This window comes from Capra hircus, chromosome 13 (assembly GCF_001704415.2).
Source record: "Capra hircus breed San Clemente chromosome 13, ASM170441v1, whole genome shotgun sequence".
In the NCBI taxonomy this organism is placed as follows: domain Eukaryota; kingdom Metazoa; phylum Chordata; class Mammalia; order Artiodactyla; family Bovidae; genus Capra; species Capra hircus.
Genome location: NC_030820.1, coordinates 3728875 through 3799642, shown reverse-complemented (window position 1 = coordinate 3799642; position 70768 = coordinate 3728875). Strand labels below are relative to the sequence as shown.

The 70768-nt window shown below is 50.2% G+C and overlaps 1 protein-coding gene across 1 annotated transcript; it reads left to right on the top strand.

The window, feature by feature from the left end:
* On the top strand, positions 28263–63680 carry JAG1 (jagged 1). Its single transcript, XM_018056924.1, has 26 exons — positions 28263–28832; positions 29260–29565; positions 38080–38131; positions 43245–43499; positions 45111–45171; positions 48869–48999; positions 49180–49299; positions 50216–50329; positions 51349–51462; positions 52049–52162; positions 52575–52621; positions 52961–53134; positions 53645–53795; positions 54579–54743; positions 55217–55330; positions 55799–55912; positions 55994–56107; positions 56244–56360; positions 56819–56846; positions 57284–57369; positions 58745–58858; positions 59504–59613; positions 59700–59933; positions 60141–60272; positions 60674–60824; positions 61507–63680. Exons 1-26 carry the CDS (start codon positions 28752–28754, stop codon positions 61962–61964), a joined length of 3657 nt encoding a protein of 1218 aa, XP_017912413.1. The 5' UTR covers positions 28263–28751; the 3' UTR covers positions 61965–63680.

Below are 70768 nucleotides of genomic sequence, written 5' to 3'. Positions count from 1 at the left end.
CTCCGGTGATGCCCACTCAAACAGAAAGCTCGGACTGCCTCCTCCAACCTTGTCGTCTCAATCTAGCACCCGCTATGGGCAGCAGCTGGCAAAGCTAAACCAGGAATTAACAGGGTCTGAGCTCCAGAATGGAGAAGGCAATGGCACCCCACTCTAGTACTCTTGCCTGGAGAATCCCATGGATGGAGGAGCCTGGTAGGCTGCAGTCCATGGGGTTGCTAAGAGTCGGGCACAACTGAGCGACTTCACTTTCACTTTTCACTTTCATGCATTGGAGAAGGAAATGGCAACCCACTCCAGTACTCTTGCCTGGAGAATCCCAGGGATGGGGGAGCCTGGTGGGCTACCCTGATGGGGTCGCACAGAGTCGGACACGACTGAAGCGACTTAGCAGCAGCAGCCCTCCAGAATTACAGAGTATACAGGGAGAGCTGAGAGATAATAGCCTAACAACTGTCAAGTTTATTTGGAGTCATTGTTTCCAAGGGGTCTTATGTAGTCTCAGGACACACATCTCACTTGGGACAGGCTGCCCATTGCCTAGAAACCTGACGCCCACTGTACGCTGAGTGCTGGGTGGTGACTCACTGACATACATGTGTGTTTTGGCAGGGGTTGGGGGGGGTGTTCAGAAATAACAGGGTGCATTTTTGTTGGCCTTTCATTGCAAAATGGCCAGGAATGCTTTTCCCCACTGTAGGGGATGAAGGCTAGAGAAGGAAGAATGGAAGGGGGCAGCTGAAAGAGCAGAGATTCCGGGTGAGGGGAAAGAACTGAAGGGTGCTGTGGACTCAGAGCCTTCTGATTCTTCTGAGAATGACATGTACAGCAGCGTTGTCTGCTACTATCTTCCTGGAACTTCAACATCCCTGATGAATGATACCTCCTTGGAATTCCAAGTGCTGGCATAGGCCCAGCAGGCATGCTCTGCGGCTCTTTCAGAGGGCTGTCTCCTGGGCTTTAAGAGAAGGTGGCCCGTCCCGAAGGCCTCCTCTGATGCTGGCAGCCCCTACTGCACCAGTCCTATCAGTCCCCCACCACTGTCAGGCAGCCCTGCCACAGCAGCTGAGACAGGTCTCTGGCTCTTTCAGGAAAGACGGCATGAGGCTCAGTGAAGAAAGAACATGCAATCTTTCAGTGAAACTGAGAACACATTTTGAGGGAGAAGGAAATAAATCACCTGCTGGGCAGTGGAAAGTCATGAGAACTATTTCATGAGGGGCATGGATAGCTGGAGATCCCTTTGTATTTCTCAGGAAGCTCTAGCCCAGCTTCGACCATTTCTCAGGAAACCCCAAGACAGTACCTTGGGAAATGCTGGTAATAAGATGCTTTTTACAGGAAGAAAATGAAGGTAAAAAGAAGATACATTGTTCACTGTACTTGGGCCACACTTCCTTGGCAGTTCCTAGAATGAAAGCTTTTCCTAATGTTTGAGATCTAAACATTAAAACCTGTCTAAAACCACTCTAAAACCTATCCTTAATGTGCTGATTCCATGCAGAGCAACTGCTGTGCCTCCACTCACACCAGCTCTGAACCAAAATAAATTTAAAAGATTTATCACAAGGAAAGCCGACTTCTCATGCCTCTTTGTAGAAAGGAAACAATCAAACTATTACAATTTGATGTACCATCCAGCTTCAGAAGCCTCGCTACGGAGAAAATGAAGCTCAAGTGCTTTATCCTGGCACTCAAGGCCATCAAGAGTCTGGCCACACCCTTGTCTCCCACTAACCCCAAATTTCTGTTGCCTAAACACATGTTGATATTCACAGGCTTAAATTTATGTTCACAGATTTTCTTCCAACTTATACATTTTATCTCTTTATCAAAATCTAACTCAACCTCCCAGCTGCACTTGTTTTATGAGACCCTCTCCAACTAAGCACTTCATCTGTGGCCTCTTCCCTCTTCTGTACTACTCAGCACCAACTTGCTCTCGTGAAAATGTGAGATGCAAAGGCAAGAGCCATGTATTACACAGTCCCCTGCAGGAGACTCCAGTTCCATTCCTGGGTTGAGAAGATCCCCTGGAGGAGGGAAAAGCTACCCGCTCCAGGATTCTGGCCTGGGGAATGCCATGGACTCTATAGTCCATGGGGTTGCAAAGAGTCAGACACAACTGAGCAACTTTCACTTTCACTGAACACCCAAGACATTTTCAACTGGGAGCATAATGTGAATGCATATGCCAGAGTTCTCGGTGGCAAACAATAGAAACTGCCAAAAATATATATAAGGTACCTAAGAAACTAACAAAAAATATGCAAATATTTCATAGACAAATGAATTATTGAAGGTCATTAATAAATAAATTTAATACTCAAAGTATTATACCATGTTCATCGATTGAAAGCCAAAATCATAAAAATGTTAATCAGCAAATTAAAATATAATTTTAATGTAATTTCAGTTAAAATGTCTATATGGTTTTTTATGACTCTTAATAATCAGATTGTAAAACCTACACAGAGGAGCAAAAGCCCAATTACAGCCAGGTCAGTTTTTAAAGAGAATGAGGATGAATGGAGGGAGAAACTCATTTCCCAGATATTCAATATTTGTATCAATAAGTACAGTGATAGTGATGAATATAGTATAGTATTGGCCCAAAGATAAATATAAATAGAACAGAATAGAGACTCTTGAAACAGTCCCATTCATACATGAACAGGTGACAGGTAACAGATGAGGAGCCATAGGTTATTGAGCAAACAATGGACTATGTATTTATGTTGCAGGTGGGACAGCTCATCACACACAAAATTAGGTCCCTGCTCTACGCCACACACAAAAGTCTATTCGAGTGGTCTAAAGGCTTAATGGGGACAATACAGGAGAATCTGTTATGATTTGAAGGTAAAGTTCTCAACAATATACCAAAAAAAAAAAAACAACCAAACCCACAAATCACAAAAATATAGATGAATAAATTCAACAACATTAAAAGTTAACATTTCTGTTTATTAAAGAACACCAAGGCTTCCCTGTTGGTTCAGTGGCAAAGAATCTGCCTGCCAACACAGGAGACACGAGTTCAGTCTGTGGTCTGGGAGGATTCAACATGCTGTGGAGCAACAAAGCCTGTGTACCACAACCACTAAGCCTGCGCTCTGGAGCCTCGGAACCGCAGCTAACTGAGCCCACCGCTGCAAACAAGGACGCCTGTGCGCCCTAGAGCCTGGGCTGCCCAACAAGAGAAGCCACCGCAAGGAACCCTCACACTACAGCCAGAGAGCAGCCTGCTTGCTGCAACCAGAGAAAAGGCCACACAGCAATGAAAACCCAGCGCAGCCCAAAGCAAAACAGATAAATAGAATTATACACATATATAAGACACCGTTAAAAAAATAAACTCAAGCCACATACTGGAAGAGGGTAACTGCACTGCTTGTCATGCATGATAAAGAGTCACTGTCTGGAAGAGGGATCTCACTCTCACAAACAGGCTAGAGAAAGACCAACAACTCAAAAGGGGAGAAAATGGGCAAAAGATGTGTTTACTGAAGAGGAAATTCAGATGTCCAATCATCATCTAGAAAGGGAATCAGTTTCACAGGTAGTCAGGAAAGTGCAAATTGAAACAAAGTACAGTTTTCCAGTCATCAAAATTTGGTTTAAAAAAAATGAATAAGTATGATATCAGTGTTAGAGAAAGTGTGAAACAATAGGACACAAAATTATTATTACACAGTGGCAGGGTTGGAACAGAGGCAACCACCCTGGAGAGCAACTTGGCACCAGCCAGTACGTTGGAAGATACTATAAACATGCAGGGACTCAAAATTCCACTCTGAGAAATAGACCTCAGGCAATGCTCCCAGGTGAAGCTAATACTGCTTCATTCCCCTTTTCCAAACGGAGGTAGGAAATGAGCTAGTAGCTCAACTAAACATACAGTTAACACCTCAAGGTCCTTTATTATTATTATTATTTTTTTTTTCAAGGTCCTTTAAAGAGGATTCAAACTCCACCAACCATTTTTTCCGGGACTTTTCGGGTGGCGCTAGTGGTAAAGAACCCACCTGCCAATGCAGGAGACATAAGAGACACTGTTTTGCTCCCTGGGTCAGAAAGATCCCCTAGAGAAGCAAATAGCAACCCACTCCAGTATTCTTGCCTGGAGAATTCCATGGACAGAGGAGCCTGATGGGTTATAGTCCATGGGGTCACAAAGAGTTGCACATGACTGAAGTGACTTAGTACATATTAAGTAAGTGTTAATCGCTCAGTCGTGCCCAACTCTTTGCGACCCCATGGACTACAGCCCACCAGCTCCTGTGTCCATGGAATTCTCCAGGCAAGGATACTGGAGTGGGTTGCCATTGCCTTCTCCTGGGGATCTTCCTGACCCAGGGGTTGAACCCAGGTCTTGTGCGCTGCAGGCAGACACTTTACCGACTGAGCTACACACATAGCAGGAGCACTTATTCCAGCGGTTCTCAAAAAGCAGATGCTTAACACTGGCAGTTACTTTGACATTTAAATTGTGAGTGATAGCAACCAATAGAAGCCTGTGTCTTCGGTAGCCATTCAGCACCTCACTATCAGAACACACATAGTATTTTAAAGGAGCTTAATTCCCAAAGATCAAGTGTCCTAAGACTGGTTTTGCAGCTTGCCACCTATGATCCAATTGAGACTTTGACCCAAATAAATTTTAACGCCAGGGAAAAGGATAGCCTCTGAATGAGGATGTCATCAGGTCAACAGTTTTAAATCTGCGACTCACCTGGGAAAACTTTTAACTAGAACCAGGTTTGCCAGAGTGAAAAGGCCCAATTTTTGACATGGAATGCTCAGAGACCACTACGATTCGGGTTCCACCTTTACAACCAGAACGGATTCATTATTCCGTCCAAGAAAGAGGGAGACCAAGGCACAGCAAAAGGTAGGCACAGCAAGGTTTCCAACAAGGGGCCTATCTTTTGTCCGTTGCTTTTAGTGGCTTTCAATCTGACCTATCAAAGGTATACCCTCGGCTCCAAAAAAGGGGAAAGAAACTATAGCTTTGTATTCCCAATTCATGTATCTTTGCCTGCAATCTTGCATTCAATTTCAGCGTAATTTGAAGAGGCCTATTCTTTTACAAAAAGGTCCCTCTTCCCACCAGGCTTGTTTGTTATTTTATGTGTTTCTGCATCACTTGTAGACTCTGCTTTGATCTGCATTCCTCCTGGATGTGGGGTTTCCTTTTCAGCTACCAAAAGGAAAGCTGGTTTGTTTGAAAATCTGTTTATTTGGATTTTTTTTTCTGCTAGCCTAAAGTCCCTATCTTTATCAGGATGCGCAGAGCTCCGTGTCTGCCCAGCTCAAACATCACTCATTCCCCCTAAGGGAAAAAGCAACTTGGAAATCATACAGCTTGCCCGGTTGTCTCTGGAATATTCTGGGAAAGAATATTCAGGGTTTAGAGGTTTCAGTTTAGAGCTTAAGAGAAGTGATTCTTGACCAGATATATTTAATCAGTAGTGGATCTTTCAGGTTTAGATTGAGGGGGAAAAAAGTTTCCTCTCTCGTTATTGCTCAACTAGGAATTTTCTCAGCAAGCCCGGGTAAAAACCTACACCATCCTCAGAGCAAGAAAATCCAGGGCAGGGTGGCATTGCTCTCCAGCATGGCCATGTGGACCCAGGAAAAGAGAAAGTCAAAGTCACAGAAAAGTGACGATATCTCTGTGTCACAGTCTCCAGAATAATTTCCTTTCAAAAGAAAAGTCAACACCTGACTCATGTATGGCTACTAGGCTGCAACTCACACCCAGGCTCTGATTAGTGAACACTGGCTACATGAAACATCTTGGTCACCTTAGGCCCCCTCAAGAGAAAGAAGCCACAGGCACAGGATTAGGGATGCCTTCCCTGGCGTGGAAGGACGTGGCACACTTAGAGCATCATCAGTGAAGGCATCGAGAGGTGCCATGTGAGTATCAGATCTTTGTCTTTGATGTGTGTGTGCGCGGGATGGTGGAGGGGGACCACTTGCTAGGGGCAGGACATGGGTTCCTTCAACCAATCCCATGGTTTACTGCTTATGACCTATAAATGAGATTGGCTCTCGACCAACATTGCTTCCTAGGGACAGCTCTTCGGAAGACTGAAGCAGTCTATAGACAAAACACGGGGAGGAAATAAAGGCTGTCTGAACAGGGAAGACAAGAGATAGTCTCCCACATCCTCCCAACACCTCTTTGATGGGGAAACAGGATGTGTTCCCCAAAGAGCTTAGGAGACAGTCACCTCACTGGATGGCAGCAGCCGGGACCCTCTCTTTGGAAGGTTAGCCAGCAGGGTTCAATCTCAGAATCCAAACAAGCTTAAGAAAGCAAGAGGCAGGACCAGGAAGGAATGGGAATTATTTGTCTGTTTTTAATAGAATCCTGACTTCAAATTACAGCTTTGCTCTAGGAAAAAAAATCACAGTTTTCTTTAAAGTTACGCATGAACAGTTTCTGGCTTCAAAAGATAGAGATCAAAATAAACTCCAGTTGTTGCCTAAGAATCACCTCCTTTCGTGGAGACACTGGGCCTCACTCCATTTAGGGCCACCTTGGGATGGGTGGTGAGTCTACAAAATAAGAATGGTTAAGTAAAATGACTCCACATAGAGACTGCTCAGCTATTCAGGCAGTGACAAACCCCAAATAGGAATTAAGAGGACTTGTTTACACCAAACTCTGGACTGTTCTGATTTCTTAGCTCCGCCATCATAGGGGAAACTTTGAGGCTCCGAGAGGCAGCAGAAACTTACACCCTCCTTCAGTTACTGAAGCTCAGAAGTCCACGTGTTTGAGAAAACCAGGACTGTCAATTCAGATGTCTTTGTTTTAACAGAACATTGAGATTAGACTTTGCTCCTTCAAAAAAGAGATTCTGTTCACATTTTAAGTGTTATTTGTGAGGTCCAGAAAGAAAAGTGGGGTAGGGTCAAACTGAATTGAGGATTTCATTCTGGCAGATTCAGAAGAAACAAAAAGATCCCCTGTGGAAAATTTTGGTTTTGAGATTGAAACTGCAAAGGAAACTCAGTAAAGCGGACAAAATTGTCTAGACATTCAATAAGAGGAGAAGACTGCCTCCTTCTCAGCATCCCCCAGGTGTAAAAAAAAAAAAGTATATTACACCAAAGCATCACCGGCATACAGATTCTAGATTTACAAAATGTCTCATCCTCATCTTATCCTTCATGTCTTGCGTGCCAGAACGGGACCCAGTAAGAAATGGTGGCTCTTCTTGAAAGAACTTGACATCACACACTCTGGTTTACGAAAATTCTCCACTAAAAGGGTCAACATTTGAGTCCTATTAATAAGCTTGCCCTGAGAATCCCTACATGAGGCCAGAATCCCAACCCACAGCGCCTGGAGAACTAACTAATGTCCACTTGCCCCCTCCACCCCTACCCCAGCCGGTAAGCAAAGGCACATACTCAAAACTCCCCGAGGGGCTGGAGCAGGCTGTGCAAAGTGTGGACCTTCCAGCAGCAGGAGCATCTAGAAGCTTGTTAAAAAGCAGCTTCTCAGGCCCCACCCCTGCTGTGTTACATCTGCATTGCTGTGGGTGAGAGGAACGAATCTGTTTAACAATTTTATTTATTTATTGGCTGCACTGAGTCTTAGTTGCAATGCGCAGGATCTAGTTCCCGGACCAGAGATGGAACCCAGGTCCCTGGAAGGACAAAGTCTTAACCACTGGGCAACCAGGGAAGTCCCTATTTAACACTTTTTCAAAGCAATTCTTCTGTACATTTGACTATGAAAAGCACACCCCTTGGGAGATCTTAGGGAGCTGTTTGGCAGCTAACAGGTCAGCCCTGCAGGACTTTATAAATGCAGTAAGGGCTCAGCAGGGGGCAGGGAGCAAAGCCTCCCAGAGGGGACTGGGAGCATCCACCCTGCTGCATGAAAAGGAGCTTCAGAGTCAGCCACAGCTCCTTAGGATGAGGAACTTCACCCACCCAGCAGCGTGTGTGAAGTGGCTGCAGCCGTGTCCATCCAACAGGGAGGTGTTCAGTTCCATCTCTAGTGAACTCGGGACCCTTCCTGCCAGCCTTCTCACATTTCCGGTGGCCACACAAAAGAAGTGCAGGTTCAAGGCCAGAAACCTTGACAAGCCCTCTCGCGTGAGAGTGGGCTCTTGATTGGCCTCAAGTTGGGCCTCTCTTGACACACACACTCTCACACACAAACTCACACATACACCCTCACATACACTCACACACAAACTGTCACACACACACTCATACACACACACACTCACAGTCACACACATACACACATATTCACAGTCACACTCATATACACACTCATGCATACACACACACACACTTACACTCTCACACATACACACAGTCACACACACACACACACACAGACATATACACACTCACACACACACACATGCCTCCCAATGACCGTCACACACCCAGTGTCTCCCCCTCGCCCTCCTCCCCTGGGTGCACTCACTCAGGCCCAGGACGTGCACCCTGTCGCTGATGGGCCGAGCCCCCCACCCACTCTGCTCTGCCGCCTATAGAGTCAAGCTCTGTCCACAGGCCGGTGTTACTGCTCCTCTAGACGCTCCACTTTCAACTCAAACCAACCCGACAAGTTCTTCATGGCACAATTACTTCATCACCCCCAGCCTCTAGCCCTGGTTACATTCTAGCCTCTTCTCTGAAAGCACGACCAACACAGACCTCCTCAGAGAGAAGCTGCTCAGAGCTCAAAGGTACTTGTCACGGTGTCTTTCTTTTTTTAAAAAGTGTGTATGTATTCATCTATTTTCGTTTCCCTTTGACTGCACTGGGTCCTCCTTGCTGCACGTGGCTTCCTCTGTGGCCGGGAGCCGGGTCCCTCTTCCCCGCAGGGTGAGGGCTGCCCGCCGTGGGGGCTTCTGTTGTGGAGCGCAGGCTGGGCACGGGGCTTCAGCGGCTGCAGCTCGGGGGCTCCAGAGGTGACGTGCTCTGAGGCAGGTGGGAGCTTCCTGGACCAGGGATCGAACACTGTGTCCTCTGCATTGTCAGGAAAATTCTTAACCACTGGACCACCAGGGAAGCCCCAGGTTGTCTCTCTTGAAGAGCTCCATCCGTCTTAGCTTCTGGAGTTTTTAATATTTTTTAGTTCCCATTCTGTTCCATCAGAAAACCTTCACTCATGTCTCACCCCCTCCTACCCCTGGACTTTGGTCTCCACCCCACACCCTGTGCATGATGGCAACTGTAAATGAAGCTAAAACACATGATAAGTTTCCCACATGCCAAGCATGGAGCTATTTTACATAATTATTTCAGTTTCCCAACCACCCTATGAGGAAAGTATTATTTCCATTCTACAGATAGGAAAACTGAGGCTTGGAGGGGTTCACTTGCTCAAATGACAGTACTAATCAAAGCATAGCTGGGGTTCTAACCCAAGTCTTATCTTTTATTCCTTATGCTTTATTGCCTCTAGAGGCATGAGAAAACACATATGAAAATAATCTGAACTTTGATCACAAAGCAAGCATGATCCAGAAGAAACACACGGTACTCAGGGCTCTTCCACGCTTTCCTAGTTCTCTGGCACACAGTCCCATTCCCCATTTGACAAATGCTAATGTGGCATTTTCCCAGTTTCTCTCTCATGACCACTGCAGGTCCCAATTGTTACGTATCCTACAGCTTCCTCTCACCTAACTTCCCTGGCCCATCGCTCCATGAGACACACGCCTGATGGGCCCTCCAGGGGAGAGAAGGCTCTGGTTATGTCATGCATTTATCCGCCCACTTGGGACATAGTTTGTCCAGAGGTGTGTTTCAACCATGGCTACACACTGGAAGATTTAAAGAGTCTCAGTGCCCAGCCTCCAACCCTGACCCATTAAACTGGGGTCTCTGGGGGTGGGACCCAGGCCTCTATACTCTTCAAAGTTCCCCAGGTGATCCCAACAGGTAACAGAGATGGGGAACACTGATCACAGGTTTCATCTGCCTGCTGCTGTCCTCACATTTCAAGAACCATAGGATGACAAACTCTCCAGGATGGCCCTTCCATCTGTGTTTCTCCAGCCTGCTTCCTGGGCCATCCCTCACATAGTGGAAGGCAAATAAATGTCATCTGCCAGGAAACTGGGATTTTCAAGGGGGCCTTATAACAGTTTTCCTCATAGGGAAGTCACCCTAAATTAGCCACCTGGGACCACTTATTCTCCAAATCCTACTTGGGTCTCAAAACAAGCCAGAAAGAATGTATTCTTTGAAATTATGCATACAGTTTCCTATGTTCTTTTGCTTTCTCTCTAACTGTATGACCCATGGAACGCATAAGAAGTCTTCTCCCAGCCTGGAAAGAAAAGAGAAGGTCTGGGGCCTGTTGGTACTGGTAAGTATCAATGAGTTCTAGAAGAAAAAAGAGTAGGTCTGATGATCATTCTGGATATATCAGTATCTTAGGATCAATCTCTTAAAATTAAAGAACTTGGTTCTAAGGTCTCAAACTTTTTGGTGCCAGGGGAGAGATCCAAGCCTCATGGCTGTGATTGGCAATAGGGTAAAAGTGGTCTGAAGAGTCTTCTTTTACCGTGTCTGGTATGAAGTGTAAAAAATCTGGTAGATTCTTAACATGAATGAGCCATAGTGAAAGGCTACTCAAATCCCCTCACACCACCGACTTTGCTTCTGCAGTTTTGCCATCTTCTAAAGTGAGTGCACAGTAAAAGAAAGTCCAAATGGGACTTTTCCTTGAAGACTTGACTTTAGCTCCTCTCAGTCAGGGGTTATGACTCTTCCGCATTAGGGGAGAGTCAGCCTCCTGGATAGGATGTCAGATCATGTGATGACACCTTTCATCTCACTTCCAACATATGAACTAAGCCCAGGTTTACCTCGGGCGACCGCACCTCAGTGAAAGAGCGGAGAGGATTTTCAACAGGATTAAATGATATGAATAGTTTTCAGGTTTCCACTGGGGGCCGGCTCTGCGGGGTGGGGGTGCTGCAGCAGCTGCTCCAAAGGGAGAATAAAGGATTTGCTGGAGCTTTGTGACTCCGTGTATCTGCTGAGGATTGATCTGAGAGCCTTTCTTAGCCTCCTTTTGGGGGGGAGGAGAAGGGCTTCTTTACAAAGTCGCATTATCTGGCAACAAAGCCTGACCCAGAAGGGTGGTGTTTGGGAGGTTGCACATTTGCTGGGGAGAGAGGTGGGCTCCAAGCTCCCTCAGAGAGGAGGCACAGAGCTTCAGCAGATGGGTCTAGAAGCTGACAGTGGCTGGGGGAGGTAAGCCCAGCCTCCCCGACTTTTCCAGAGCCTCTGACCACAGCTTCTCTTTGGTGGTTCCTTGCTCCTGGCAGCTACCTCCCTGAGACTCTGATGTGAAAACTGACTGTTCTGTGTGTGCCAAGGGCCTGGGGGCAGTGCCTGGAACGCAGCTCAGAAAGACCACTCAGCTATCACCTAAGGCAGGGCAAAGACAGTGCCAGCCACTCTGGAAACATTGGCAGGTTTTTTACAAACATACACTTACCATGGGAACCCAGCAGTCTCACTCTTCGGTATTTATTTACCTAAGAGAAATGGTACCTTATGTTCTCACAAAAATTTGCACTCAAATATTTATAGCAGCTACTCGTAATCATGAGGAGCCCAAACAGTTCAAAGGTCTCCCAGCTGGGGATGGATAAACACACTGTGGTACATCCCAGCAATGAACCATCACTAGGCAATGAAAAAGGACTGAATTGTTGATACGCCAACCAACATGGAGAGTCCCAAATGCATTACGTGAAGTGAAGGAACCAGACTCAGAGGCTGCATGCTGTGTGGCTCCATCCATATGGCATTCTAGAAAAGGCAAAGCCACAGGGCTGGGGAGAGGGGGTTGAGCCCAAAGGGGCAGCCACGAGGGGGTGGGGAAATATCCAGATCTTGAGTGTGACGGTGGCGATCGGATGACCATGTGCAGGGAACACAGTTATGGCATGAATGGTGTGAAGAGAAGTTTTGAAACTCTCTGCCCTCGCACAGCTTCCACCATAACCACGCCCTCCTCTTCCCGATGGTGGTAACCAATGAGTGTTCTAGATCCCATCACGTGTTCCTGCAGTTGGTGACCAAGTGACTATATTCCATTTGCTTCCCAGAGAAGATCACATTCAGACACAAGCGGTGGGTTTTCTTACTCGGATGGTCCCAACTCCTTCTCCTTGGGGCTTCCTCCTTTCTCTCACGAAGAATGCATGGCCTTGGCATCCTTCCTTGCACGCATCCTTTTAATACAGCTTCCCTTTTTGTTCCCTCTTCAAATTCTTCATTGACAAAATGAAAGGCAAATTATACTGTTTGGATAACATGATTGAAGGACTGTTTGGGGACCTCTGCTTCCTGCCAAGGGACATTCTGGCCTCTGCACCAGTGCTAATGGCCTTGAGAGCATCACTCCTCCAAGTGCATTCTGGGACCAGCTCCATTGGCCTTACCTGGGAGCTCATGAGAAATGCACACTCCCAGGCTTGCCTCAGACCGATAATAAGGATCTCCCTTTTCACAAGATGTTTGAGGATTCCCACTCCCTTTTAAAGTTGTGTTGCTCATATTCACTCATTAAGAGTTTATTTTTAGCAATTCACACTTATTCTCATCAAGCTATATTCAATTTAATTTGCACAGGAGCAACATCTTTCCTCTAGCACTCATATTTCATCGGTTTATGTAATAGTGAATTAAATGATGTAATTACAATAACAAGTACAACTGGCATATACAGTTTTGGGAGCTCATCCAAACTGACTATTGGAAAATATAACATCTTACCCCTCTTTGGACCAGAAATTAGTCTATTAGCTGCCAGAATACTCTATGCTGTGGGTTACAGTTAATATTTATTAAAAAAGGAATGAAGGACATAGTTCAAATCGATGACTAGGCTGAGCAAAGGATGTTTACAAGAGCCTCTATCTTGACTTTTTAAGGGAATCCTGCAAATGACATATTTTTAAGATAATTTGAGCAGACTCAAGGTTATTTGTATAAAACTGCCACCTGAGCTCACATTTCAGCTCCCTTTCTGAAGTGGAGGCCATTGAGTTAAGGTTGGTTACCCCAGGCTATGCTTAACTCACAGAAGTTTCAGTTCAGTTCAGTCGCTCAGTCGTGTCCGACTCTTTGCGACCCCATGAATCGCAGCACACCAGGCCTCCCTGTCTATCACCAACTCCCGGAGTTCACTCAGACTCACGTCCATCGAGTCAGTGATGCCATCCAGTCATCTCATCCTCTGTCCTCCCCTTCTCCTCCTGCCCCCAGTCCCTCCCAGCATCAGAGTCTTTTCCAATGAGTCAACTCTTCACATGAGGTGGCCAAAGTACTGGAGTTTCAGCTTCAGCATCATTCCCTCCAAAGAAATCCCAGGGCTGATCTCCTTCAGAATGGACTGGTTGGATCTCCTTGCAGTCCAAGGGACTCCCAAGAGTCTTCTCCAATACCACAGTTCAAAAGCATCAATTCTTCGGCGCCCAGCCTTCGTCACAATCCAACTCTCACATCCATACATTATCACTGGAAAAACCATAGCCTTGACTAGACGGACCTTTGTTTGAAAAGTAATGTCTCTGCTTTTCAATATGCTATTGAGGTTGGTCATAACTTTTCTTCCAAGGAGTAAGTGTCTTTTAATTTCATGGCTGCAGTCACCATCTGCAGTGATTTTGGAGCCCAAGAAAATAAAGTCTGACACTGTTTCCACTGTTTCTCCATCTATTTCCCATGAAGTGATGGGACCAGATGCCATGATCTTTGTTTTCTGAATGTTGAGCCAACTTTAAGCCAACTTTTTCACTCTCCACTTTCACTTTCATCAAGAGCCTTTTTAGTTCCTCTTTACTTTCTGCCATAAGGGTGGTGTCATCTGCATATCTGAGGTTACTGATATTTCTCCTGGCAAACTTGATTCCAGCTTGCGCTTCTTCCAGCCCAGTGTTTCTCATGATGTTCTCTGCATATAAGTTAAATAAGCAGGGTGACGATATACAGCCTTGACGTACTCCTTTTCCTATTTGGAACCAGTCTGTTGTTCCATGTCCAGTTCTAACTGTTGCTTCCTGATCTGCATACAGATTTCTCAAGAGGCAGGTCAGGTGGTCTTGTATTTCCGTTTCTTTCAGAATTTCCACAGTTTACTGTGATCCACACAGTAAAAGGCTTTGGCATAGTCAATAAAGCAGAAATAAATGTTTTTCTGGAACTCTCTTGCTTTTTCCATGATCCAGCGGATGTTGGCAATTTGATCTCTGTTTCTCTGCCTTTTCTAAAATCAGCTTGAATATCTGGAAGTTCACGGTTCACATACTGCTGAAGCCTGGCTTGGAGAATTTTGAGCATTACTTTACTAGAGTGTGAGATGAGTACAATTGTGCTGTAGTTTGAGCATTCTTTGGCATTGCCTTTCTTCGGGATTGGAATGAAAACTGACTTTTTCCAGTCCTGTAGCTACTGCCAAGTTTTCCAAATTTGTTGGCATATTGAGTGCAGCACCTTCACAGCATCATCTTTTAGGATTTGAAATAGCTCAACTGGAATTCGATCACCTCCACTAGCTTTGTTCGTAGTGATGCTTTCTAAGGCCCACTTGACTTCACATTCCAGGATATCTGGCTCTAGGTGAGTGATCACACCATCGTCGCAGCAAACAGCCTCCTCCAACAACATAAGAGAAAACTCTACACGTGGACATCACCAGATGGTCAACACCGAAATCAGATTGATTATATTCTTTGCAGCCAAAGATGGAGACGCTCTATACAGTCAACAAAAACAAAACCAGGAGCTGACTATGGCTCAGATCATGAACTCCTTATTGCCAAATTCAGATGTAAATTGAAGAAAGTAGGGAAAACCACTAGACCATTCAGGTATGACCTAAATCAAATTCCTTATGATTATACAGTGGAAGTGAGAAATGGATTTAAGGGACTAGATCTGATAGATAAGAGTGCCTGATGAACTATGGATTGGGGTTCGTGACATTGTACAGGAGACAGGGATCAAGACCATCCCCATGGAAAAGAAATGCAAAAAAGCAAAACGGCTGTCTAGGGAGGACTTACAAATAGCTGTGAAAAGAAGAGAAGTGAAAAGCAAAGGAGAAAAGGAAAGATATAAGCATCTGAATGCAAAGTTCCAAAGAACAGCAAGAAGAGATAAGAAAGGCTTCCTCAGCAATCAATGCAAAGAAACAGAGGAAAACAACAGAATGGGAAAGACTAGAGATCTCTTCAAGAAAATTAGAGATACCAAGGGAACATTTCATGCAAAGATGGGCTTGATAAAGGACAGAAATGGTGTGGACCTAACTGAAGCAGAAGATATTAAGAAGAGGTGGCAAGAATACACAGAATAACTGTACAAAAAAAAGATCTTCACGACCCAGATAATCACAGAAGTTTACTAGTGGCAATTACTACTCATTGTATGCTTACAAGTAATTTTTGTGGTTCTGTTTTCTTTAAAATTTCACCCATGGCAACAAAAGCAAAAATAAACAAGACCACATCAAACTAAAACGCTTCTGCCCAAGAAAGCAAACAATCAACAAAATGAAAGGGCAATCAACTGAATGGGAGAAAATAATTGCAAATCACGTATTTCATAATAGGCTAATATCCAAAAGAACTCAATCACCAAAAAAAAAAAAAATCCAATTAAAAAATGGTCTGAAGCTCTGAATAAATATTTTTCTATAGAAGACGTACAGATGGCCAACAGGTACACAAAAAGGTGCTCAACATCACTAATCATCAGGGAAATGCAAATCAAAGTCACAAAGAGATATCAACTCACACTTGTCAGAATGACTATTCATCAAAGAGACATCAAAAAGAAATAACAAGAGTCAGCAAGGATGTGGAAAAAGGAACAATTGTGTGATGTTGGTGGGAATGTAAATTGGTGCAGCCACTATGGAGAACAGTATGGAGGTTCCTCAAAAAACTAAAAATACAACGCCCATTGTTGTTGTTCAGTCACTAACTCATGTCCAACTCTTTGTGACCCCGTGGACTGCAGCACACCAGGCTTCCTATCCTTCACTGTCTCCCAGAGTTTGCTCAACTCCTGTCCATTGAATTGATGATGCCAGCCAACTATCTCATCCTCTGTCACCCCCTTCTCCTCCTGGCTTCAATCTTTCCCAGCATCAGGGTCTTTTCCAATGAGTCAGCTCTTCATATCAGGTGGCCAAAATATTGGAGCTTCAGCTTCAGCATCAGTCCTTCCAATGAATATTTGGTGATGATTTTCTTTAGGATTGACTGGTTTGATCTTCTTGCAGTCCAAGGGACTCTCAAGAGTCTTCTCCAGCACCACAATTTGAAAGCATCAGTTCTTTGGCACTCAGTCTTCTTTATGGTCCAGCTCTCACATCCATTTCTGACTATGAAAAAAAAAAAACATAGCTTTGACTATATGGACCTTTGTTGGCAAAGTGCTGTCTCTGCTTTTTAATACACTAAGTTTGTCAAATCTTTTCTTCCAAAGATCAATCATCTTTTAATTTCATGGCTGCAGTCACCATCCACAGTGATTCTAGAGCCCAAGAAAATAAAGTCTGTCACTGCTTCCACTTTTCCCTGTCTATTTGCCATGAAGTGATGGGACCGGATGCCATGATCTTCGTTTTCTGAATGTTGAGTTTTAAGCCAGCTTTTTCACTCTCCTCTTTCACTTTCATCAAGAGGTTCTTTAGTTCCTCTTCACTTTCTGCCAGAAGGGTGGTGTCATCTGCATATCTGAGGTTATTAATATTTCTCCCAGAAATCTTGATTCCAGCTTGTGCTTCATCCAGCCCAGCGTTCCTCATGATGTACTCTGCATATAAGTTAAATAAGCAGGATGACAATATACAGCCTTGACGTACTCCTTTTCCAATCTGGGACCAGTCTGTTGTCCCATATCTGGTTCTAACTGGTGCTTCTTGACCTGCATCAGACTTCTCAGGAGGCAGGTCAGGTGGTCTGGTATTCCCATCTCTTTAAGAATTTTCCCAGCTTGTTGTGATCCACACAGTCAAAGGTTTAGCATAGTCAATGAAGCAGAAGTAGATGCTTTCCTGGAATTCCCTCGCTTTTTCTATGATCCAAGGGATGTTGGCAATTTGATCTCTGGTTCCTCTGCCTTTTCTAAACCCAGCTTTTATGTCTATATGTTCTCAGTTCATGTAATGTTGAAGCCTGGCTTGAAGGATTTTGAGTATTTACCTTGCTAGCATGTGAAATGAATGTAATTGTGCGACAGTTTGATCATTCTTTGGCATTGCCTTTCTTTGGGATTGGAATGAAACCATACGATCAAGCAATTCCACTTCTGGGTATTTATCCAAAGAAAACAGAAACAATCATTTAAAAAGACATTTTCACTCCCCCCACCCCAGGATCATAGCAGCATTACTTAACAACAGCTAAGATAAGAAAACAACCTACATGCCATGGCTTGACGGAAGGCTAAAGAAATTATGATATTTATGTATACTGGAATATTATTCAGCCATAAAAAGAAGAAATCTTACCACGTGCAGCAATATGGGTGGACGTCGAGGGTATTACATAAAATAAGTCAAAGACATACCATATGACCTCTCTTATATGGGGCAGCTTTTAAAAGCTGTTAGATATAGAGAACGGATTTGGCAGTTGCAAGAGGATGGGTATGTTGGATGTAAGAAGTGAGTGGTCTGTTTGGGGGAGTTTCATTTAAATAAACTGAATGAACACTTTTCAAAAATTTCACCCATGGAGACCATACTGTTATCTGCTGCTACAATAGTGCTGTATAACAAACCAGCTCCAAACCTATTGACTTAAAACAGAACAGTTATTTCTCACAAGTCTGTGAGTCACCTGGGAGGCTGGGCTTCCTGGTTTGTCTGGAGTCAACTGGTGGGTCAGATGAGACTGGTCAAGAAAAATCTGGTCTGGGGTCACTCAGTTCTCCTGCTCACAATCTCTCACCCTCTTGCCAGTTAGCGCAGCTTACCCCGTGACTGTTGCAGAGTTGTTATGTTTTTAAAACATATTTATTTATCTGTTTGGCTGTACCTCATCTTAGTTGTGGCACGTGGGAGCCTTGATCTTGGTTGCGGCACACAGGATCCTTCGTTGTGGCAGGTGGGATCTAGTTCCATGACCAGGGATCGAACCTGGGCCCCTGTATTGGGAGTACAGAGTCAGCCACTGGACCAGCAGGGAAGTCCTCATGGCAGTCTTGAAGCAAAAGGGAAGCCAGTTCTCTGGGCCTGTGCCCTGAGCTGGTGCACCACCTCTTCTGCACTGATCTGTGGCCACAGCAAGTCATGAGGCCAGTACAGACATGGGGCTGGGGCAGGGGGCGGTGGCAAACTGTCGGGGCGATTTTCTGAAATTCACCAGTCGCAGATTAATTTGTAATTTAAAAAAATTATCTTAGAGCTAATTGAGTACTTTTCTTATGCAATGCCTTTATGATGGGTCCACATAGAGTATTTTAATGAATATGTATCAAATGTTTGCTTAAGAATATACTGCACTGTTTATATGACGACCTTATGCTAGGTGTTATTCATATAATTTTGATGTCCAGTTTATTCTCATGTTGCTACCACAAGAGAGCTGCTTTAACCATGAGCTAAAATGAAGAGGATTAAAATAAAACAGAACTGGACATAATATATAATGTTGGGTTTGTGCCAGGTGAAGTATTAATGCAATTTTGAAAGCAGGAAAGGCTAGATGAAGAAAGCTTGAGAAGTAAATTTAAACTCCCTGGCTCTAAGCTTATAACCTTATTACTATTATCTATGGAGTGGAGGTCTGGAAAAAATCAAGATTAAAAAAAAATGAAGTCTAGTATCTTTTGATTGAAGATTAGCCAAAATACCATTTTTTTCTCATAAAACTCACGTTTTTGAGAAAGTTAAATGGCTTATTTCAGTACTTATCTAAAAAAGCTTTTTATAAGTACCCTCTCTCACAATTAAGGTACTTATATCTCATTAGTTTTACTCCCCAGAAAAAGTTTACTGAGTTCATCAAAATCAATAAGTTTACACAAGAGGAAAACTCAATTGAGAAAAAAGAAAGAAATTCACTCTGTTACTGACCTAGGTAATTACAACCATGTAAACTAGAAGATCAGAGATCTCAGACTGTATTGTTAGAACTTCCACTGGGTCAATCTTTGGGCAGGTCAATTTGTGAAACGTTTTTTGAACAAGAACAATTAAATTGCTAGGATTTTAATCTGTAATCATTTCCCACACATGAGAATTTATTCAGTGATTCAGTAATAGTTGCTGAGCAGTATTAAAAAAACAAGAAACAAAAAAAGCCACCGCACAAGACAGTTGGGGATCATCTTTGGATTAAGCATAACTCTCAGAAAGACGTACCCTTGGGACCAACTTATCTTCCTCTCCTGTCCACCCCCGCACCACTTTCTCAGAGCAGTGCTTGGTGTCAGGCCTCAACTCCAGGTGCTTCATTCTGAGAAACAGAGTTACAATAAGACCCAAGCCCCTCTATATTTTCATAATCATGCACCTTCATAAAGTGGGTATCTTGCATCACAAAATACCAGGGAAAGCTTTGCTCCATCTGAGGGACCAGCTTGTTGGCGCTCTGCAGATACTCTTGCAGCTGACTGTTTTCTTGATCACTTTGGCCACTGGCAAGCTCATCATCCAATTCTCCAGTCAGGTAGTTGTGCTTGACCTGTCTTCACTTACTATTTTTCCTCCCTGGTTAAGATCTACCTTCAAGCTCCATTTTCCCTGGTCCTGATATTTATTTGTTCATATATTTTACCTGAAAGTCACTTGAAATTTTTTTTTAAAGACTAGGCTGGTGTATAAATATATAGTTGGGAAAATAAATGTAAGAAATTCCCATTATGACACAGAGCTCATGATGGGACCCCCAAAATGAAGATTTGAGTAACCAACCCAGTGACACAATATGGACAACAGTCAGTGGAAAGAACCTCTGATAACTTCTGCTTACCTAATGCATAGACTGTTTCTGTCTTCAGTGTGGATGAGACCTTAGCGTGCATATGAATCACCTGGGGATCTTGTGAAATTGCAGATTCCGATCGGATGGTCTGGGGAGAGGGCCACAGATTTTGCCTTTCTCTCCAGCTTCCAGGGGGAGCCAATGCTGCTGACCTGACGGTATGCAGAGGAGCAAGGGAGAGATGAAGGTAATAGGCCAGGGCTAAGATGGCCAACTCTGTGGCATTTATACTTGGTTTATTTGCTGCAGCCATTAGGTGAGCATGAGTGTGACAGTTTCAACAAGTCAGCTCAGGAAAGCGGATGAGTCCATGCCATTCTCACCCACGCATACCAGGCTCTGCTGATCCCGTCAATGGGGGCAGCATCATGTTTGTCTAAAAATAGCTCCTAGATTATCTCTGTGGGTAGAGATCTGAATTCCCACCCTACCCATTTACTTCGCCATTGCCGCATAGAGATGAGGTTCCTAGGAAACCACCGAGTTCAACATCCCACCCAGGATGAGGAACCTCCCTCTCTCCTGCTGCTGACAAGTGGTCCCAGCAGCCTGTTTGATTACCTTCAGGAGTAGGGACTCACTACCTCCAAGGCAGCCTGTTACACTGAGGAATAGCTTTTATGGAAACAGTCCGTCTTTCTGCTGAATCAAAATCAACTTCCTTATAACCTCCACCTGTTAAGCTGAGTCTGCCACTTACAGCAGTAAGTTCCCCCAACTGAAGGCAGCCTTTCCAATATCGCAGACAGCTGCTACGCCTCCTCTTCCCTCTTCTCCCAACGAGACCCTCCTAAGTCCTTCAAACGCTTTCCTTAAAGGTCTCCAGTTTTTGACCTTTCACCACCTCCTGAGCATGACCCAGTCGGTCGATATGCCTCTTAAAACGGTGCCCAGCATATACCCAACAGAACTGAAAGCAGGATCCTGAAGAGATACTTGTAGACCCATGTTCGTAGCAGCATTATTCACAACAGCCCAGTGTCCATCAACGGAAGAATGGATAAACAAAATGTAGCAAATGCGTACGAATGGGTTATTATTCAGCCTTACGAGGAAGGAAACTCTGACGTATGCAACAACATGGATGAACTTTGGGGACATTAGCTAAATGAAATAAGACAGCCACAAAAAGACAAATGCTGTATAACTCCACTTATGTGAGCTACCTAGTCACATCTGTGGGCCAAAAGTAGAATGGTGATTGACAGGGGTCGAGAGAGGAGAAATGGAGAATTGTCTAATGAGTACAGAGTTTCAGAAGATGAAAATGTTCTGAGGATTGTTTTCACAACAATGTGGATTTAATTAACACTTTTGAACTGTACACTGAAAAATGGTTAGGTTGGCAAATGTTATCTTATGTGTATTTTACCACAACTGTTAAAAAATAATGCTGAGAGCTGGTGTTAAGGCTAGTGCAGAGTATGCTGGGGCTATTTTTCCATGATTGCTAACCCCCTGCGTTTCTAGTAATTCAACCTCATATGGTGGCCCTACCCCCCTTCTTAGTAGCCTGATTACACAATTAAGGCATGTCACAGGTGTGGTCTATTAAAACCCCCACCTCCTCCTCACATGAATTATTGCCAAATTATCCTAAAATAATGTAATTGGCTTCTCTAGTGTTTACCTGCCTTTGAAAAAAATTACCAGTTCACTGAAATCTTTTATTTATTTACTTTATTTTACAAACTGTATTGGTTTTGCCATACATCAACATGAATCCACCACGGGTGTACACGTGTTCCCAATCCTGAACCCCCTTCCCACCTCCCTCCCCATACCTTCTCTCTGGGTCATCCCATCTTTTAGAATTGAAACTTTCTTTATAATCATCCAAAGTTTTCTATGCCTTAATTTCCAAAAAAGAATCTTTGATGTGTTCCTAAATTATTTCTGAATGATGTCTGTGAAAATCTGTGTATCAATAACCTGTTACGACCTGTAACTACAGATCTGAAACTTACAAGTACTCCTTGTGCCAATATTTCTGTGCTCAAGCTAGTGTTTCTTTAGCCATCCTTGAGTGCTCTTGGCATCAAAACAATAATAAAAACAGCTATTTACCTTCCAAATGAAAAAATAACCTTAAGCATTGCAATCATCCACATTTTATGTCCTTAATAACTTCTGAGAGAAAGCCATCAGTAATCACTGGCTTGAGAACAAAAATGTCAAACACAGACACAATCTTGTTATTTATTGAGAACCATTAACCCAAACGTGAAATACTGGGATTCGAAGCCCTGTGGCTTTCGTGCCATTGGTAGGTGTAACTACCTTTCTTTGACTCTCACATTTATGCATGTTCTGAAACTTTCTCAGATAACTGGATATATTTAGCTCTCCTTTTCTCTAGTTCCAACAACCACTTTTTTTTTTTTTTTTTTTGAGTTCTGGAGGCAGATTTGGATTTGCGCAGGTTTAGAAAGTTGAGCGCAAACAAGATGAAAAAGTGCTGAAAAGTGAATTGTATTGTGGTATTAACATTTTCCAAATGCTACCTGCTTTAGGGCCTCCCTTGTGGCTCAGCTGGTAAAGAATCCGCCTGCAATGAGGGAGATCTGGGTTCGATCCCTGGGTTGGGAAGATCCCCTGGAGAAGGGAAAGGCTACCCACTCCAGTGTTCTGGCCTGGCGAATTCCATGGACTGTATCATCCATGGGGTAGCAAAGAGTCGGACACGACTGAGTGACTTTCACTCACTTCACTTCACCTGCTTTTGGAAGTGCAATTTTCAGAGCCTTTTAGGAGATGAAAAGATTTATAAGAGTTCAGTCACACTTTCAAATTATAGAAAATTGGTAGTTTCATTCAGATCAGTCAACTGTACAAATGGTAATTTAGTTTCAAAACTATTATCCCAGAACATCCATGGGTCAAGTCATTCAGGTGTCACTCACAGAACAGAAAACTCAGTACGTTATCACCAGAAAAAGGAAGGGGGGTGAATCTTTTACGGTTTTGAGAATGCCAATTTTACAGCAATTTACACATAAGATTTTCAAAGAAGACTCTCCACTATAAAAAATAAAAAACAGGACATTTTATAAGTACTCTCCCTGCTCCATTAAATGATGAAACATGGTGATTTAGTCACTAAGTCGTGTCCGACTCTTTGCGACCACATGGCCTGTAGCCTGCCAGGCTTCTCTGTCCATGGGATTCTCCAGGTAAGAACACTGGAGTGGGTTGCCATTTCCTTCTCCAGGGGATCTTCCTGACCCAGGGATCAAACCTGGCTCTCCTGCATTGCAGGCAGGCAGATATAAATTTATGAAAGGTCATTTAAAAAACTTTTGGTTTTAATTCAAGGAGTGAAATGAGGAAATTAGTCCCAGGGTTCCCAAATTCTCTATCTTGGGGTTTTTCCGACTTTCTGTGATTGGCTTGTTAAGGAGGACATAGACATGTAACTATTTGGCCTGATAGATTTCCAGATAATGAATGTGAAACAGGGTTGGGGCAAGACAGGAAAAATTATAAATACCTGAGCTCAAGGCAAAACCAAAACAATGTTTAAAGCAAAGCTCATACAAAATTACTGTTGACAATTCAAGAAATTCATCGTTCTAGTTTTCAAGAAAATGAATTCAGATCTCTTGTGTATGTAAGATGAAGCTTTGGGGGTTAAAAGTGGTTAGATCTACTCAGTTTGTGCTTGGGTGTATAAACTGCGGCCTGGTTATGATGGTGGTGGGAGGTATAACTTTATCCTGATTTGTTAATGTCTAATTTATTGCCCATAGGTGGGTTTTTTTTTTTTTTTTTCCTGGTCCAGGACTCCTTGTGATGTGAAAGAATAAGAATAATCCACGGAGGTGGCTATGTAATCAGACGATATGCTTCTCTGGGGAGCTGGTTACACAGAGTTTACAAGGGCTTACATATTCTGAGACGGTCATATGGTAGAGAGCTTGGAGGACACAGATGTGTTCTTTGCTCCTGCTGAAAAGGGACATAAACATATCACAACTACTTTTCCATGGAAGGGGGCTCGTGAACTTGCACAAACTTCTTCCTCAAAGAAAAAGGAAGATACTGAAAGATATTTCACCCGTCCTTTGTCTGTATTTGAACCTGTTTCTCTTACTTATTGGGCTTCCCTGGTGGCTCAGAGGGTAAAGCATCTGCCTGCAACGCGGGAGACCTGGGTTCAATCCCTGGGTCGGGAAGATCCCCTGGAGAAGGGAATGGCACCCCACTCCGGTACTCTTGCCTGGAGAATCCCATGGACAGAGGAGCCTGGTGGGCTGCAGTCCGTGTGATGGCAAAGAGTCGGGCACTCTCACTCTTACTTGCTGGAGAGAAAGCATTAGGAGAAAAAGTGTGGGGGAACGAAACTGCCTTCCGCGTGCTCGCTGTGTGCGTGCTCAGTCGTGTCCGATGCTGTAGCCCGCCAGCCTCCTCTGTCCATGGGATTCTCCAGGCAAGAGTACCGGAGCGGGGTGCCATTGCCTTGTGCAGGAGCTCTTCCCGACCCAGGGACAGAAGCCACGTCTTCCGCACTGGCAGGCGGGTTGCTGCCCACAGCCACCTGGGAAGCCCCGTGTGTTCACTGCCACAATCTAAACTCGTCACCTGGTTGGTAAGCAACAACAACAACGTCTGAACTGCAAAAAGGAAAAGAGAACGGTCACCATCCCTTACAAGCATGCCCTCTAGTTTATTTAGTCCATTATTCTGTGTCAGCCACTGTATTACTGGCACCTAAACAATACCTGACACATCAGTAGCTATTTTCCTCATCCTCAACATTTTATAGTGAAAAATTTTCAACACAGAAAAGTGTGAAAGAATTGTACATGAACACCAGTGTGCCCACCACCTAGATCCTATCACTAACACTTTAATATTTTGTTCTTGCACTTATCAAGTGATCCAGCCTTCTTCACCCATCAGTCCCTCTAATTTTTTATGCATTTTCAAGTTGCGAATAGCATTTCTCTTCCTCTGAATACTTCAGCACTCATGTAACTAACTCAATTTGAGTATTACTAATTTTTGTTTTTGAACACGCAATGAAATGCCCCAATCTTAAGTGTACTATTTAATAGAATTCTGACAAGTGTGTACACGTGTGTAATCCAAAGCCTTATCAAGAGACAGATCCTTATCCCTCTCTCCATCCCTCAAAAGAGGCCTCAGGCCATTCCCAGCTCCTCTCCACCTTCCTATCTCCCTACTCTTTCAATTTTTTTTTGACCATAGATTAGTCTTGTCTGTTCTAGAACGTCATAGAAATGGATTTGGATAGGATGCAGTCTTTTGTGTCTGGCTTCTTTCACTCAGCTTCATATTTCTGAGATCACCCATGTTGTTTGCATGTCATGAAGTTCTCAATAAATATTGACTTGCTGATTTTCATCAGTGTCAATTAACCAAGGACTTAAGCCAACTAAATGTATTTAAATACAGTTATTATAGCTTGAATGTCTTTAAGTAAGCCTTTGTTGTGTCTGTGTTGGGGGGAGGGGGCTCAGTATTACTGTTTGTCGATGATTCAGCAAAGGTAGAGAAGTTTGGTAGAAAAACAATGCATCATCTTTTTAAAATTAAAATAAAATATACTCAAAGACAGTTATGACTTGCGCACAAGACTAGCTAGACAGGAACTGGCCACCAGCCTCTCCCCTTCTTACAGGTGTGATGGTATTCACGGGAACATTTTTCTGTAATGGTCACTTACTATAGGCTACACCCAAAGTCAGGATGCAAGTGTCCAAGGGCAGGGATCTCCAGACCCTGGGATCTAATGCCTGGTGATCTGAAGTGGAGCTGATGTAATAAAGAAGTAAAACGCACAACCAATGTAATGCGCTCGAATCATCCCGAAACCATCCCTCCCCATCTCTGGTCCCTGGAAACACTGTCTTCTACAAAACCAGTCCCTGCTGTCAAAAAAGCTGAGGACTTCTGGCCAAGGGCGAGTTTGCATATTGGAGTTTTTTCTGCAGTAGTTCCCCATTCTCCAGGGAGGGAGGCTGAGAACCGGCTGGGAGGAAGTAGAGGGCAGAGCGTCTCCTTGATGTTGGTTGCGGAAAACGTGACTGGCTTTTTGGGGGAGTACCAAGTAGCTGCAAGAGGCTCAACTGAAAATTTTCCAAAGAATCCCCTCGAGCCCACAGCTCTCTTCTCTAAAAGTGGGTTCCCAAGCTCAGGAAGGGTGAGGGGAACCATCCTCTTCACCTGAGAATTTCATGTTTATTCGTGATTTGACATTTCAGTTCAGTTTAATCACTCATTTTGGGTAGGGTTAATCAAACAGTGTCTATCCCTCAGAAATCGATGTTCTTATTATTCAAGGGGCTAAACTCACCTGTGGCCTGCAGCTGACCTCAGCTTACGTGAACATCATATTCCCACCTGGCATCTGGCATCTCAGGCAGTCCTCTTGAGTTAAGTCGGGTGGCTGGATCTAAACTCTTCAGTGAACGGCTTGACTCCTTCCTGAGGGGTGTGCGGAACAGGTCACAGGGGCACAGAAACAAAACAGGTTCAGACATGGGGAACACCAAGGAATGAGCATTTTAAGACCTTACTAGCCTTTGTGAATTTTTCCCCCAATACCAACCTTTTGCTTTTAAACCATTACTTAGCACTTCAGTTATGGAAAATTTGGGGGCAGAGGTGAGAAGGGGGCAGATAGGAGGTGGGAGAGATTGGTTTGTATGGAAATGTTGGTGAGAAAAGTCTAGATGTGATTACCTATGAAAGCTGGATGTCTTGTATTTAGGATAACTGGGGGGGGAGCTGAGACTGGGGTACATTAAGACAAAACACCCTGGGTGCTACTGCTTATGATTCTGCTCTTGGAAATGTCCTTTCCACAATATGGACTAGTTCTCTCACCAATGACCATCAAGATGGGACATATTACCATTAAAAAGCTGTCTCTCGTAGGCTGTTAAAATGCCAGTATTCCTAAACCGCTCTTGGTGACTCTGAACCAGTGTAAAGAGGTCAGTTAGCTGCTTTGTTTTATTTTCTAGCCTGATGAGAGCAAGTAGTGAAAATACTGTCCGTATCGACCCACCCACAAATAACCACAATTAGCTATCCTTTTATTCTCTTTTAACACAGGAGCTTGGAAAATATTTTCCCTTGACCCTTGCAGCCCATCGTGGCCAACAGCTTCTGAGGGTCTGAGCCACGATCTGGCTCCTAAATAGTCACGCTTTCCCGTAGAACGTACCCCACATAGGGGTCAAAACTTGGTGCACCTTTCAGGGGAAATCGATCTTTTCCCTAAAGAGATCCCCTCCAACACAGCAGCAGGTCCCCCCAGAAAGGGGCTGGTAGAGGCGTTGGGCAGGTTTCCTTTGACCTTGGTTGTGACCTCGAGTATCGCTGTTTCCACTGATACCCCAGAGAAGCCCAGTTGTGCTGCTGGGCGACGGCGGGGAGACAGTCTCTCCCAGGCTGGGCTCGGGCCACCCAGAGCGGCTCCGAGGCCGCCTACAGGTGCAATCCCGGCACTGCGTCCCGGGCGGCGGGGCGGCTAGGCGCGAGCCCCAGGGCTCCGGCCTCGCCGCCGGCCGCTCGCCGAGCCTGCGCGGGGTCCTCGCCCCCCTACCCCGCCGACCTCCCCGCCTCCGCCTCGGCGCGGTTGGAGAAGGAAGCCGGGGGCCCTCCCGGGCTCCGCACTCGGATTTGGGCGGCAGCGGGGCGCGGCCGAGGCTTCCCCTCGCCTCTGCGGCCAGCCCGGCTCCGGGAAAGTTTTCCCAAGTTCCCAGCAGCGCCGGCCCAGGTCGCCTCCGCGGGGCGAGCAGCCGGCAGCCCGCGCGCCAGCCCCGCCGCCGCCAGCCGCGCGCTCCGGGCGACGCGCTCGCTCGCTCTCGGGGAGCGAGCCCGGCGCCTGGGGCGAAGCCGCAGCTGACGCAGGCGGCTCGGAAGGCGGAAGCCGCCCCGCTCCGACCGCTCCGCAGCGCCGCGGCGCCTACACCCCGACGTGCAGCCCGCGGCTCACTGCCCAGAGCGCCCGAGGGGGCGGTCTGCGCGGGGCCCGCGCGCCCCCGAGCAACAGAGCCTTCATGTCCCCTCGCGCTCCGCCCGCTCCCGCCAGGCCCGAACGCCCGCAGGTGGGGGGTCTCCACCGGCCCAACCACCCGCGCCGCCCCGCGCGTCGCGGAGCCCCCGGGCCCTTCCCCGTTCCCCCCAGCGCCGGGGGCGTGGCGCTGGTGGGCACGCCCCTCATGAATATGAACGGGCGCATGCGCCGGCCCCGCGCGCTGGGTAGAGGTGGCCAGCCCGGGCCGCGGCTCCCAGACCGGCTCCCTGAGTCCCTCTCCGAGAGCCGGGCGGGCGGGCACGCGTCATTGTGCTACCTGCGGCTGGTCCCTGGCTTTTTTTTTTTTCTTCCTCCCCTCCCTCCCTCCTCTTCAAGCAGCTGATCCGAAAGGGAATAAAAGGCTGCGCATAATCATAATAATAAAAGAAGAGGAGCTCGAGAGAAGGAAAGAAAGCCAGGAGGTGGAAGAGGAGGGGGAGCGCCTCAAAGAAGCCGTCAGAATAATAAAAGGAGGCCGGGCTCTTTGCCTTCTGGAACGGGCCGCTCTTGAAAGGGCTTTTGAAAAGTGGTGTTGTTTTCCAGTCGTGCATGCTCCAATCGGCGGAGTATATTAGAGCCGGGACGCGGCGGCCGCAGGGGCAGCGGCGACGGCAGCACCGGCGGCAGCACCAGCGCGAGCAGCAGCGGCGGCGGCGTCCCGAGTGCCCGCGGCGCGCAGCGCAGCGATGCGGTCCCCACGGACGCGCGGCCGGCCCGGGCGCCCCCTGAGCCTCCTGCTCGCCCTGCTCTGCGCCCTGCGAGCCAAGGTAGGAGCCCGCCGGGCCTCTCTCCCCGGCCCGCCCTCTCCTTCCCCTCGCGGCTCTCCACGACGCCTGCGGTTGAGCGTCTGGAGCGGGCTTCGGAGCCCGGGGCTCCGGCTCCCGCCTGGGCCCCTACGCCCGGTAGGCTGCCCCTGGACCAGGGGGACCCCCGGGCTCCCAAATGTACCCTCCAGGCTAGGCAGAACGCGCGTTCGCGCTGCTCCTGTTCCCAGGGGACCGTCGTGTCGGATTGTTCCCACACTCGAGCCTCTTAAGCCCGGGAATCGCGTTGAGTCCTTGCACCCAGTTTTGCAAAATGAGTTTCACTTGGCGCCAAGGGCTCGTCGGGGAGGGCGGGGAGGGAGTAGCCGCTTCCACCCTCGAAGAAAACAACTTTCCCCTGCGCTGACCTCTCTCCCTCCCTCGCCGGCAGGTGTGCGGGGCCTCCGGGCAGTTCGAGCTGGAGATCCTGTCTATGGAGAACGTGAACGGGGAGCTTCAGAACGGGAACTGCTGCGGCGGCTCCCGGAACCCGGGGGACCGCAAGTGCTCCCGCGACGAGTGTGACACGTACTTCAAAGTGTGCCTCAAGGAGTACCAGTCGCGCGTCACGGCCGGGGGGCCGTGCAGCTTCGGCTCGGGGTCCACGCCTGTCATCGGGGGCAACACTTTCGACCTCAAAGCCAGTCGCGGCAACGGACGCAACCGCATCGTGCTGCCTTTCAGTTTCGCCTGGCCGGTGAGTGGCGGCCGGGCCGGGGGTCGGACCCGTGGGCCGAGCTCTGCTTTCTCTTGCGAGAGGAGAGGGATTTAAAGGGCCTTGGCTGGAAACTCGGCGCAGGCCCGGGACGTCGATGGGGATAGTGGTGGTCAGGGAGCCGGGGCTCTGTGCTAGATCTTGGCAGGCCCCAGCCCGGACGCTTTTTGCTCCGTGCATTAAAAAAAAAAAAAAGTGGAAAGTGGGGCTCGAGAGGGTATTGTCGGGCAAGGCTCCCGGGAGGGCCGGTTGAAACTTGCAACTTGGAGGCCCCAGAGTAACCGCCCGAGCCAGGGGTCATTATGGATGATCTTTGCTCAACCAATTAAACCTGATGCGCTGTGGAGGGCGGCTGGGCACAATTCTGGCCTCCGAACGCCGTCCAATTGGCACCCTCCCGTTTCCCGTGAGCAGCCCGGAGGGCGGGCGTGTCCTTCCTGGAGGGTGTGGGGAGCCCGCTTCCCGCTGCTCCCCGGGAGATTTCGGTGCGTGCGGGGGCGCGCTCCGGACCGGGTTAGGGCCCGGGGGGGCCGGCGCCGCGGGCTGGCCGAGCTCTCGCCCGCGCCGCGGGCCCGGGAGCCTCCGCCCCCTGCTGTTCCCTTCCTGCCCTCGCCCCCGCGCGGCGTAGCTCTGGTGGCCTCACTTCCAGCGGTTCCCGGGCTCTGGAACAGCTGTGTTTGCAAACTTCCCCGGGAAGGGCGGGGGTGCGCCCTCGTCCGGCAGGCGCGCGGCCCCCGTGAACATTTGGGGGGCGCGCAGAAGCCTAGAACTGGCGGCCCGCCTGAGGCAGGCCCTGCGGGAGCAAATACACAGACCCCCGGCTCCAGAGCCGCTCCAGGCCCGGGCCCCGCAGGCAGACCCTGCTGCGGGGCTCCGGCAGAATCCCGAGATGGGAGGAAGGAGACGAGCGCGGTCGCAGCAGAAAGGGGAGGGGGACGTGTGTGTGCCCTCTGGCCCACTCCCGCCGCCCGGGAGGCGTGACTCTGTGCCAGGACTGGGGCTCGCCGGCCCTGCCCTGGGCGGGCGGGCGGTGAGAGGGGGCTCTCGGTAACCCGCTGGGTCCCCTTAGCCACGTGCTCGGACGGGGCGCGCTCTGCCGCCTCCTACCGCGGGCTGGGGCTGGGATCCCGACTGCGGGAGGAGGGAGGGAGCTGGCCTCGGAGTGTGTGGGAAGCCCCGGCGGCTCTCGAGGCCCGCGCTGACTGGAGCTGGCACTACAAAGTGCCCTCTGCCTGTCTGAGATAAGACAGTTATCAGAAACGTGCCATTAAAAGGGGCTTATAAACCCCTGTGGTTTGTGGGATTCTGTGAGAACGGAGGACTGGGCCTGTTGCGGGATTTCAGTTTTACAAAGAGTGTTTATCTTGTTTGTTAATCCCCTATTAGGGAGAACTCTAAGCTAAAGAGGTTGGCCACGTTTTAATCTGGCTGGACCCAAGTTTACTGTGAGGACTGACGGCCCTCGCCCTTGACCGTGTGTTTGGAGTTCGGGGGAAGGGGCCCGCAGGTGGCTCCACCGCCGGCAGGATCCGTGTGGAGCCCCTCGCTTTTCACAAGACCATAAAAGGAATCCTATTAGGGATGTGGGAAAGCTGCAGGGCTGGCTGAGGCTCCTCGTGGGGAGCAGGGTCAGAGAACCAGCTGGGATGCGCACGGGGAGGCTTGCTCCCCAGGCTGGCTGGGGAGGCTGACCCAGAAGGTGTGTCTGTCTCCTTTTGACATTTGGCAGTGAGCCCTAGATGGGAACGAGCGGAAGTGGTGTATGAGGGCAGGGAGCCGATTGATTCGCTGGTGCTCTTCTGTGGTTTCCAGGCCCCACGGGTCACCAACCATGAAATAGACTCTTGGCTTTTCTCGAATGGGGAAGACAGCTGGGGCTGCAGTGCGAGTGTGGTTCTTTTGAAGCTGGGCCAAATGCCTGTGTCCCTCATAAACACGTCCCCACCCCATCACCCCCAGAAGGGCTGCTGTGCCGTGTAAGCCTGACTCCCCACGGGAGTGTGGACTTGGGGTGTGCCATGTTTGCTGCAGCGTGGCTGGAGAAACCCTGACGTCTGTAACGTGCAAGAATGAGTGTTCACTGAAGTGAAAGCACGTAGGTCGCTGGATAAATATCGAAGTAGATTGCACAGCTTCATTTCAGCTTGCCAATTAAATATTAATGAGTGTGCCTATTTAAAGGGGCTATCTTGAATAGGTGATAGCTGAATTGGGTACAGAATTCAAGGAGGATATGGTTTTTTAAAACACACACCTTGAACTTCCAGGCCCCAAAGCTTCTAACCCTTAGGCAGCCATAGTTACCATCTGCATGGGTCCTCCCAGGTTTGCTGAAAGTGGTAGAGAGGTGGTTCAGAGTGCAGAGAAGAAGGTCACTTTAGAAGGTGGTATAATTCACGTCTTTTGTTTGGAATTATGACCCAAATCAAACAACTGCTCATGGTCTGGAATGGGAGAAGAGGAAATGATTCGGTCAGATGTGAAATAGAACCCACAGTGCCCTTGTGAGAAGGTCTGTGGTGTGGGTCTGCCCTCTAGACAGTATCTGATTATGTCCCACTTGGGTCCACTGCCCCAGCCCGGTGGTGGTTTTCTTCCGTGGCTTCTAATTACCCTAGCAGTGCTGCTGGAAGGCGCTTGACTTGAAGCACTGGGCCTGATTTATGATCCTCCAATCAGGGGACCCAGTGATAAGACCATACATTATCAAAGGTAATTGGGCTCAACGGGAAAAGATTGGGGAATAATCATTTAGAAATCACTGAAATGGGTAAGTTGCACTTTCCAAAATTAGTACTAAATCCCAGGAGTGCCTGCTCATTAAAAATACATTAGTGTAATTGCCACTATCCAGCCTGAAAAGCTTTTTAGGAACCCCAGTTCACTCTCCTGATGCTTTGCTGGCCTTAGAGTGAAGTGAATCCGGAGAAACTTTGTCAGAAGTAGTTCAGGCACCTCACCTCTCAGCCTCTTATTTAAATGCCATTGACACTGGGTAATTCAGATGCTATAAGGTTAGTTACAGACTGCAACCGACATGCCTTTGCCTTTTATGCTGTCCTTTCGGGTCCCTGGGACTTCACCTGTAAATTCCCTGGTAAAGAATCTGCCTGCAATTCGGGAGACCTGGGTTCGATCCCTGGGTCGGGAAGATCCCCTGGCGAAGGGAAAGGCTACCCACTCTAGTATTCTGGCCTAGAGAATTCCATGGACTGTATCGTCCATGGGGTCTCATAGAGTCAGACATGACTGAATGACTCTCACTTTCCAGGTCCCTGGGTAGCCAGTGGAGGGATGGGGTTCTCATTGGACCTGGCCCCTTTCTGCAGTCAGAATGTGCCACCCACGTGATCAGCGTGTGTGCACACAAACAGCTCACGTGCGTACATGCTCATAGCAAGGGACTTTCTGTGTGTGGGGAAAACACCCTTTGCCCTAAAACACCTCCCTCACACTAAAGCGATGAAATGATATGTCTGCATTGCAAAACCTGGCTGGGGAGAAAATGGAGCTGTGCTCACTTGGTGCTGCGGGTCTGCAGAGTGGCTGCCCCCCACGTGGACTCCTGTGCAAGGTACTAGGTTTCTCATAGTTTTTTCCTCTTCCAGGTGTAGCCTCGGTGTGTTCTTCTCCTTGTTGTCTTGTTTCTTAGCAACTTATTCAAATCTCCAGTACGTACATGAGTTTGCAACCCACCAATTCCACACCCATCATTCTACAGGGACTTCAAACATTTCTCAAGACTGGTAGAGCTTTTGGCATGCAGGCACTTAGGGAAGTTGGGTGGGTGAGGAGGAGGGGCAGCGGCCCCTTACAAAGCACGCAGCCTCCCAGAAAGCCAGCCATCTGAACGCTGCCTAAAATCTGTACAGCAAACGGTTGTAACGGACCTTTGGATGGAAGGCATGTGAAAAGTTTAGCATGGAGGGAAAATGTTATTCATGAAAAAACGAAGCCAAGGCAACAAAGAGTCTTCACGTCCTGATCTGAAAACAGGAATACAGAGGCCTGGGCTAGATTTGGAGCAGCCGCTGGCCCATTGTAGGAGGGCCAGAACCTGGTTCTAGTGCCAAGTGTTCAAGAGTAGTTACCGTGTAAGAATACGTAATCTCTGGACATGCATACAATTAGCATGGTAATCTGTAAAGGCAAATATTCCTGAGAATTCCCCTTGGTAAACTTCTAGAGACATGTTTCTACCCTCTCTGCCGAGGTGAGGTGCCAAGCTGCTCCAGTCTAAATACATTAAAAAAAAAAAAAAAGTTAGACCCAAACACAGCTAACCTAGTTTTCAACTTTAGGAAGATGTTTTTAATAGTGCACATGGAAAGTGATGATTCTTGGGTTTTCTAGGGGAGGAGGAGTAGGCCTCTGGGTTCCGAAATGTCCTGCTTCTATCTGGTGGTGGGGGGCGGGGAGTTGCTGGGGGGTGGTTTGGTGGGGGTGCCGCTAAGTGCCTGTGGTGTGACTCCCATGCTGGTCTCTGATCCCTCCCCTGTGGCCCTTGATTTTATGGCACCAAAGACATTTGTCTCTGGTGCAGTGTGTGTGCAGGGAGGCAGTTCCGCAGCGTGGGTCCCAGTGGTTAAAAGTGGTACGTAAATAGTCAAATGTCCAGGGTCCTCTACCAGCTCAGCCCAGTCTCTCTGCACTTTTGGTAAATGAGTAGAAAGGCATCTTGTTCAGGCCTGCGCTGTGTGAACCGGACGGTTGTGCTTGGCTGGCTTCTCGGTATTCTATCTATTAACCTCGCCACCCTTTTGTAACTGGTGCATTTAATTATCAGTGGGGTGCTTTTCAGACAGGCAGGGGCAACGATGGGAAAGGGGGTGGGGGCGTCTCACTGAGAGTCTTCAATCTGGATCCGAGCTTTGGGGCCCCGCTTGCTGAGTCTTCGAGGTGGGGTTTCATGAGAAAATCACCCTTTGTAACCAGATCAGACTCTATTGAAATGTCAAGCCCTGCAGACTAAATTGCTTTCTATGACTGAGGTTTCAGCTGTCCGCCATGGGGTGGCTGTCCCTGCTGTGTGCCTCACTTTGCCCAAACCCCGCCACACACGTGAGTTGTCGGGGTGAGCACGTGTGTACCCACACATGGCATTTCTGGAGCCTTTATGTAATATGTTTGTGCCTGGAATATATTCTACTCCGGCCACCCAGACGCAGGCAGGACAATAGTGTGGCCGGATTGACTGAAACGAGGATTACAGGGAATAATGCTGCCGCCTCACAGATAGTGCAGATACAGGGCCAGCCACAGGACGCGACCGTCGAGTCAGCAGAGCCCGGGGCCCCAGCCTGACCGGGGCGATGACTGCATACAGTGGCCCCCGGGCACACTGGGCACTCCCAGGGTGCGCCCCTGCCGCCCGCCGGGGCCTCTGGACGTTGCATGCATGCCATTTTCAGGGTGGGTTTTCTGTGTCCGTCAGCTTGGCAGGAGGGGAAACAGCCACTTCTCAGGGCTTGGTTTGGCTGCCACTGTTGCCAGGAAAAGGAAGCTCCCAGCTGTCAGCACAATCACCCTTGTTTCTCACATCCCCCCTTCTTAATGTGGCAACTAAGTGCTTGCCACTCTGCCCAGTGCCAAGGTAACCCCCGCAGGCGGGATGGGTGTGGAACCCGGGCCTCCCGCAGCCCAGGTGCCAGGGGCGGGGGCAGGCACAGGGGCGCTTTGAGGCCAGGACCCTCCTCGAAGTAGAATCCCAGGACATCCTCTCCAAAGGGGCTTCTGAAAGCTGACCATTGTGCCTTCCTGCTGCACAGAATGGAGACCCACCTCCCGGGTTGCCAGGTTCCCTGGAGCTGGGGAGGGGCAGAGCCACTCACTCTGTGAGCCCAAACTGAAGGCCTGATCCTGCCCATCCCTCCTGCTTTGCCCCCTGGCTGTTCTTCTGGAAAAAAAGGAGAAATAGATGAATGCCAGGTAGCTTTATATAAGAATCCTATTCTCGTAGCTTGAAACCAAGAAAAATCCAGGTGTGTGTAGTTTTCTTTCGTGTTTCTTTGGGGGTAGGGGTGTTTGTATGAACTTATCAGTAAGTTGGAACACCTGCCAGTCATCTCACCTGCCCCCCATGCCACGCTGTGAGGAGGGCCCTGGGACTCTGCCTCCCTTGGGGTTAGGTTGGCAGCGGCCATTTGGGTGTGAATGATTGTAGCAGAATGCCAATTTGGGACCTGTTACCTGGCCTTGATGGCATAAGGTGCGCATGCATGGTCTGGACCCTGGAGTCTGGATGTACCTTCTGGGATGCACAGAGGTTAAATGTGGGCCTGGGGAAAGTTAAAGCTCTCTGGTGACTAATAATCATTGCCAAATGATCTCGATTGCTGATCTATAGTGTGGGGACGGAGTGGGGGGTGAGAGTGCTTAATAGGGGCCTCCGAAGGATTGTTTGCCTTGAAGGTTGGGTGGGGAGGAGTCCTCCTGCCCCAGGAGGTGAGTCCTAGAACTGTGGTCCCTGCTCTGAAGCCTGGGAGTGAGATGGTCCAAGATGGCTAATGCTGCAGCCCCCAGCCCACCTCTGTCACCTAGAAGGCGGTTTGTGGGAAGGCCCAGATGCGGGCCCTCCTTCCCCTCGAGGCGGGGTGTGTTGGCTAGCAGCTTCTGAGGTCTCCTAGTTCTGGGAGGATGAGTCTGAAGGCAGCCTGGCCTCCTAGGACCTAGTGTGAGAACGATGCCACCCCCTCCCTTGAGCATTAAGCAGTCGCTGCTGTCACGCCGGCTGATCCCAGAGGCCCTTCCTTGCGTGGGGCTCGTGGGCATCACGTGTTTAGTGCTGGTGCAAGTCTGTCAGAACGCCGCGGGTTGGTGCGTTTAATCAGAGGATAAATTGCAGCGGTATGTGCAAGTGGAGGGTGGGTCTCGTTGTGACTGGGAAGTGAAGGGCTTCGCTATCCAGCATCAGCCCCACATGTGGCCTTGTTTGGACGGGGCTCGCATCTCAGTCCGTAGAGAAACTTTACTTCTTGCTGTTCTCAGGGAGGGGTCCTGTAATTTCTAGGGAATCGTAGGAAACGTAGAGGCAGTAAATAAGGTGTAACTTTTGCTAATGAAATATCAACAATGACAGCAGTGAATTTGGACCTCTGGCCGGTCGCAGGAGAGGGCTGGGTATATGCCCCGACTTGCCTGGTTCTGCTTGCTTCTCAGAGCATTTTCCCACAGTTATCAGTGAACGAAATGGAATCCTACTCTGCTTTGAGTATGAAATATATTTCGGCTGAATTCCAAGGCAGGGTCTATCACAAGATATTTTTATATTCAAAGACCTGCTGGGTCGCTGTGTGAGCAGTAAGCTTGCCTTGAGTTATGAATGAAGCTCCTTTTTAAAAAAAAATTTCTTCCTCCCCCCTTCAGTTTTTGCCTTCACCTTGTAGTTACCTTCTTGTGGCACAGTACTGTTTGATCGATATACGCTGCTCTTCCCAGCATACTGGTGTTGGATAGTGAAAGGCAGGGGGTGGGCATAGAAACGTTCACGTGCCCTTCCTGCCCATCCCACCCACTCCTGGACATATTTCCCATCACGAAGACAGCAGATGCTTTCTTGAAAGCCTGGTGTTTTGTGAGACTGACCTCATCCTAAGTTACAAATGAAGATTTGAGTAAAAGCGGAAATTTGCTAATGGCTTGGATTTTGGGGGGAGAGGTGGAATTCTGAGATAAGCTGAAAGATAAAAGGTGCCTTCAGTAGAATGGCTGGCATCCCGCCAGTGTCCAGGGAATTTGTTTGGTTAGTGGACTCTGATTATTCCTGGAATGTGAGATCTTATTGACAGATAAGTTTATCAATAAATATAACCATAGAGTACAGCTCTTTCTTCCTTTTATACTTTCTTTCCCATCATCTGCCAGCACGCCCGCCCCCAGCAGTGTGCACCCCTAAGTTAGGTTACTGCCTTTGTCTTCAGAGTCTCTTTGCACCTACCCACCCCTCCTGCTTCCTAGAGTCACCTGATACTTGTGGGAGCTGAGATGGTCTCACACAGACAGGGCTTTCAAAGGGGTTCTGGAAAGGAAAGGGGGCCCCCCAGGGGCCTCCCCAGCAAGGCCCGGAGAGAAACAGCAGCCCGCAGCCCTCCTTAGTGGATGGGCACCCCCACTCCCCAGCCCGGATACCTGGGCGGCTTAGCTGAGAGTCAGGTCTTTGTGCAGCTTGCTCAGGCGTCAGGCTCGGGCTGGGAAGTTTGGGGAAACCACCCGCCGAGTATGCACAAATTGGGAGGTGGCATTTCCCGCTTGGAACTTGGGGCTACCTGCCTGTGGACGACAGGGAGCTGTGTCTTCTGTCAACTTGGGGTGGGCGCTGGGGGTGCATGGGGAGCTGGTCTGGGTCTGAACACCCAGGACCTCGCTTCACGGCAAAGACAGGTCCTGTCTTGGCGCACGGTTTTGTTTGGCAGAGCGTGCAAGCAGGCCGAGAAAAGCTGACCTTTGTGAGCTGACCCCGGTTTCTGAATACTGAGCTGTTCTTTATCTGTGTTTCAGAGGTCCTACACTTTGCTTGTGGAGGCGTGGGATTCCAGCAATGACACTGTCCGTAAGTATCAAACCATGGGCTCAAGCTGTGAGTCTGGAAGCACACAGCAGGTCCCTGGGCCTGTCAGAGCTCTTCTGTACCCACCCACCCCCCCACCCTGAACCTCTCCATGGAACCTTTTTCCATCCCTTCCCCTAGAATGTTCCCTTGGAATATTAAGTAGCCAGAACAGATTTCTAGTTAACTCAGGCCCTGAATACAGGCCTTAGATTATCTTTAGGATAGAGATCTTAATGGTTTTACAACTCTAAAACCTTGTAGACTGTGAAAGGATCAAAGTCGTGACTTTTAAAAAGTCCATTTAAATTTTAAGTGAGTGTTTAATCTCTCATCAGAAAGATAAAGCCCCAGAGAGGTGGCTCTGGGCTCGAAAGACCGACCTTGAATTTCACTCGGTGGGCAGGTGAGCCCTGAGCGGTCTGTTTCCCACACTGGGCATGACAGTCCTTTCGTTGAAGCTGGTTCCAGTGCCTCGTGGCCACCACGCTGGCCTCGTCTTCTGAAAGCTGACCCTGTTCTCAGCACGGGGCCCTCTGGGGGTGGGCGGGCAGGTGGGCGCAGGGGCTGGGGGAGCTCTGGAGGACGGCAGTGGGCATGGCAGCCGGCTGGCTAGCACAGGGCCTCTGCTCTGGAATTGCACCTTCGCACTACGCCTCCCCTCCCTGGCTGATTCTGCCAGTTCCCCTTTGCCAGCAGGTCCGGGGTGGTTGTCATGGGGAATCTTGGTTCACGCTGAAGTCCGAGTCTGCCTGCTCAAAAGGAGGGGCCCGTCAGCCCGCTGTCCCTGGCCTCTCCCCCTGCGGGGCTCATCCTCTGACCCCGACCCTTGGAGTGTTGCTGCTGGTAGCATTTCCCTCTCTTCTCGCCTTACTCTTTCTTCCTGACTCTGGGATCGGTGAACACCAGAAAGGGCACCGTCGGGCCTGCCCTGTCTCACTGGGCCGCCTGGGCCCACCTGGTTGCTGCTGAGCCCATTACCAGGGGCTGCAGGCTGTTTGGGTCACCCCCTCCCTTTGGCATCTGAGTCGAGATCTGTCGTCCCGAGCGATGCCCTGTCCCGCTGTTGGGGGGGTGGGCAGGGAGTCTGTGCCCAGCCTGGGTTGCAGCTGGTGCCAGTCAGGGTTGTGGGTTCCTGTTGGTTCTGCCCCCTCCCCTGCCATGTGTTGGGGGCTGGGTGAGCATTATGTCACAGGGACCTGGTTGCAGTGGTCACTAAGCATTGGGGTGATGGGGGTGGGGTGGGAATAGGCTCCTCAGCTCTTCTGGTGTCCATGTTGACACAGGTTGGTGGAGCAAGCATCCTTGAGGTTCCCACTGGCTCCTAGTGAGAGCCGGATCAGGATACCTGCCAGGGTCTGCAGAGAGCCCCGAGCATCTGCAGGGCCCTTCTGAGGCCTCTCATCAACCCACAGGCCAGGGGGCTCTTCCCCGGAAGCGGGGGCCCGCCCAGAGCTGCCTGGGGTTGTCTGCTCCATTTGGGGGTTCTGGAGCCTCTCGTCCCTTGCTGGGAGGTGAAACCATGGAAGTGCACCGAAACGTTGGGGTGGGGATAAAGGGCTTTCAGAACTTTACTCCTGCAGTGAAGGGTTGCCTCCAAGTCACGGGGTGTACCCTGCAGGGCACTGAGGCTCACGTTGTGAACCCGACGAGGAGGGGCTGGAGTTTGCTGGGAGTGGCTTACCCACTTGCTGTTTCAGCCTCCCTTTGGCAGTGCTTCCAAGGTGTCCTGAATTATAGCATGTTCAGAACCCAATGTGTCATCTTCCTTTCCCAAAGCGGAGCTTGCCTAGGGCCCTCAATGGGTGACTGGCAGCAGCGTTTGAACGCCCAGGACCATAATCCAGGAGTCTGGGCAGCACTGCTATGTACCGCCCTCTCTCCGCGTCGGCGTCTAATCCACCTCCGAGTCCTGAAAGTCTTGTGTCCAGCACCTCACTGGCATCCCGCTGGAGTCCTGGTCTGCTCCACCGTCTGCTCCTGCCTGAACTCCTACAGTAACGGCTGAATTAATGGACCTCTGTCTGCCCTGGTCCGCTTCTGGTGCTCTCTGCATGCTCCTGCCATCTTCATCTTTTCAAAGTGTAACGTTTGAGTGTCACCTTTCTAAGAGCCACTTGGCAGCTTCCTGTTGTCCTTGGGACAAGTATCATGTGGCACCAAAGCCGCTCACGCAGCCCGGCTTTGTCTCCCTGCCTGCTCCATCTCACATGCCACGCTGTCATCTGTCACGGCCGTATGATCATACCCCACCAGTCACCTTTCTGTTCTCAAATGCATCACATTCTCTCCTGCCTCAAGGCCTTTGCACATGCTGTTCCTCTCCCTAGAGTATGTCACTTTTTACTCCCTTCACGCTCTATGCCTCCCAAGGGGACTGTCGTCCACGAGGGCAGAACCTGAAGATGTGTAGTAACCCAAGTGGAGTTGGCTGCTCTTTAAGGACCAAACAAGGCTTCAGATTTAGAGGCAGGGCCCTGAGCTTTGGCACTGAGAATTCCTTCTCACAGCAGCTCTGCAGTGAACCCTGAGGAGCAGAGCCTGGGCTACGCTAGAAAGTATTGTCTGAGGCTGGCCTTGCTGTCATCTGCCCTCAAGGTCATTGCTGTTACCTCTCAGGACTGTGCTGTCTAAGGATGTAGATTTTACTGTTTCCCAGAGCAAATGATTTCTTTTTATCACTCTGATCAATAGGTATGTAAACACGAGTTGGCATCCTTAGACCAGGTTTTCCTTATATCTTACTTAGCCTTCTTGGCCAAGGTTACCGTCTAGATTTGTGGTTGGCGTGGTTCCAGGGTTCTGCTCACACTTGCCTCTCATGCCCTCCTCCTTGGCCTGCAGAACTGTTGCGGGTGCTTTGCCTTCCATCTTCACGCAGTTCACGATTGCAGGAAGGCCTGCTAATATCCCCTTCTACTCTCTTTATTACTATTTATTATCATTGTTATCTTTGGCTGTGCTGCAAGGCCTGTGGGATCTTAGTTCCCAGACCAGAAATCGAACCCGCGTCCCTTCATTAGAATGCGGATTCTTAGCCACTGGACTGCCAGGGAAGTCCCCCTTCCGGTCTTAATACTGGACTGCTGACTGAACTCTCCCAGAAACACCGGTAGTGCCCCGAGCTGATAGGAAGAGTGATTCAGGTGGCAGGAGCTTAGAAGAAGCAGTCAGCAGACACGCTCTCTCTAAGCCGGATCCAGGGAGTGTGTCACAGACACACTAGGCTCCCTCTCAGCCCTTAGGGAGAATCTGTCATGCAGGTGTGAGGGCAGCTGTACAGCCCTGTCCGCCCCATTGAGGATTCCGACGTGATGCCCCACAACATCTCCCGGAAACAGAAAGCATACCAGAGCACTGACTGATGCCACGGCAGCCTGTGCCTTTCGGATTACCCTGGACTCCCGTCTGAACTGTTTGTTGTTACCTGCCTGAGTGGAGGGGAGGCCTTGGAGCCAGGGCCAGTGTGTTTAAGTAATTCCTTTATTAAGATCTCATCGTCACATGGTAATAGCTCACTCCACTTTTTAATTGAACCAGCAGAGTAAACACACAGTTAATAGAGGGACATTTTTGTCATTCTTTGGCCCATGTTTATTTGCAAAACTCAGGTTAGGAAAGCGTTCTCTGCAAGTGCTTCATGCGTGCTGGGGTGTAGGTCTGCAGGTATGCGGGCTTGTCCAAGGCTTGTCCTGCCCAAAGGTAAGCGCCCAGAGGGTGCGGACTAGGCGCTGTTTGAGGTGGAGGGTGGCCGAGGCCACCCAGGAGGCCCGTGTCCTGGTCACCTGTGGCGTTTGCCCAGCCTTGCAAATGAGCACAGGCCATGGGCCTAGAAAAACAGGGGTGTGGGTGGGTAAGAATCACAAAGATACTGCATGCAGGCTCTAACGGTCGCTCCAAGGCGGCCTTGGATTTGACAAGGTGTCCAGGGTTGGTGCTAGCAGGTTTAAGAAAATAAACACAGGACCAGGCTGGGTGCTGACTTGGGGCCTGGCTTCCTTCTTGCAGCCCTGCCCTGAGCTCTGGACACCTGAGTTTGGAGCTGTTTTTGTATTTGTCTCTTACCCAACTAGATGATGAGTGACCTCAGGGCAGGGACCACTGCCTCTTTCTGGGGCTGTTTCGGCCCCGGGTGAGTCTAGGCACTCTTTAAGGAACTTGACTTGGTTGGAAAAAACCCTCAGTCCATCTGTCTGTAAACTGGGGTGAATGATTTTCCCATCTGTCCTCTGGGCAAAGGTGAAAGTTCAAATACATCAAGTTCATGGTATTGCTGTTTAAACACCAGCTTAAGAGGCAACAAAGTTTTCAACTTAAAAAAACACCCAGAATTACTCTTCGGTTTCCAGTGGAGAGTTTGGGAGTAGACACAGCTTTTCTAAAGCAAAATACACAACTCTAAAACCAGAAAAGAAAGGTGGTTAACCTTGACCTGGGATAAGGAAATTTCTTGGAGAGTAGCCTTCCATAAGAGAGGGGCCTCTTTCTATTACATATAAAGAGCTTTTGCAAACCAGTATTACCAACCGCAATAGAAGATTTGGTGAAGGAGGGAAACAGGCCTCCAGTTCAGGGGAACAGATACACATGGTTTTATCCAAAGGGTCCTCGCCATCACTTAAATACCCGTTAAGTGAGAAGGTCCAGTAACACACAGTGTTGGCACTGCTGTCGGGAAAGTTTCCTCTGCTGGTGGGAGAGCAGGACAGGGCTTCGTTTCTGGTGGTTGGAGTTTTCTGGGTGGAAGTGGGTTGTTTATGTGTGTGTCTTTGACCTAGTACTTCCGTTTCTGGGATATTTCTTTCTTTTAGAACTACATGCAGGCATATATGTTCAAGGCTGTTCCTTGTGGCCTTACTTATTAACAAAAGGCCAAAAACAACCTCGATGCACATGTCAGAAGCGAGGTAAATAATTTCACTTTATTGAAATACTGGAAGTAAGAAGGTAAAGCTATGGTGGTTGCCTCTGGAGAGGGAGGTGAATGGCTCATTTTCTGCCCTGTTGTATGGTTTGAATTTTTTACCAGGTGCGTGTTATGAAAAATCATCAGAATGGTTGGGGCAATCTCCGATGTGAAGGTCACTGGGATTAATCCTTTTTTCTCCCCCTCTAGAACCTGACAGCCTCATTGAAAAGGCTTCCTACTCGGGCATGATCAACCCTGGCCGGCAGTGGCAGACGCTGAAGCAGAACGCAGGGGTTGCCCACTTTGAGTATCAGATCCGAGTAACCTGCGATGACTATTACTACGGCTTCGGCTGCAATAAGTTCTGCCGACCCAGAGACGACTTCTTTGGACACTATGCCTGCGACCAGAATGGGAACAAAACATGCATGGAAGGCTGGATGGGCCCAGAGTGCAACCGAGGTGTGTGAGTGTGCTCGACGGCCGTCACCGTGAGGGCCACGGTCTCACCCGCCTCCAGCCAGCTGGCGTCTCGGGCTGGGAGATGGGGGCTGTTTTCTAGGCCCCAAACACAAAGCTGCTGTCGGTACCCCCTCCCGCAGTGAGCCTTGCCCGCTAACCCCACACAGCGGCTCCATCTCTGGAGCACTGTCCTGGGCTAAACGGATGCCACCTGACGCCCAGACCCTCCGGCTCAGCCTGGGAATGGCTGGCATGGGTGTGTGCGGGCCACACCCCCGTGGCCTTGATTCAGGGCTGCAGTCCGCACTCCAGAGCTGCTCTTGGGACTGGACCAAGGCCAGGCTCCGGCTCATTCCAGTTCCGGCTCAGCCTCTTCTCCTCTGCTTGCTGCCCTCAGCGCCTTCTCTCTGCCCGACCCCGCTTCTCAGGGTCTGTGCTTAAGGCCCTTGACCTCACACAGATGCTGGTTGAGACGGGGTTACCCAGCCAGTGTCTGAGAGCCTGTGAGAAACGACACCCTGGGCTCAAGGTGGCCTCCCGGCAGCCTTCACTGGGCATCTCTGGGGGCATGGCCTTGGGGGAGAGAGTGAGCGGTGAAGTGAATGTACCCACAGTGGGATACACCTCCAGACGTCCCATCGACTGTCAGCCCCGACTGCTAGAATTCAGGGAGTTAGTACCAGTTCACAGATGTGCACAGAATTGTCTGTGGGCTTCACCTTTACAAAGGTTCTCATTCAGAGCAAATTGGTGGGTAATTCTAGTTATCCATATAATAGGCTCCTACGAACATTAACGCACTTTGCTTGGTTCATATAATTTGGTAAATTCCTTTAAGATAAACTCAATTTAAAAAATGAATTTTTGAACTGTGGCTGAAGGGCAGGGCAAAGAAGAATTTGCTGGTCTCTCGGGCAAAAATGCTTTCTTAAATCATTAGAGACAGGAATTTGAAAAGGTAGCCTTTCTGGGATCCAAATGAAAGGACTGATAAACATATTTTAAATAGTTGGTGTCCTAGAAATCAGTAACAGTTACTTAAAACGATCTGCCCACCGTTTTTTAATGTCTGTTCAAAAATTTTTGTCTGTAAAGGAAGCAGAATTGCTTTGTAGGAATACTTTGCAAAAAAAAAAGAAAAAGTACCACTAGATCCGGCTGGTGGATTTGCCTGCCAAGCAAGGTCGGCCTGGTTGGCTTTGTGAATCCCGTGGGGTTTCTGAGACCCAGGTGTTTGGTCGGAGGGTTCTAGGAAGGCTGGAGGATGGAGGAAGGAAGATGACCGGGGGAGGATTAGGCTTTCTGTTTGTTTTGGTGAGGGTGGGAGCAGGGCAGGTATCCTTCAGAGGCACCCCTTCTCCTACCCACTTGCCTGCTTTTTGTCCGCAAATAGCGTCGCGTTTGAGGATCTGCTCGCGTGGCCTTGAAGTTTAAAGCTGGATCCGTTCTTGGGGGCACCTCCCATCTTCCTCTCCTTATAGTGTGCTTGAAATGCGATCTCTTAAAACAGTGGATTTTGTCGGTCGAGGCCATTCCCGTGACTGTGGCTGTGTGAGAGACTGGCAGTGCTGACGCATCCTTCTTTGTTTTCCTTTTTTATCTTTTTTACAGCTATTTGCCGACAGGGCTGTAGCCCCAAGCATGGGTCTTGCAAACTCCCAGGCGATTGCAGGTAAACAACTTGACTTTTTTTTCCCCCTAATAATTATCCCTTTAATGCAAAAAGAGGACTGACTCTACTGTGAATATGCCTATCTTTCATTGGAGGACAAGAAAACTTGACCAAAAAAAAAATTCAAATAAGCACATCCGAAGCTTATTAAATTATACCAGCTGTCCACTGGAATGTACATGCTTCTCTCTTGGGAAAAAAAAAAAAACTTCTGGGCATAGCGAGTGACTTCATGTATTAACGGTTCTGTAAATTGATAACACGTTGTTATAATCTTCTCCTTCAAGTGCTAATGGACTGTCCGGGACTGGGTTGGTGCTGGGGGCTCTCTCCTCCCCCACCGCCGCGGTGTTCGGTCTCCCGGCCCTCCCCCACTTTTCCCATCAGTAGGGAAAGTGGAGCATTCTTTAGAATGGGATTAGCACGAGCTCCTGGCCCCTTCGCAGGCGGGAGCCGGCCGGTGCTGAGAGGTTAATGGCTGGGCTGGAATCTTGTCAGTTGAGCCTGATGAATGTAGACTTTTGCTGCCGACCTTTGAAGTCTGTTCTTTTATGGCCCGGGACAATGCAAGGAGCCAAACCTAGTCCTCCCCCCGCCGCTTCCCGCTTACAGCTTTTGGAACTTCTTGAAATGTGCATCGGCCCATCTGGGAAAGACTTGTCTCAGGAAGTGCTGTGGGTGTCTGTGGCATTTTGACAGGAGCACCCGCTTTACTCCCCTCCCAAACCTGAAGGCTTAGCAGATTTAACGTGACATTGCATGGGTCCTCCAGACCTGTTGTTTTCGCCCCCAGAGCCACTCCAGTTTAAGCCAAGGGCAGCTCACGAACCCATAGTCTAGAGCAGTGCCTCTCAAACTGCACTCCCTAGGGCTCTTGTGAGGTCTCCATTCTGAGGCGGTGGTGGGGGTCGGGTAGGGGAGGCGGGGAGGTGGCCATGAGTCTCAGCAGTTGCACAAGCCTCCAGTGATGCCGCTGTTGCTGGAGGGACAAACCTCTGTGCTCAGTGTCATTCCTCTAATTAACCGGGGGTGTGTGGAAATGCAGGTTCCGGGGTACCACGCTGCACCCAGATGATCCCACTTCCTCGGCTGGGCCCAGAGATCTGCATTTTGACCGGCCCACCTCAGCCACATGGTTTTGCTGCTCAGAAAGTCTAGAGGACCTCCGTGGTTGCCTGAACCTCAGGGTGCTCCCTGCTGCCTCTGCTCGCCACTGGGAGCACTGAGCTCTGAGGCTTGAGGCTGAAGTGTAGAGCTCAGGGCCACTGAGGTCAAATGGAAGAGGCTGCTCTGAGATGTCTCTGTCCTTGCACTCCAGAGAGGCGGTTATGCTCCAGGAGGCCGAGGGGGTTTGGGGCGGACCCTGCCAGTGGGGGCAGCTGGCGCCGTCAGGGGGAGCAGGCCCTGCTCCTGAAGGGTGCTCACGGGTTCAGAGCAGCCGAGCTCTCGGGCACCCGCCAGGCCTGCGTTGGACTCAGATGACTATCAGCCAGGGGCTGATTTCTGCTCCCGTCATCAGAATAAACACGCCGCTGCCGGGGGGAGGTCCTCCCAGCCAGAACAACAGGCTTTGTCTCCAGAGCTGAGCCCTTCCTCTCTCAAAGTCTCCCTCCCACTCCTGCCTGGACACGCAGGCCCTTTCTGACTGAAGGTGTGACTTTCCCACACGGTATTTGCATAGCCTCCCACCCAGCTCCTTCCCTTTCCCTTGAAAGAAAAATGAAAACAGAACCTTCTCGAGGCCCGAGGAAGTTCTGATCGGCCCGGCTGCTCACGTAGCTGGATGGCCCGCGACCTGTAAGTGGCCCTCTGGATGGTGGCCGAGAAGGGTGTGTTTTTGCTCTGTTTCCTCCACATGAGAGAACCTGCCTGCCTCTCTTGCTCCCCAGGCGACCTGGGTTCCTTTTCCTGGACGCACGGTCTTGCTTCATTGCGAGCCTGCCAATAATATCAAACTTAATTGTGAATCATCCTGTGAGGAAAGTCGCTTCAATTTCTCATGAGAACCTTAATCATATATTATTAAACTGGGATAACTTTGTGGATGCCTGTTTTAGGGTCAGTATTTTTATTTGTTTTCTTTTGAAGTCATCCGTGGCCTCTTGTGGTTCCTTTTTTATGCTTGGGGATCCAGTCTCTCATTAATTAAGAGCTGAGGGCAGGTCCTCAGCTGTCTCTTCTTGCATTTTGTTAAGCAAATTGAAGAGGTGTAGCAAACCCTCATTTGGGAGGGAATTGGGGAAAGACAGTGACAAGAATGCTATTTCCAAATCAACTCCCTCTTAATATCTACCTTCTAGGCTAAGAGTATCAAAAGCGTCACCCTGAGCTCCCACCAACTTGAGGGTCCACTTTTAAAGAAATTGGTACCAAAGCATTGACTTTGTTCTTATTTCACTCCATTAAATAGTCATTTGTCATTTAGACTGAAGTTTCATTTCAGATCAACCGGAATCCTGTGTCTGATTTTTAAACCACACATCCTGGTGGTTCTCTGTACTGGGGCGTGGATGGCTTGCTCTTAGAAGTTAGGAAGTGGTTAGTCAGAATTCTCAGGGGCTAAGTTGACTCGCAGCCATGGGTGATTAGCTATTAGCTGGATCCCTATAATTTTCCCATGACGAAGGTTTTTAGCTTGCCTTCAGCTCTCTGGAAGCAGAAAGCCTTTGCATCTTGGGGTGCTTGTTTCCCCAGGTTCAGCTGAGTGGGAAGGGGGAGATGGTTCTGACACGGCTTTCGTGGGCCCACCGTGGAAATGCTTGCCTGTCGCTCTCCCTTGCTCACCCCCCCTTCACTCTGCCAGGGGGGCCCCCTCCCCTCTGCTCCAACCTGTTTGCTGAAGCTGGATTTCTGAGAAGACACAGTTGCAGAGGGCTTGAAACCTGAGGGGAGAGTAGCTGAGCCCTGCCCCAGGTGAAGGTGTGTGCTTCTGGTTTTGTTTGAGGATCAAAGGCACTCTCTGGCCTCCAAAGAGTCCGATTAGTGATGCGCTTATTTACAAAGGAAATGCACCTCCATTCCCCAGTACTGGATAAACTGAGTTGACTTGGTTTTTGCAAAGTGAGAAATAACTGCTATAGAATAAAGAGCATAAGCAGCCACGATGATGGGTCATAGGTCACCCACAGAGCTGGCTCTGAGCACCATCCGCTTTCCTCGCTGTCCCTACAGACATGTGTCCAGAGATCCAACCCCATCTCTGCGAGGAAGGGTGCCCCCTCCCTCCTTGTCCCGTCTCAGGACGCCTTCTTGGGAGGCAGTTTCCTGCCACCCTTGATATCTTGATGCCTTGTTGTGTGCTGGGGTCATGACTTGCTCTGGGACGGACTCCAGTGGAGCTGCGGTGCGTGGCTGCTGTCACTGGAGGGCGAGCCCTCTCGTCCGCCCCCAGGGCTTGATAGATTCCCCACCCTGGGCTCCTGTGGGAACCGAGAAGAGAGAGGGGCTTTGTGCAGGAAGGCCCTGCATGGGCCTCTCCCTAGACAGCCCGCCTTTTGTCGGGAGTCACCTGGGCCTGGGAGGGGCCCTTGGTTCCACTATGAAAATGTTGGTTTAGAGGGAACCCCTGGACGGACCTTGAGCGTCCACCAGGCGGTCACCAGAACTAGCGAGCCTGGGCTTCGAGCGCTTGTGTTTCCCGGCTCGGCTCTCCCCGCCAGCTCTGGAGGGTAAGGGCTGGCGTGCTGTGTGTCCCCAGGTGCCAGTATGGCTGGCAGGGCCTGTACTGCGACAAGTGCATCCCGCACCCCGGCTGCGTCCATGGCACGTGTAACGAGCCCTGGCAGTGCCTCTGCGAGACCAACTGGGGCGGCCAGCTCTGCGACAAAGGTGCGTCCACGCAGGGGCTGGGTTTCCGCTTATTCCGAATCTGCTTGAACTTGCCTTTAACGCTGTGAGTTTGGGTTTATTTCTCTTGGTTTTAGTTTGTAAAGAGGAATGGGTCTTGGAACGCAGAAGATGGGCAGTCTCTCTGATCTTTGAGAGACTTCTTTGGGGTCTTTTTGGCAGATCTCAACTACTGCGGGACCCACCAGCCGTGTCTCAATGGGGGAACTTGTAGCAACACAGGGCCTGACAAATACCAGTGTTCCTGCCCCGAAGGGTACTCCGGGCCCAACTGTGAAATCGGTAAGTGGTCTAGGCACAAAGAGAGCCCCTTCTCTACTTTCTGTCTGCTCAACTCAAATACACTTAGAGACTTGGAAAAGGTGAAACTCTCCTCCGGTGTTAAGACCTGTGCTCCCAGCAGCTCCGTGGCTCTCTGAAACCTCCCTCCAGTTGCTCAAGTGTTTTGGGTGTGGCTGATTGCATTGGGGCGGCGTGTGCAGGGCAGTGACCCATCTCCCAGTTGGAAGCTGGGAGAAAGGTGACCAGAGCTTAGCGAGAAAGATGACTTCCTTTTTCCCCAGACACAGCGAGGTTGGGTCCCACGCTTGCTTTCATTTCTATTTTTTTAAGTATTTATTTATTTTAAATTGATGATTGGTTTACAACATTGGTTTGATTTGTTGATCATACATCAACATGAATTAATATGCTGTACGTGGGATTCCCTGGTGGCTCAGACAGTAAAGCGTCTGCCCGCAATGCGGGAGACCTGGGTTCGATCCCTGGGTCGGGAAGATCCCCTGGAGAAGGAAATGGCAACCCACTCCAGTATTCTTGCCTAGAAAATCCCATGGATGGAGGAGCCTGGTGGGCTGCAGTCCGTGGGTTCGCAGAGTCGGACACGGCTGAGCGACTTTACTTTCACTTTTCTTTCACATGTATTAACACAGGTGTGCATATGTCCTCTGCCTCTTGAATCTCCCTCCCACCCATTTCCACCCCTCTAGGTTATTACAGAGCCCCAGCCTGATCTCTCTGAGTCATTCAGCAAATTCCTGTTGGCTATCTGTTTACACATGTTAGTGTATATGCATCAATTCTTGAACAAGCTCAAGCTGGTGGCCTGGGGGTGGGCTTTGGGTGGGGTGGGTGGGGGGCTCGTGTCCGGTAGCCTCTTGGTGGGCGTCCCATGCTGATGGCCCTCTGGTGTCCGCAGCGGAGCACGCCTGCCTCTCTGATCCCTGCCACAACAGAGGAAGCTGCAAGGAGACCTCCCTGGGGTTCGAGTGTGAGTGTTCTCCGGGCTGGACTGGCCCCACGTGCTCCACGAGTAAGTCCGGGCTTTGACCCATGTCCTTTCTCAGTGTGGGGGGTGGGTGTGTGGTGCGGGCCGCGGATCACGGTGTCAAGATGTGCAGACTATCGAGGCTCCACGTCATCTCAGTGCCGGGTCTGTCTCCGTGGGAGGGGGCAGATGTGCTCCAAGGTCTGAGCTGAGCTTCCGGCCCTGCCCGGGGAAGTCCCCAGGCTCACCTGTCTGAGGCAGCCCCTTAAGTCAGCATGTGCAGCTCTGACGGCGAGAGGCTCCCCGGGAAAGCTGCTCCCTTTGCAGGTGCCCCTGGAGCCCCGCCTCCTCTGGGTTGAATCCTGGGGGCAGTGCTTCTCCTCAAAGCCCTGCAGACGCCACCTGTGGGGGAGGTTGTCACTACTGAAGTTCATCATGGGGACAAACAGTTTCCAAGAGGGACCAGGGCTACCGAGCTACAGATGTGTGGGTCCTACCGTTTGCCTTGGAGGTGGGGAGTCTGTAGTCCTTAACAAGCCCCTGGATTCTTGGGGTGTCGCCAGGCCTGAAGTCCTCTGTCATCTACTCCTGAGAGCAGAAGGCGACACAGTTAAGGACACACCCCTCCAAAGGCCCTGGAGTCCAGTGCAGAAGTGGGAGGTTGGGTACCCCAGGCATGTTATTTTGGGAGAACTTTGTGAGCAGATAAGAATGTGATCTTTTTTTACCAGTGAAGAAAGTTATTTATCCTTACCACTCCTTAGCTACCTCTGAGCTGCCATGAAACTTTTCTTTAGAAATAAAGGTGGGCAGAGATGCTGTCCCAAATTACCAAGGGCTGACGCCCAGGAATCCAGCTGGCTCTCCGCCTGCTTAGGTCGGGGATTAGATGAACTGGGCCAGTGGGGGATTTAAAGCTAAAATCGGGCCTTACCGTCATCGTGGCTGTCACTTCAGGTGCCTGGCTCTTAAGTGAAGGTCCCTCATGTGAGGGGTGGTAAACTACCTGATTGTCAAGTGGACTGAGATTAAGTTGCCAACCCTCTCCTCTCTCTGTCGAACAGACATTGATGACTGTTCTCCAAATAACTGTTCCCACGGGGGCACCTGCCAGGACTTGGTTAACGGATTTAAGTGCGTGTGCCCGCCCCAGTGGACTGGCAAAACGTGCCAGCTAGGTAAGAGAACTCCTGCACCAGGGTTAGCGTGAGTCCTCCAAGCTGTTAGGGAAGATGCATGTGACCGGCGGTGCCAGTTCACGCGCCGTCCCTCCCGAGAAGTCATTTATTATCAAGGGTCGCGCCAGCAAGCCTGGGAGAAATCACTCGTATGCAAATAGCCTGGCTTTTGGAGGCCCTGTGGGAAAGTCGTGGGATTCCTCGAACCATGTCAATCGTCTGTCCGAGAAGTGTTCAGCTGGGTTCCAAATGGGGATGATCTCATGAGGAATGAGCTGTCTGCATTCTTTCTGCCACTTTTAAATCCCAGCAACTAGGCTGCGCTGGGTTCTGCACAGAAGTGCCTGGTGCTTTGTGCCCTGTGGTTGGGGGCTGGCTGTTCACAGCAGCTGGGAAGTGATCAGTCAGCGTGCCTTATTGGATCATGGCTAGGAGGATTCAGATGTTCCAGATAGTATCTCTTATTTATCGAGCTTATTGAAATGTCTCACTTCAGACAAACTATTGGTGGCTTCTTTTGTGGGTGTGGGAGGGTTGGGGTTGGGGGTAGAACCCCATTTCTCACTGTTCATCCTCTTCCTTTCAGATGCAAATGAATGCGAGGCCAAACCTTGTGTAAATGCCAGATCCTGCAAGAATCTGATTGCCAGCTACTACTGCGATTGCCTCCCAGGCTGGATGGGTCAAAACTGTGACATAAGTGAGTGATGTTCTCAGCACTTTGACTTTCCTGACGCCAGGGTGTTGACGCTGTTGGCCAGCTACCTATAGTTAGGCTCTAGGTTTAAGACTTGAGGAGCAGAAGGAAAACCTTATAGAGGGAATGTTTTTGGAGAGGGAGTGATCGGTGAAAACATACTTGTTATCAGGCTCATTAGCGGGTAAAACAGCCGTACACTGATAAGGTGGTTAAAACAATGATGTGAAGTTACAGTAGCTCAGTCTGGAAGAATTAGGGAGTGTTCCCACCCAGTAATAACCTTATCTCACGGGAAGCACACAGGAAATCTGATTGGAGGTTTTTAATCTGTCCTGAGAGGAGAAGGCTTTTCAATTAAGCCCAATTTCAATGTAAATTGCCCCTCTGACGTGATGGCTTGTTTATTTTTTAGATATTAATGACTGCGTTGGCCAGTGTCAGAATGATGCCTCCTGTCGGGTATGTAAACCTTTGCTTCAGTCAAAACCTTACTGATTGACAACAAGCCTAAAGATTGATGGGACCCCTGGAAAGCTCTGTCCCTGGGGGATTTTAAACTGCAGATGAAAAGTGAGGCTCTGGACGCTTCACCCGGGCTCATGTTACCCCAGCCTCCCTCCCGGGGATCATCTTGACGACATGCACGTAGAAAGTCCTCTCTCACGTTTGGAGAGGCGTGGCCTCTCTTTCAGTGAATCAGCTGAACCAAAACAGTCACGCTGAACCACCGAAGCCCTGTGTTTGTGCAGCACCTAGAAAAAAATGCATGTGTTTCTCCCCCTCCTTCTCCTCCTCCAGGATTTGGTTAACGGTTATCGCTGTATCTGTCCACCTGGCTATGCAGGTGATCACTGTGAGACAGACATCGATGAGTGTGCCAGCAACCCCTGTCTCAACGGGGGTCACTGTCAGAACGAAATCAACAGATTCCAGTGTCTGTGTCCCACTGGTTTCTCTGGAAACCTCTGTCAGGTGAGCCAGGCTGGAGTGCGAATGGCCAGGTTTTCACAGATGTCTCCTCCTCTGCCTCCATCTTCCGACTGTCTGGAGTCTCCTCCTGACTAGGATCTCTGCGAGATAAGCCGTGAAAGGAGACTGATGAGTGATTGTCTTCCGGGTGTCTATTGATTTCTTTATTTTTCACTGGAGGATAATTGCTGTGCGATGTTGTGTCTTCCATGCAACAGCGTGAATCTGCCATAAGGACACACGTGTCCTCTCCCTCGTGAACCTCCCTCCCGGCCCCCCACCAGCCTGTCAGTTTCTTTTTGTCAGTTTCATCCCAGACCCAGCGCTCTCCCACTCTGCCCTGCTTTTTCAAATGCTTACCTGGACAGTGTCTAGGACACAGCTATAAATACTGCTGTGTGTCCTCCTGACGGAAGCAGTTGAAAGGGTCACATTCTGGGGGCCGCTGCCCCAGAGGAGTCATAATCACGCCTTTGTTTTACTTTGTTCCCTGCCTGATCCCTGGTCCCACAGCTGGACATCGACTATTGTGAGCCCAATCCCTGCCAAAACGGCGCCCAGTGCTACAACCGTGCCAGTGACTATTTCTGCAAGTGTCCTGAGGACTATGAAGGCAAGAACTGCTCCCACCTTAAAGACCACTGCCGCACCACCCCCTGCGAAGGTAGCGCCCGCCCCGCTGAACGCTGGCTCCTCTGCGAAGCTCCTCCTCCTCTCTGGCCATTTGTCACTGCCCTGGGACACTCGAGGCGGGTGTAGATTGATAGTCCCTTTGGAGGGAAGCCAGAACACGTGGAAACAATCTACCCAGGCTGCCAGTGGAGGGGCCATGCCTGCAAGTAGCCTGGGGAGAGAAGGAAATTCATTTAGCATCCCATCCTGGGACGGGCTGGTCTGCAAGCAGAGACTTTCCCTGGGGCACCCACTTCAGCAAAGCCTTCTGCCTTGGTGGTCTCTGTACCAGCACATACCAAAGCCTCAGGCCACGTGTGGTTCAGGGCATTTAGAGAGCGATCGGGGCAAGTAGAAACCCTGATTTACCTAACCTTAATTCACTTAGATGTAACTAGCACCTGTGGCTGTGTGAGATGGCTCAGCCCATAGGTTCTGTAAGTCCGTCCTGCAGCCGTGCGTGCCCCTGAGTGGAGGGGAAAGCCGTTCCTCCTCGTCAGTCAGCTTCCAGCAGAGCTGGCGGATGTAGCAGGAAGGGTGGACAGGGCCTGCATGCATGAGCTGCTCGGCTCCACAGGGAGAAAATGCCTCAAAAAAAAAACTACTCTCCTGTGCGTGGAGGGTCGGCTTTGCCTGCCACAGCGCATGCAGCACATGGCCATCCTGGCCCCCGAGGCGCCTTGTGGCACTCGCCTCTGGGAGAGCCGGCGGCCTGGGTCCTGGGCTCGGGGGCGCGGGTCCCTGGCGGGGCGCTGAGCCCGGGCCTGCCTTGCAGTGATTGACAGCTGCACCGTGGCTATGGCCTCCAATGACACGCCGGAAGGGGTGCGATACATTTCCTCCAATGTCTGCGGCCCCCACGGGAGGTGCAAGAGCCAGTCGGGAGGCAAGTTCACCTGTGACTGTAACAAAGGCTTCACCGGAACGTACTGCCATGAAAGTAAGACCGCGTGGCGTCCGGGCCGGGGGCGAGCACCCTCCCTGCCTGGCCTAGCCGTGGGGGTGGGCGTGGGGTCTGGATCTTTGTAGGCGAGAGCAGCCCAGGGGTGCCGTCCAGGATCCAAGACCGAGGTGGTGCTTACCTGAGATCACCGATGCCCCTGGGGTCTCTAGCACATCTGTTTCAGAAGGTTCTGAAACCTTCGTAGGTAGGGTGGTCCTCCTTCCCCAGCCGTTTCCTCCTGACTCTCCCTGAGGAGCTTCGTGTGAGGATGTCCAGTAGAATGGACAGGTTGCCCTTTGGAGGCCCCTGCTTCCCCAGCTGCTGTCAGGTTCCAGGACGGTCCTGATGGAGTGCAGTGTGGTGGTGCCGGGTGGCTCTTCTCGGGAGGAGCTGGAAACGCCTGGGAGAGTGCTGGTGGTGGCATCGCTCGTCCTGCATTCACCCAGGTTTTATGTCCCCTCCTTCCGCAGACATTAACGACTGTGAGAGCAACCCCTGTAGAAACGGCGGCACCTGCATCGATGGCGTCAACTCCTACGCGTGCATCTGCAGCGGCGGCTGGGAGGGCGCCCACTGCGAGACCAGTGCGTCGGGCTCCCTGGGGATGGCAGCGCTGGGGGTGGGGGGCAGAGGCAGCCCAGCAGGCCTTTCCTTTTAGTGAGAATGTCTGGAAGCAAGGCCCCAGCAACTCCTGCCCTGGGACGGGAGAGCCTGTGTGCTGTTAGCATTCGGTGGTGCTCATGCCAGCCCGCGGGAGGGAGCTTCTGTGGAGATGCTTTGAGAATTAGCCCCTGGAATTAGCATGCTTGACATCCTGGCTTACAAAGAAAGGGGTCATCTTTTCCGCCCATCCTGAGTTTAACTTCCATGACTTGTCCCGGGCTCCTTTATTCCTGGGAAAGGCTGCCCCTGCTTAAGTCCCAGCTTGGCTGTGCTGGTTTTTGAACTGGGAGTGGAAAATGGGATGAAGGTGGAGAGACGTGCCTCTTACACGTCGTGGGGCGTTGAAAGGCCTGGGAGTGTCTTCAGCTGGGTGTCTACTCTCACTGCAGACATTAACGACTGCAGCCAGAACCCCTGCCACAACGGAGGCTCCTGTCGCGACTTGGTCAGTGACTTTTACTGCGACTGTAAAAACGGGTGGAAAGGCAAGACGTGCCACTCACGTAAGTGGGGGCCGGCGGGGACCCTGGCCTGTGTCGGGGGCAGGGAGGGCAGCCCGGGCTCACACCAATCTCCGCGTGCAGGTGACAGCCAGTGTGATGAGGCCACATGCAATAACGGTGGCACCTGCTATGATGAAGGGGACGCTTTCAAGTGCATGTGCCCGGGAGGCTGGGAAGGCACGACCTGCAACATAGGTATGTTCCGCCCCCACGGGTGCAGTGCGCGCAGGGCATCCGAGTGCCTGGGACCGCCCTGCAGGGCCTGTGTTTTGTCCGTCGCGAGGTCTCTGGAGCCTCAGGGAGCGTGGTCTTGTCTGCTCTTGTCTCACAGCCCGGAACAGCAGTTGCCTGCCCAGCCCCTGCCACAATGGGGGCACCTGCGTGGTCAACGGCGAGTCCTTCACGTGTGTCTGCAAGGAAGGCTGGGAGGGGCCCATCTGCACACAGAGTGAGTGTCCCCCCGACCCCGAGCTCTGCAAGGGCCCGTCCTGACCCCTGGGGCTGGCGATGGAAACCAGAAGCAGAGCTATGTGATGGCTCCGTGCACAGCACCTGGGCCTGTTCTAAGGCCTTGATGGGAGGCAGCCCTGCCCTGGGCATGAGAAAGTCACCCACGAGATAAGTGGACACAGATGGCGGCTTGCTTTCTGGCTCTGGTCTGACCAAGAGCCATTCTCACAGCCCCCTTCCCGGGGCCTCTTCCTGTGTACAAGTGTCCCATGGTGACTGCAGCAAAGTGTGATGTGGGCCTGGTTCCAATTGAGCAGGGGTCTTAAGCTCCTCCTGCTGGCGTTAATGACAGCCTTATCATTTGGGTATTGTGGAAATCACGGGTGCTTTCACTTAGGGCTAAGAAGGCTTCGCTGTTAAGTTTTTGAATTTTTTTTTTTTTTTTTTACTTTGCAGACACCAATGACTGCAGTCCTCATCCCTGGTAAGCATAGCGCCTTGTTATGCAGGCACTTGTTGGCTGTGACAGGTGTGGGCCTCTCCTGGGCCTCCTGTGTAAAATCCAGCTTCTGATTCAGGAGGGCTGGGGGTTGCTGCAGATTCCTTCTTTCCGACAAACTCCCAGGCAGTGCCCATCACTCCAGTCTGTGGGCCACACTTCAGTCAGATGGTATCTGCGTTTAGAGCAGTGATGCTCAGACTTGGCCGTACACAGGAATCACCGGGGAGGGTTTAGTGCCTGGGACGCGACTGGAGCTCCTGCAACCAGGAATTGTCAATTGGACACTCTGGGGGTGGGACCCAGGCACTGGTGCCTGTGGGCAGGGCTGAGAGCTGCCCATCATAACCGGCGTGGGGCCACCCTTGGCGGGGGGAGTGGCAGACAGGGCGGTGGTAACCAAGTGGCCTTTGTTTTCGTAGTTATAACAGTGGCACATGCGTGGATGGTGAGAACTGGTACCGCTGTGAATGCGCCCCCGGCTTCGCTGGGCCCGACTGCAGAATAAGTAAGGACCACCTCTGACTGGTATCTCCCCAACCCTTAGTCTAAGAGTTTTCCTCTCTAAAACAGTTATGGCCATGGTTCTAAGTAGCCTTGACAATTAGTCTCCTGCTTCCAGCTGGGAGTAAGATGCCCCTGCCTGGACTCTCCCTCCCACGTGCCGGCTGGACTCTCCCTCCCACGTGCCTGCTGGACTTTCCCTGGGGCGCACAGCCCCCCTCGCTCCTGGGGAGAGAGCCTCAGCCACAGCATCTGATGGTTAATTTACTCTGAGGCTCTAAGAAAAGAGTGCTTCTCCTGTGGTCGCATGAAGCGATGGGCAAGGATGCATAGCCCCAGACCTCAGCCACAGGAAGGGCTGAGGCTGTGGTTTCCAAGGCTTGATCAGGCCCCACTGAAATGAGTCAAACAAAATGAGGTCAGGAAATCCAGTTTTTTTAGGAAGTTTAAAGTTTATTCTGAGCCTTTTCCCTACTTTTTTACATGCCCTTTCTTTCGCCAAAAAAAAAAAGTGATAGATCAGTTATGCTTCTTTGTGGATGTTCTCATCCCTCAATAATTATTTAAACTTTTAAACTGGTCCTCCTTGAGGTCCTCAAGTCTGGATCTTCAAGAACTACTAGGTGGGGGAAAGAAAAGTGAAAGTGAAGTCACTCAGTTGTAACCAACTCTTTGTGACCCCATGGACTGTAGCCCACCAGGCCCCTCCATCCATGGGATTCTCCAGGCAGAAATACTGGAGTGGGTTGCCATTGCCTTCTCCAGGGGGTCTTCCCGACCCAGGAATCAAACCCGCATCTCCAGCACTGCAGGCAGACTCTACTGTCTGAGCCACCAGGGGCTCCACTGGGTGGGGGCTTTGTGTCTATTTCATGTTTCTGAATCAAGGATTGGCAGATTATGGCCTGGGGGCCAAATCTGGCCCACTGCCTGTTTTTGTAAATAAAGTTTTATTGACCCACAGCCACACTCTTGTTTATGTACTGTCAAGGGTTGTTTTCATGCTGCAAGAGTTGAGCAGTTGTAACAGAGACCACATGGCCCGCAAAGCCTAAGATATACTTGCTAGCTGACCCTTTATCAAGATCTTTGCTGGCCTCTGTTCTCTAAATTACACTATCAGAAAAGGAGCATTTAATTAAAAATTGCTTTTTCCCCGAATGAGAAATTCTCAGCTGTTAGAAGTCAGGCGTGGTGACCCTTGGGAGGCCGTGACCGGAGACTTAGGCAGTACTGATGTCGTTTCTTCATTTGGGTGCTGGTCACATGGTGAAAAGGCACTCGGCCTATACTTAGACCCACAGATCTTGTCCGTGTGTTTCGTCAGAAAAGCATTGGTGCCCCCGTTGGAGCCTAAGCTTGAACTCCATCTCTCCTAGACATCAACGAGTGCCAGTCTTCCCCTTGTGCCTTCGGGGCGACCTGTGTGGATGAGATCGATGGTTACCGCTGTATCTGCCCCCCAGGGCACAGCGGTGCCAAGTGCCAGGAAGGTATGTGGGCCAGGTCCTGCTGCCATGGGTCCCCTGGGCTGAGTGGGCATTGCAGCCACCTTTTCAACTGTTCATGTGTGGACACTGTGCTCAGGGAGAGAATACAGAGGGCACGTCTGCTGGAGACACCCAGGACCGGGAAACCTGAAGGTCCTTTGAAAGCAGAGTCACTGTTAGTTTTAGCCAGCTTTTGTTACCATTATGCTCTGTAATAATCCTCCCCAACCTCTGTGCCTACAGCAGGCAGTTGTGATGTTAGTGGGCACACAGGGCAAGCAGAGTGATGGATGCCTCGTGCTGGGCACCCAGTTCTGTTCTGTGTGCCACCCCACCCTTTTTGGATCGGCACTGTACCCAGGGCGTGTCCTTTTCCTGGCAGACGGCGGGCTTTCAAGGGGCCAAGCTCACTCCCAGGGGGAGATTCCGCTCACTTCTGTCCCTGGACGCTGCACTGATCGTAGCTGGTTGCGTGGCCAGGTGCAGGGCCCGCTGAGGGGGGAAGAATGCTTGCCCGCTGAGAGCAGCTGCGCTGTCACGGGGCAAAGGGCGACGGGCCTCAGCATCTTCTGCTGGGCAGGGAGTGAAGAGTCAGGAGGACGGTCCACAGAAAGGGCAGCTCCTGCCACTCACGGGTCCCCGCCTCAGTTTCAGGGAGGTCGTGCGTCACCATGGGGAGCGTGATACCCGACGGGGCCAGGTGGGACGCCGACTGCAATGCCTGCCAGTGCCTGGACGGGAGGGTCGCCTGCTCCAAGGTAGGCACGGCCTGGCCGCCCTCATCCCGGGGCTGCGCGGACCGCCGCCGGGCGCCTCCTGAGCTGCGCTCCGTCTGCCCCTGCAGGTGTGGTGTGGCCCCCGCCCTTGCTCACTGCACAGAGGGCACAGTGAGTGCCCCAGTGGGCAGAGCTGCGTGCCCATCCTGGACACCCAGTGCTTCGTGCACCCCTGCACTGGGGTGGGTGAGTGCCGGTCCTCAAGCCTCCAGCCCGTGAAGACCAAGTGCGAATCTGACCCCTACTACCAGGACAACTGCGCCAACATCACGTTCACCTTCAACAAGGAGATGATGTCGCCGGTATGGAACACTTCTGGCTGGCTCTGGAGAGGTGGGGTGTGTCCGCTTGCCCTAAAGCAGAGACATCACGAGCTCGATCTCTTCCTTAGCCTGGATTCTTGTCCTTCACCCAAGCTCAGCTTGCACGCAGCCTCCCTTTCAAGTAAACAGCAGTCTTTTTCTGTTCCACTCCCTTACACACGTGTGGATTTTAAAATATCATTCTAGGGTCTCACCACGGAGCATATTTGCAGTGAACTGCGGAATTTGAATATTTTGAAGAACGTTTCTGCCGAATATTCGCTTTACGTAGCTTGCGAGCCTTCCCCTTCTGCAAACAATGAAATGCATGTGGCCATTGTGAGTATGAGACCCATTCACGCCTAGTCGTTTCACTGGAAGTAGCCCAGAGAGCTCACTTAGCTAGTATCCAGATGAGCAGATACATGGAAGGAGAGCTTGATGTACATGTGTATTAGGAGCTCAGTTGTATCCAACTCTTTTGCAACCCCATGGACCATAGCGTACCAGGCTCCTCTGTCCATAGGATTCCCTAAGCAGGAATAATGGAGTGGGTTGCCATTCCCTTCTCCAGGAGATCTTCCCAGCCCAGAAATCCCCAGCTGGGTCCTCCCCCACTGTAAACAGATTCTTTCTTGTCTGAGCCGCCAGGGAATGGCATACATGTATGGTCAAATAATTTTGAGTAAAAGTGACTGGTGAGCAACTCTGACCCCTGTGTCTGATGCTTCCTTTTCCAGTCTGCTGAAGACATCCGGGACGATGGAAACCCTATCAAGGAGATCACCGACAAAATCATAAATCTCGTCAGTAAACGTGATGGGAACAGCTCGCTGATTGCTGCCGTTTCGGAAGTCAGAGTTCAGAGGCGTCCTCTGAAGAGCAAAACAGGTAGGTGGTGGGGTCAGGGTCCCTTTCTGTGAGGACCATCCTGTCCAGCTCATCCATAAGACCAGCACAACCTGCATCCAGGGAAACCCCAGGCAGGAAGTTAGCTGCTGATTCCCTGTTCAAGGATCCCCATTTTTAACTAGCAAGAAGACAGAGGCCGGCTGACGTGACAGGATCCCACGGCTGTGGGCAGAGGTGGCCTGACTTGTCCCTTGCCTGCCGGCTGCCTCTGGCTGCAGGCACCGCTCGGGCAGAGTGTTGCCGTACCCTGAGTATGCATCTTCGTGGAGTGTGCTTGTGCTCCGGGGTTGGGGAACAGTCCATCCTAAGCGCGGCTTTGATGAATGGCTCAGTGGCCCTGCAGGGCAGCCGGAGTGCCCCGGGGGATCCCTGGAGCACCACTGTGCTATAGCTGGCACGGGACCCCCGGGGGCATTGGAGCCATGCGTCCCAGGGCCCTCTTTCTGATGATTCTGAGAACCACTCATCTCATGAGCTGTCTCAGTAGCCAGACGCCCCTCCCCACACAGAAGTGTGCACCCGTATGGGCTGCCGTTTTCCCCGGTCTCTCCGGGGAGGCCGGCAGGGTCTCTGAGGACGCCGGGAGGGACGATGCGGGTGGGGAAGGGGCTGGGGCCACGGTGTGGTTCACCGGGCGCCCCGCCGCCGCCCTGCCGTGCAGATTTCCTGGTGCCGCTGCTGAGCTCTGTGCTGACCGTGGCCTGGGTCTGCTGCCTGGTGACCGCCTTCTACTGGTGCGTGCGCAAGCGCCGGAAGCCGGGCAGCCACGCGCGGGCCGCTTCCGAGGATAACACCACCAACAACGTGCGCGAGCAGCTGAACCAGATTAAGAACCCCATCGAGAAGCACGGGGCCAACACGGCCCCCGTCAAGGACTACGAGAGCAAGAACTCGAAAATGTCCAAAATAAGGACACACAACTCGGAGGTGGAGGAGGACGACATGGACAAACACCAGCAGAAGGCGCGCTTCGCCAAGCAGGCCACGTACACGCTGGTCGACCGAGAGGAGAAGCCCCCCCATGGCACGCCGGCCAAACACCCCAACTGGACAAACAAACAGGACAACAGAGACCTGGAGAGCGCGCAGAGCCTGAACCGCATGGAGTACATCGTATAGCAGACGGGCGGGCGCCGTCCGAGGGCTGCCGGGGCTCCCGCTGCTGCGGCTGCCCTGTCTGTCATGTTCCGGCCCCATGCTGTCCTGGATGTAGAGCCCCGTGCTAATTTAAGTTCTGACAAGCTGGCTTACACTGGCAACGGTAGTTTCTGTGGTTGGCTGGGTGGCACTGCACCGCGCAGCTATGCAAACACCGGGCCCCCCGCCCCCGCCTGCCCGCACCTCCGGATCAGGCTCCCAGGAGTACGCCCCGCTTCCATTTCTGCCAGATGTCCCGATGGTGATGCAGTCTTAGGATCATAGTTTTTATTTATATTTATTGACTCTTGAGTTGTTTTTGTATATTGGTTTTATGATGACGTCCAAGTAGTTCTGTATTTGAAAAGTGCCTTTGCAGCTCAGAACCACAGCAACTATCACAAATGAGTTTATTATTTATTTTTTTTATTGTATTTCGTTGTTGTTGGGGGAGGGGGGACTTTGATGTCAGCAGTTGCTGGTAAAATGAAGAATTTAAAGAGGAAAAATGTGTCAAAAGTAGAATTTTGTATAGTTATGTAAATAATTCTTTTTTTTATTAATCACTGTGTATATTTGATTTATTAACTTAATAATCAAGAGCCTTAAGACATCATTCCTTTTTATTTATATGTACGTGTTTAGAATTGAAGGTTTTTGATAGCGTTGTAAGCGTATGGCTTTATTTTTTTGAACCTATTTTCTTATTACGTGTTGCCTATAAGCCAAAATTAAGGTGTTTGAAAATAGTTTAAGACAATAGGGTGGCCTTTTGTGCCTGGAATACTGGTGGAATTTTTTTTTTTTCGTACGACGTCAGATATTTAAAACCCCGACTGAGAGGCAGTTTGAGAATTAGTCTAGAACAGGTTTTTTTTTTTTTTTTAAGACTTGAAGAGAGACAGGCAGATGATCTGCTGCCTAGCAGTTTAAGGGAACAAGGTGAGCTATGACTAAACATAGCCAAAACATGAGTGGTTGAAGATCAGTAAACATATCAAATTAATTGTGTGAAGTTGGAAGCACACCAATCTTATTTTGTAAATTCTGATTTCTTTTCACCATTTGTTATGTAAGGCTGATTTGATTTTTTTATCTACTGCATTTAGGGAGTATTCTAATAAGCTAGTTGAATACTTGAACCGTAAAATGTCCAGTAAGATCACTGTTTAGATTTGCCATAGAGTCCACTGCCTGCCTTAAGTGAGGAAATCAAAATGCTATGATGAAGTTTAAGTTCAAAAAGGCTTATTCAAAACTGATTCTGTTAGTTCACCATTGAGACCGTGAAGATCCTTTGTATTGTCCTCTTAGTGTTATACGAACATAAACATGCATCTTTGTGTTGTTCCTGGCAATACATTTGGAAAAGTCATATTTATTAAATTTTTTGTACGAAAACATGGACCAGTGTGGCCTCTTCTGAGCTTACGTAGTTTTGCCCAGCTGTGCCTCTGCCGCTGGCCTGGGTCTGTCTGGTGACCGGGATGCGAGAAGCAGGCTGTACTCCTTGGGGACCCAGAGCAGGAATGGCAAGCCTTTTCAGCCATCACCTTCATCTTAAGTTCTTGAAACCCCTCCCAGAGAGGCTGCTGTGAAGCTGGAGCTGTGAGAGCCCCATCTTCGGGGTCTTGATGCCCTTGTTATTCGACAGCGAGTGTGAATACTGCTTGAATAAACACCACTGGATTAATGGCCTGCAGTGTGGATGTGAATTGTTTTGAGCAACTTTGGGGCGATGCCCACCCCAGTCAGAGGGTTTTCAGTAGCTTGGAATCGGTGCTGAGGGATTAGGAGGGAGGCTGGATGCTTTCTCTTCCTCTCTGGCTACTTGGATGAATAGGACTGTCCTGGCGTCCCTGCGGACCACACCCTCGAGGCTTCTGTGCATGCTCCTGCCTCCAGGCTGGCCTCCAGGAGGGGGTGATGCCAGGCCCTGGGAGTGAGGGCCCGTCTCACCGCTCATCACCTTGCTCCCGGTGGAGAGCCAGCACCAGCCTCCCTCTCAGTCATGCCTGGGAGCTGGCACTGGGCTGTCCCGCCGGTGACGGGCAGGAGAGCCATGGGCAACAGGCGTGCCCACGTGGTGTCGGGGTGTGTGGGGGGGCTTTGCTTCTGGCACCTCTGCGTGGAGGGTGAGCCGCCAGTGATGGGCTTGTGGACAGCTTCCAGCAGCTTCAGGGAGCTGCCAGGAGCGCCCTCCTCTACGCAGGAAGCGCCAGCTTGCCCTCCTCCCAGCCGTGGCTCTCCGGTTGTGCACCCCATCCAGTCTTCGTGGTGCATGTCCAACTGGCGCACCAGGCTAAGCGGAGGAAAAGCCATGCGGGTGTTGATCTTGCTTCATTCTTGGGACCCTTCTCTTTCTACCAGGTTAGGAGCTATGTCCCGGCGGGTGTCGTGGTTAAGAACGGATGGCAGGTTGAGGCATCCTGTTCCTTGTGCATGGTCGGGGGCGGGGACGGAATTCTGGCTCACCAGGGAGGCGGCACCAAGGACAAGCGCCGAGATGAGCCTGGTTCCCGACGGCTCCTCATTCCAGTGTGGCTCTTGGTGGGGTGGGGTGGTCCCCGTGACGGCTCCCCGTCCTGGCATGGCTCTCTGCGGGGTGGGGTCAGAGGGAGGAGCAGATCGACCAGCAGGACCAAATCTGAACGCCAACACTGCCTTGCTCTGGTGGTTTGTAAACTTGGATTCTGCAGGACCCCCAAAGTCCCTGGGCAGTTGCCAGAGGCTTGTGTGCCAAGAAAAAAGTTTGATGACCTCTGCAATCCTTTGTTCTAAGAGACGAGTGATCTTGAGATTGTTATTTCAAGGAGCCATCTACGCAGGACATGCTGGGTGGTGGAAAGGAGGAGACAGGCTCATCTGGACACAGTTCAAAGCCAGGACCTTGGTTGTTAAGGGTGGTTGTCACCTTTCTTCAGATAGCAGGCATCCTGCACTGGAGTCCTGGTTGTCCTAGAGGCAGGAAAGTGCAAGAGCCCCAGAACCTTCCCCCACCTCCCCGCTCCCGGAAAGCTCTGTGCCTCCTATAATCAGGCCCTGGAAAGAATTTTCCAATCAGAAACGTGATGAACTAGAATTCCAACATTAGTACATATATACCATGAAACTCCAGGAAAACAGCAGCTCACAGCTGGTTGCTTTAGGATGGGAAACTGTCCTGGGATTCTAGATGTATATATACAGTGTAGACTTAGAACAGAAAAGGGAGTATATAGCTTGACTAAAAGTCAGGTGAGACTGGGTGATGAGCAGAGAAGCAGACTTGCAAAAGTGTTTCTCTTAAATGCAGAATCCCAGGCCTGGCCCCTGACTTGCAAGCCGGGCCTGGGAACCTATAGTTTTCAAGAAGCTATCCCCTCTTCCCCCCAGCCTCCCCAGCTTAGGTATGGCAGACTTTGAAAACAGCTTCACCAAAGTATTCAAGCTCTTCCGTTAATTACAAGGTTTTTCCTCCTTGTTAAACTGAATTAAGCAGTCTGGAAGCCAGTTTGTTGCTCAATTGCCACCTGACATCATTTTTAAGTAAATCAATTACACTACCCCTTGAGCAAGTTGTGGTGTAAGCGCTTCATTTTATTGGCTGATCTGAGGGGTCAGTGAGTCAAAGTTAACTTATTTGGTAATCTTTCTTAGGTGGCAAAGAGCCCAAGGAATAAGCCTGTGGGTTTGCCACATTTCCGAACAGCATACACCTGTCGACCCTAAAGTGAGTGAGTGTGTGTGTCGAACAACCAGTTGCTTTTAAAGAAAAAATACAAAACTCCTATTGGCCTGCAGAGGTTTGCAACTCAAGCTGAGCGAGGTTCTAGCACTTCCGCTTCCATGGAGGCTTGCTTTCTTGCCTCTGCTGGGAATGAGGAGCAGGAGTCAGAGGTTCCGGCGCTGGGAAGACGCACCAGCGCTGGGTTATGGGAAGCCTCCTCCTGCTAATGTGTATTTATACTTTGTAAGCTCTGATTCATCTGAGCCTTGAAACAGAAATCTGCTTCCTGAGGTTCTGTTTTTAAATAGATAGTTTGCAAAAACAACAATTATTTTTCTTAACATTTTTTTTCCATCCCACAAGCAGCTAAACATCCCGACTCAGGCTATGTCAGGCTCCAGCTATGCCAACAGACAGCTTGGTTATCAGAAGTAGAAGGGTGCCCCAGGGCAGTGCTGTGGGGTTCTGGCCCCAGAAGTCTTAAAAACAGAGTTCAGAAACCATCAGGGCAGTCATGTTGTGTCACTTTATGTCCATGAGATATTCCTGGGTCTATTAAGAATAAAGAACTTCCCCTTGTGAACAACTAACTGCCTTGCAGTGGTGGTTAATGGCAAGTGGGGGTGATGGTTGCAGGGCTCGGGTGCCGCCGCCTGGCACAGAAGGGCCTGCACACAGCGTGGCAACCTCTTGAGATGGTGTCACAAGGGTGTGGCTCCCCCGCTTTGGACAGGAATTCTACCTGTGTGACTTGCTCTTGCATGCCAGGCACAGCCTCCTGGCTTAGACTGTGTTTCTTTCAAGTCCTGGGCAGCTTTTACAAGCCTTAAATTATGTATCATGATGCATAGGTCCAGTAGTAACCTGTGATAGGCAAGTTGGGGAAATTAACTTGGCGAGTAAAGGCTCTAAAGTCCAATAAGAACCTTGAATCGAGGCCTGCCCACTGCCCTACCGGGCCCCCCCACCCTCCACGCCTCCCCCGCCACTCCCCACATCAGGGCACCCAGGAGCTGAATTACCCAGAGGGCGAAAGCAGATGCTGGCAACAGCTTTTTTTAAAAGGGACCCTCTCCTGGCAGGGCCAGCGGGGCTCCTCCTCCATCCCAGGGGAACACGAGCTGGCAGCTGGCTTCCTAATGATAGATCCGCACCCAGACGGGTTGGCCCCAGCTCTGTTTTCCACCTGAAGAGGGAAAAGCTGCTTTACTTCAGCCTTTCTCAGAAAAGTGCAGCTGAAAAGCCTTCATGGGAGACTCACTGGATATTAGCGCAATCGGAGACCTTCCCAAGCAAAGGATCCGCCCTTCCTTACTTTCCCAGGTGGGAAAACTGGGACCTAGAGAGGATCAGGGACCTGTTCCAGGTCACACCGAGTCAGCAAGAATTAGGACTAGAATCTGGGGCTCCTGCCAGCTGGGTTGCTGTGTTTTCGGCGTCTTCTGGGGATTTGTCAGGTTTATCTCCAGAATCTGCCCTTAATGTGATTGTCAAAGATGCAGACTTGGGAAGTGAGCAAGGAACCAAAATGAAGGCACAGGATGCCACCACAAAGTCAGTGTGACCATCCGAGCTTTGCCTGCTCCAGACTCTGCCTAGAAACGGACAGCTTTACGACCCCACGAACAATGCACATTCCCCAAAGCAAAGGCAGACCTGGCCCCGCTCCTTTGGAGGCGAGTCCCTTGTTCTTGGCCAGCTTAGGATTTCCTTTTGAGTTTCTGCTTCACGGAATTAGAAAATGAATCGCAGGAAAAGAGGGTGAGAAAGGAAAGCAAGCGACAGCCGCCTACATCCTGCCCCTCCCTCTGCGTTGCACGCACAGGCGCACCTCACTGGGTTTTCAAGAGGGTCCTATCGCGGCAGCTGGGAGGGGCGGGCGGGGTCAGGTGACTGCCACTGCAGCAGGCCTGCGCTCACACCCCCTCCACCATGCTTGCCTCCAGGGCAGGCTATAGAGCAAACAGCACCCGAGCAGTTAAAGGACTAAACTCCCAGGCGGCTGAACGTGATGCCATCCATGGCCAGGGCCAGCACAGACACATTCGGGGATTCCCGGAACCGCCCGTGGGCCACTGGTTTCCTCCACGTCTCCCCACCCGCCGAGGAGGGGCAGGAGCGGATCCCACGTCTTCAACCTGTTGCTCATGCTGGGGAGCCCAGAATTATGCGCTTTATGCTAAAGTTTCCTATGCGCCAAGGCACTCTCGAGGACCCATTTAGGAAAACTCCGTCCTGGAGACAGAAATGTACAACCCCCAAGTTGAGGATGATGACAGTCAGATATCCTCGGGGCCTCTCTGGCTTGGCAGGACGGTTTCTGGAAGTGTTTTTGAAAGAATCCAAGGCAGCACCAATCAGAAAGGAAGAGCACAAATGTGAAACAGCAACAGGTTTGCACAAAACTAAGGACGAAAGTGGCCAAGACATAAAAGAAAAAGAGTATGGGGGTGGGGCGCTGAGCGAGGCCGCCCACATCCCTCAGCTGTGTCCATGCCTGGTATCTTTACGTTTGCTTACTGTGAGTTCTTGACCCAACATCGGTGAAAAAGCCTGAACAGAAGGCAAACTGATGCAGTTACTATGGAAAACAGTCTGGAGGTTCCTTAAACAACTGAAAACAGAGCTAACCATATGATCCAGCAATCCTACTCTTGAGCATATATCTGGAAAAGATGAAAACTTGAACTGAAAAAGAGACATGCACCTCAGTGTTGAAAGAGGGGCTTCCCTGGTTGCTCAGATGGTAAATAAAGAATCTGCCTGCAGTGTGGGAGACCTGGGTTTGATCTCTGGGTGGGAAAGATCCCCTGGAGAAGAGCATGGCAACCCACTCCAGTATTCTTGCCTGGATAATTTCATGCACAGAGGAGCCTGGTGGGCTACAGTCCATGGGGTCGCAGAGTCCGACCTGACTGAGCGACTAACACTTTCACATTCAATGTTCATCGCAGCACTATTCAGAACAGCCAAGACATCTGTCCATCAACAGAAGAATGGATAAAGCAGATGTGATATGGAATATTATTCAGCCACAAAAAGAATGAAATATTACCATTTGCAGCAACATGGATGGGTCTAGAGATTATCATACTGAAGTGAAGCCAGACAAAGATAAATATCATATGAGATCACTTATATGGGGAATCTAAAAAACAATAATACAAATCAACTTATTTGCAAAACAGAAACAGACTCACAGCCAGAGGAAAAAAAAATCTTGTGGTTACCAAAGGCAAAAGGGGAGAGGAAGGGATAAATTATTATAAAAGTATGGGATTAAAAGATACATACCACTATATATAGAATAAACAAGGTGTTTACTGTATAGCAAAGGGAACTATATTCAGTATCTTGTGATTATCGGTAAAGCAAAGCATCTGAAGCTGTACACCTGAAACTAACACAGTACAGTAAGTCAGCTGTAGCTAAACTGAAACAGACAGGCCTCCGCTGCGGCCCGATTGGCCGCCCGTCACTTTCGCCTTCTCAGCGACCGAGCCCTGAGCAGTCAGGGCCTGCACTCGGAGCCACACCTCCTTGATTCCCCTGCAGCACTTTCTTCCTTGAGTCCTGGCACCGATATCTCCTGCCTGGGCAGTGTTAGGCTCACACCACTGTGGCTCAGTAGAAGTCACTGGGCTTTGGGGTTTAGACAGGCCTGGATTCTCAGTTCTGCCACTTACTAACTCGTGACAGTTTCCAAAATGCTCTGTGCCTCAGTTTCCTCATCTGCAAAATGATGATAAGAAATGTGTGTCACTTGGTCAGTATTCACAGAAAGGGACGGCAGCAAGAAAGAATGCACTCTGTATTTTTCTAAGTCACATGAGACCAGAATTCGTTAAAACGTGAAGTCCAGCTAGATTTCAATGACTGTCTCCATTCACACTTAAAAAAAAATCTTTTGGCCATACTGCACAATGCGTGGGATCTTAGTTCCCAGACCAGGGATCAAAACCCTTGCCCCCTGCCTTGGCAGCATGGCCTTCTTCTCACTTGGTGGCACTGGACCACCGAGGAAGCCCCTCATTCTCTCCTTTGAACTGCACCTGTGTTAGAGAAGAGCCAAGGGCTGTTGGAACTGGTGGTGGACGGTCCCTAGAGACTCCTAGCCCCTGGTTATTTGACCAAACACTAGTTCATCTTAAAATGCAATGGTTATCCAAGTGGAGATTTAAAAGCAGGGAGTTTTCTCTGGCTGGTTACAGAAGAAGTCAGAGAGATTCAAAATAGGAAAGGGATTCAGCACAAGGGGTTTCTGCATTAGGTCCTCAGAAGAGCCAGAAGATGCTGAGCGCTGCCCCCGGCCAGCCTCCAGCAGACCTAGTACCCGTGTCTCTGACTCCGAGTCATTCCTCCCATGGTGGAGCCGCCTGAGGACGCGTTTCCAGATGCCCCAGGCTCCGCCCAGGCAGGCTCCACCCTGCTCTGCAGGGTCACGGAGCAGAGGGCACGGCAGGAGGCTCACAGGCAAGCATGCGAAGAATACACACAGCAAAGCAAAGCTGCTGTTTCACAAGCCCCTGTCCACACCGGCATCATTTGGGGAAGGTCTTCCAGGCCCCTCCTGCGAGAACACATTCCCAGCTCTGGCCCTGTGTGTCCCATGGAGATTGGAGGTCGTCCTGATTGACCAGCCCCCTCCTCCTTCTGACAGCAGGCACAGACGGATGGGTTGGTCTCAGTCCTCCCAGGCACCCACGGTGGGTTTGGGAACGAGCACTCCACATTCTTCTCACCAGCTGAGCCTGTGGAGGAACTGAAAGGGCTGTAGGAGCCACTGGGCCTAGAAAAATCCCCAGCCAATTCATCGCCTGCTCCTCTGGAGAAGGATCTGTCTGTCTGTCCAACCGCAGATCCAAAGGCAGGTGGAGAGAGGCATGCGGGGCAAGGGAGAGCTGGGGCCGTGCCCGCCGGGGTGTGTCTGTGAGCGTGCCTATGCGTACATGTCCGCTAGTTTGTGTAGTGATGAGTATGTGTCCACAAATGTGTATCCAGGATTGTGTCCGTGTCTGAGTGTGTCCATGAGTGTGACTGTGTAGATGTGTCCATGTTTGTGTGAGTTCATGAATGT

What these genes read in the sequence shown, in the direction of transcription:
- JAG1 (XM_018056924.1), top strand. Translation starts at nt 28,752, where the DNA reads ATGCGGTCCCCACGGACGCGCGGCCGGCCCGGGCGCCCCCTGAGCCTC. An exon ending in TTCCAGCAATGACACTGTCC is followed by an intron (nt 38,132 to 43,244) that starts GTAAGTATCAAA and finishes CTCCCCCTCTAG; the next exon opens with AACCTGACAGCCTCATTGAA. An exon ending in GGGCCCAGAGTGCAACCGAG is followed by an intron (nt 43,500 to 45,110) that starts GTGTGTGAGTGT and finishes TCTTTTTTACAG; the next exon opens with CTATTTGCCGACAGGGCTGT.